The sequence below is a fragment of the Merops nubicus genome, unplaced genomic scaffold, assembly GCF_000691845.1.
Source record: "Merops nubicus isolate BGI_N331 unplaced genomic scaffold, ASM69184v1 scaffold1219, whole genome shotgun sequence".
In the NCBI taxonomy this organism is placed as follows: domain Eukaryota; kingdom Metazoa; phylum Chordata; class Aves; order Coraciiformes; family Meropidae; genus Merops; species Merops nubicus.
Genome location: NW_008631434.1, coordinates 46,768 through 108,205, shown reverse-complemented (window position 1 = coordinate 108,205; position 61,438 = coordinate 46,768). Strand labels below are relative to the sequence as shown.

The following is a 61,438-nucleotide window of genomic DNA, read 5'->3' as shown; positions in this document are numbered from 1 at the left end:
ATTAGAAACATGAAATGTTGGTAGAAAACCTTTAAGAAGTAACTAGTGCAGTTTTGAGTTTGGTTTTTCTCTTACACATCATTCTAATTCATCATGCATTTAGTGTGATATTTTAGTGTACATCAACATATATAGGAAATAATCCATATGTAGTTTTAGAACATTATTTCACTGCTGGTTTAGTATGTGATGTTAATGCTCATGACTGTCATGAAAGCAATCATGTGGAAAGAAACCCTTGATACATCTGATCTGTCTGCCTGTGGATTTCTTTCAAGATTACATGTGCACTCTGTGACATGTTCAATTTTGGGAAGACAAATCAAATTCCCTTATTACATGGAAATTAAAAATAATCAGTCATTTACAGAAATGGCGTGTTGAGGTTTTTAAGGCTCTCTAAAGGATTTAGACCAGACTATCTTTTTAATAAAAACTTCTCTAAATTACTTCAAATGACTTTGTGTTGTCCACTGGAGTACCACGTGAGCACCATGTCTGAGGTTGCAGTGTCCATGAGTATGGCACCATGGTGTCATATACATACGAACCAATCATGCTGGGAATGAATGCAAGTTTTACTTAATAAATGAAAGCATTTTGATCATTATTTTGTGAATTTTGATTCCAACCTCGGGTCATTGCAACACTCACTTCATACCTTTCCAGTGCTAGTTCAAAGAATGCTGAAAACTGAAGTAGAAGACCAACAGAGATTGTTTGGTTTGGTATAGTAACTGGAAACCCACTGGAAGCATCAGGGCTCCACTGCTTGAGGTGCTCTGTAGAGCTAGAATGTAACAGAAAATCTCTTCTCTGTGTCAAGCTGCTGGCAATTGGTCCTCTGGGGTTTTTTAAGGGCAATCCCAAGAGTTCTCATGCTTGGAAGCAGTTGGGCAGTTTAAAGCCTCTTACTTGCTCGTCCATTTTTGCAAAGAATGGAACTATGAAGGTAATAAGCTACATTTACCTGCTAACTTAATTAATTCTACTGATAAGATAAAGATAGATTAGGAGAAAAAACTAAGCTGTTCCTCTCTATAAATGGGAGTGCCACACTTTTGCAGGATCTTTTCTACTTGGAAGAAGGAGACTGTCTGAAGTAGTGCCATGAATAAACGAGTGTATTTCCATTCTAATTCTTCTGTGGTTTGAGTTTCTTCATCTCCTAGTCTCTGCTTTATTAACGAAACTAATTTTGGCCAAAGTGGACCTAACCAGCTCTGCACAAGATTTGTATGCCTGCAAGTTTAGCTTTTAATTTTCTGATCTGTATTCCTGCTTTTTTTCTGCTGCAGTAGAACTCACAGTAGAATTTGGCAAAATATGAGTGTGAATTCTCTAGGGAGCTGTCAAATTGTGCACTGTTTTTGAGGGCAGACCAGAGATACAATCGTTCTCACTGTGCAATTCTTTTTTTTAAGTTTCCACTAACTCTCCAGCATTCACAGTCATTCCCATGATATTAATGTTTGATGTATGGAAAAAATGCCAGACTTTGAGAGGAATGGGATTAAAGTATTAGGAAAAAATATCAGTTGCTGTATATTTTGGCTCATGGTGACAGAGAAATCCTTCAACATCCTGGCAGCTTTATGATGTTTATTTTTATATTTCTACAACAGAGGGATATTTTTACAATGGTGAAGATATTCAGTGTGACATTAGACACATTCTCTCTTTCTAGAAGTAGTATTTTTTTTATGATTTCCATTTTTTAGGCGCCAATATATTCCTGAATAATTTCTATGAATTAACATGGGTTGACCTTTAAGGGTTTGGCATTCCAGAGTCATCTGCAGGGTTAGTGGAGCATTGTTGCTGTCAGTGGACTTGCATCAATTTAGCTTGCAGTTAGGTTGAAAAAAAGACCTAAAAATGCAGGTGAATTATGTGAAACTTAACACTCTTAATTCTTCAAAGCTTTTTTTTCCTTAATAAGCAGAGAAGTCTTGTTTTCTCACCTGATTAGGCTCTAATTCAAATCCATTTCCAGGTGGTCTTGTTATAAAATAAGTTCTCCCTGGAAAAAATAGGTTTTGTTGAATCAACACTCTTTTATATACCTTTTTCAGTCATATTTTTAAAGCAGTTTTCAGCTGACCTTGCAGTATTTCTCTTGTAGATTAGGGAATGGAAGTGGAGATGAGTATGTGAAAGAAGAGTAAATAAGAGGTGAACAGTGAAGTTGAATGGAACGTGCATGTTTCATTACATAAATAGCTTAAATAATTCACATTTTCCTTTCCTTCTACATAAGAAAACACCCCAAATACTTTAAGAATTTTATGGAAAGAACAAACTTGAGACTTTAGAGGTTTTAATGTCAGAAATATGAAGCTTAAAATTATGAGGTTATAGGGTGTTTTTAAGTGTCACGAGTTTTCCATAATTTCATTAAGTATTTGTGGTTGCAACACAGTATCTATGTAATATTCCTGCCAATAATTGTCTTTTCCCCCCAGAAAAAAATCACAACTGATAAGTGACATTGTTCTTTTTGTTTATTGTGTCATTTTGGCTCTGTCGAAATAATACATGATGATATTTAGGCTTTCATATTTGGCTTTTTCTCCCCAATAATTTTGAACCAAACGAAGACGATTTTGTGCAAAGGAAAGCAAATTTTCACAGCAGTGGTTTGAAAAATGGTTGGTCAAAATTCCAGACATCAGAGATATGGCAAATGAAGGAAAGTGTAAACAGACTTGTTTACCTCTAAAAATAAATCATAATAAGTTAGGCTAAGAGCCCATGTATCAGGAAATATAAAGCTGAGCCCTAACAGTCTTGAACTGTTGTTTTGGGTTTTTTTTCCTCAGGTGAATAGCCTGGAAAGTCAAGAAAACAAAGGGGGTTGTTCTATCCACATATTCTCCTTTGATATTTCAATACACACAAACTATAAATTATCATCATCATAGAATATGTGACTTTTAAAGTAACAAGGACCTCCAACTTCCATAAAAAACATTAGGAAAATCTTCAGGAGTGTTTAATATGCACAGCAGATCCTTTCTATGTTTTTTCAAGCTGTACAGACTGAAAATACTCATAGAGAAAACTAAGAGAAAATTCCCTGTAATAGAAAATTAATCAAGTAGACACAAAATATTTACTGAGTTTTTTTCCACTCATGTGATTTTCTTTTTTCACCGTTTTATCTTGCATCTGACTCATCATTTTCCAGTGTCTTTTGCCTTCCTCTGTAGCCTCAGGATGCCCTTTTGCTGAAGTGGAGCTGCTTGTGCAGAGTAGCTGCCTAGCAAGCTGATGCCTGCTGCCTTCTTACTTCTCTTTGGATCTATATGAGCTGGTGTGTGCAGCAGTTAGAAATATTTCAAATCTGTTGTTTCTTTGCCTCTTGTTCTAGCAAACCTGTTTTAAATACATGTAGGACAGTAGAATTCAGATTTCCACGTTGCTTGCCTGGTTTATAGCTAAGCATCTTTATATTTGAAATTCATAAACACGTGAAAATGCTTTCTTTTCTTTCCTCAGATCCAAATAATTATTACCACAGAAGAAATGAAATGACAACCACAGATAATCTGGACTTTAAGCATCACAACTACAAGGAAATGAGACAGGTAGGCAAGGAAGCTGGTGTGTGACCTCCTGAATGGAGGGTGCATGGGTGCAGGCTTCTGAGGTCTTATGGAATTCAAATTCTACCCATGAAAGGTTTTATTAGATGGTGTCTGAAATCTATTTAACTTTTTTGTTTTAATCTATTAAAAACATCAATCTATGAAGATCCCAAAGTCTTAATTTGTACATCATCTAACCTTAAACAGGTGACATTACATGACAGAGGGGGGATTTACATGTGATGTGCCAGCATTTTTCTTCCATGTATATTTGAGTGTTGAATTTTATGATGGTTTCTCCTTTCAGATTTGACCCTGACTTAGCCATGAGAATTCTCCCATATTTCAGTGGGTTTAGATGATGGGAATAAACTATACAGAGGCCAATTCTATATTTACAATTGTGAAAATCAGCAAAAACTAACCAAAAAAAAATAATAAAAAGAATTCTCTTAGTCTAATTTTAGCTCTACCAGCCTTGTTGATCTTGTTTCTTTAACTTCCAATAGACAACATTGTTGTTATTAGTGTTATTATTTTTAATCTTGCTTCATGTCACCACAAGCATAGGTGTGGGTTGTCCTAAAGAAATATTTCTGGCTGCTTTCTCTTCAACTGTAAAGATAATATGTTTGGACTTGAAGTGTGTGAATCATTTGCTGTGTGCTGGATTTTCAGTGTATTTATACTGCATGAATCACCATTCGTTTTTATTGAGCAATTGTGTACTGAGTCACACATTTATTTCAGCAGACATTTCATGGCCTATATTTCTTAGCACAAAGATTAGACAAGTAGAAACTCAATTGGCATAATTACTGTCAAGAACAATAAAATAAAGTGTATATCAGATTCTCATGGCAGAAAGACAGGTTGACCAGGTTGGAAATATCATTGGGGGAAAAAAAACCCACAGCTTGAGAACAGAATGTTTTTCCACTTTTCATACAAGTAGAAAATTTGGGACAAGCTGAGAGCTGAGCAGTTGTGAGCTGTCTTTGACTGTGCTCTCCCAGTTTCTGATCTCCCTTGTATCAAAATAGTTAATTTATTTGGAGCTCATTGAATTCTGATTTGGTTCAGCTGCTGGTAGGCAGAAGATTGTGGGTTGGGTTGCAATGAGTCTTATATCCTGGAAACTATTCTTAGAACTTCATAGTTTCTTTTTTGAGTGTATAATAGAACAATAACCACCAATTTCCAGAGCCAACGTAAATCTCTTTTAAAAAATACTTTGCATTATTACCAATTTTATTAGCTACTTCACTGCCAACCATCTTAGAAAAATGTTTAAAGTTATTTACCATAAACAGTGAAGAGTGAAGAGGAGAGTGTGTTCCATTGACATGTTTTGAAAGATTACATTACATTGCAATATATCAAGTATTCGTGATTTTCTTAGTCTCTGATATTTTTTTTTAGTTGCTTTTTTTCAATAGAACTCCGTTTTGGAAGATGAAATTTATAGTATCAAATTTTTCCTCTTAAAAGAGCATTCAAGAATCTTCTTTCCATCAGTGGGAACACTCACAGTATCTCTTGTGTAGAAGTTAAGATTGTCTTATAGTCCAAAATATTTTCATGATGTGTTGAAGTTGTACAGGAAACTGTTAAAATAGTTGGTGGATATCCCCAAAACCATTTTGAGATGGAGAATCAAGTGTGACCTCATCTTTGAAATAACAAACTCAAATCATGTCTGGAAACAGGAGTGTTAATTTTGAAATCCACTTAACTGGATAAGTTAAACTGTTAGGTTAACAGCTGGACTCAGTGATCTTAAGGGTCTTGTCCGACCTAAATCACTCTATGGACTCCACAGAGGGTAAATAGCCCTAATTTGAAAGACATTTGACTGAGAGTCCTTTTGCATCCTCTAAGTGTAGATGGCACTTAGACCTGCATTTAATGCACCTTTGCTGCAAAATGGAGGTTTTGGACCAGTTTTGCAGGGCTTCTTCAAAGACTGCCCCTAGTCTTTGCTAATAGGGTAAATAATTGGTAGTGACAAACAAATAGGAACTGTCAAATAAGAACTGGTGGTGAATGTAATTGTGGAAGTGTCCTACAGTCCTGCTGGCTGTTAATAAAGCCCTGATTGACTGTTATCATCAATTGTCTTTGACAGTTTGTACAAAGTGCAAAGAAAACACTGTGACATTTCAGGTGACCTATTGTGCTCTTTGTAGGAAACGAGTATGAGGAAAGCAAATATGAAATATGTTCATTTCCAGTGTTGTATTTACATATAAACATTTCACTACATTGCTACATCTGTACTGTTATCAAAGGAGCCATAGTGAAGACTACTACAGAGGCCCTAATTCAGGGAAGGTTCTTTGTCTGCCTCAAAGTAATCACATGCTTGCAATTAAAGAGGTGATGGGGAGTTTACTGAGGCCAACACAAATATTTCCACCGGTTGTAATATACTTTGAACTTGGTTCTAGGCTTTTTTTCACACTAATAATGAACATTTAACACACTTTTAACTGTTTTTTTTTTTAATTGGTGTTCTTGGTACTGTGTGCAGACTGAAGTGCCAGGCACGTCAGGAAAGCTGCTGCTCTGCAGCTGGATTTCAGAGAGAGCTCTGAGAGGACAGACTCATTTTCCCTGTCTTATTTCTTGGGGAGCTGCATGGATGCAGTGATAGATCCATCAGCCAGGAGGGAATTTCCTGCAGTTTGAAGAGAGTGTAAGGAGAAGAATTAGTAAAAACACAGGGCAGAGGCAATAACATTATTTGTATATTACAGAAAGATGTTTTTAGTCTGGTAAAATAGAACTTCTTTTAATGCAATATCTGTACTCATTGGCAGAGTGAAAAAATAATATTTATCTCTGTTGGAGAAAAACGTGGTGTCTGATACAATAATAATCCATTTCATCCTCTTGTCAGTAGGATATAAATTTATAATCCCCACGCAGTAGACCATGGATAAGTTTTGGTCTGTGAGACTTTCACAAGAGGTTTATAGCTCCATATCCAAGGATAATATTTTTGGTTCATCATGAGCAGGTTGACCATGAAGATTTAAGACAGTCTGTGCTGAGTTTAGATTTGCAAAACAAATTGTTTCTCATACATATAAAACCAAGATGTGAGATGAACAAACATACAGAAATTACATCTTTTGGGTCTCTTTGCGACATAATTATAAATAGAAATCAAAGCCTTTTATGAGGGGAATTTTAATGATGTTCTTCCCAGTGTGAATTGTGTTTCCACTTAGATTTGCTAAATGGTGACATGGGAATCGGACACATCTAATTATTGCATTTTTTAAATCTTCAGCCTTGTGATCATCCAATATTGTCTCTAAATTAACACTATGTGAGCAAAGAGTTTTGTTGTGCTTCAATATTTCCTCAATAACATATGCATCCTTGTTTATGAGAAGAATGTCTAATTAATAGTCCCTAGGGTTCCAATTTGCAGCAGAGTCTTAATTTCTTTAATGTCTTCCAAGGAAAGATATCAAGACAGATAAATTCTTGTCATATAAAGCTCTTTGCAGTAACTTCTTATTATCAACACACGCATTTTTCAGTCTTTTTAATTTTAACTTTCACCTGAAAAGCAACAGTAAAGTGTTTGTTTGTGGGACAATTGAGGATTCTCAGGATACTGAAGGAGTATATCTTGCTGTGTTCATGGAATCATTTCTTATTATCAACACATGCATTTTTCAGTCTTTTTAATTTTAACTTTCACCTGAAAAGCAACAGTGTTTGCTTGTGGGACAATTGAGGATTATCAGGATACTGAAGGAGTATACCTTGTTGTGTTTGTGGAATCATCCAGATTATATTGATTTGATATTTTGGCCACATTAATGATGCCTTAACTTCATAGCTAGTGATTTTCCCATATGAGGTTGCACATTGTAATACAAGAAGGGTGGGCTTGGTGTCTACCTCAGCAGAGGCAGAGTCCATCAGAATTCACTGGGAAAAAATGTGTTGAAATAGATGTTATCCTTCTGTCTTCATTTCTTCTAAATTGGGTTGCTGCTGGATAGGAGTAATCTCCTTTACTGAGCAGAGGATGTCTGTGGCAACCTGTTGCATGCATGCATTGCTGTGCCACTAGCACCCTGGGTCACCTCATGTCACTTTGGAGAGTAAATCCCAATGTGTGTAGAAAGAACTGTCAAGGGGGAAAATCACTCCCACTGCATAACATTTTAGAAATGTGTTTTATCACCTCTTGATAGTATAGTAGTAAATTTTTGCTGGTTTTATTCCTGTTGGACTTCCCCCTCAAGCCCTTAATCTTGTGATAATACTGAAAATACTTCTCATGTCAGATCTGGAACCTCACCTACGCTGCAGTGTTTCAGCAGACAGTGTTCAGCTTGTTCAAACATTATGTTGTGTGATAGCAGAGCCATAAATTTGTCAACTGAACCCAAAGCTTTTACAACTAAGAAATAATCATAAAAGAAAAGGAAGAGGGTTTGCCACAACCAGTTTGGAATGAAGTAATTAATACAGAATCCATTTTGATGCTGCATTTTCTAACTATATGTCATTTTTTTTTGTTGGCAGTTGATGAAAACTGTGAATAAAATGTGCCCAAATATCACAAGAATTTACAATATTGGAAAAAGCTACCAAGGACTAAAGCTGTATGCTGTGGAGATTTCTGACAACCCAGGAGAACACGAAGTTGGTTAGGATTTAGTCTGTCTAAATCTGTTGAAGGGTGTTGGGTTTTGGCTTGCTTTTTTTTTCCCCCCTCCTTATTCTCTGCATCTGAAGCAATTATCACTGATGGAATTACATTCACAGCAGTAAAGATTTCAAATGTATGTGGGAGGAATTTCAGTGCTGTATTTCTAAATTGGGAAGAGGAGGATGAGCACAAATAGAAGGCATTTTGAATGTGGGATCAAATTCTTTAATGATAATGAGTTTTATTCTTCACAATAACAAAATGAAAGTGAATTTTAGTATGGGGGATTTTAGGTGTGGGGATTTATGTAGCTTTGGATAGAAATTTATCTTTTTTAGTATGAGGTGAATGCATTGCAAGCAAGGACAGGGCAAATCTCCCAAATCATCTTTTACCAGTGATGTTGGGGTACAATTTCCTGTGGTGATGTAATTCTGCAGAACAGAAACTCACTCAGTCTTTGCTCCTTCTGTGGTGAAAAATAAAGGTCTCACTGTTGGAAGGAAGGCATCTTGTTCTCAGCCATGTCCATAAATAAACTGATAATGAGTTCATCCAACCCAAGGAAGAGCAGAGCAATGTGCTCCTAAGATGTCTCTACTTTGCCATAAGGACTGGAATACAATAGATGTCATCTCTCAGTAAATTTAGAGTTGATCTTAAACTGGAGTCTCTGAATCTCAAACATTAACACCAGAATAATTAATCTAATCTAGATTAAGAATTAATCTAATTGTGGATCCAGCCACAAGACATGGCTTGGCCACTTTGGGTCCATCCTGTTGATGTTTGCAAGTGTTACTCATGCAAAGGACAATTGAATTATGGAGCATTTTTTAATAGCTGGCATTATTCCTAATCATCTCTGATGTATTTTGTAGCTGAATGCAAGAACTGTGGCATTCAGTATAGGCTTGAAAAATGTGTGTGAACCTGGTTTTTGGTTAGTGGAGGAAAAGGAGCATGTGAAGGCAGAGATCAGTTATGTACAGTTACTGACTGTTATCTTTTCAAACCCTTAACATCTGTCCCAAAGAACTACTAGAAATGTATTTTTCATGTTGTTTTTCGACGAGCAGAATTTTTAAAGTCTACCTGTAACATGCAGAAATTATTAATATAATTAAAAATGTGTTTAATGGAAAATGAGTTTTGGAGCTTTTACACAGTGGCTTCAGATAACACTGATACATAACCTTGTTCTTCTAAAATAGCAACAGAAAGTAATTATTTGTTTCTGTAAAGTTACATTTTCAGCTATAATTTCTGTTAAGGCACTTCTCCAGCTGTCCTTAAGTGAAATGTTGCTGATGAAATTTGGTTAGGTGCTTGGTTTGCTGCTCTGACTACACTTCTCCTCCCTGTGTTTTCACCAGGTGAACCAGAATTTCGGTACATTGCAGGAGCTCATGGGAATGAAGTGCTTGGACGTGAGCTAATCCTTTTATTGATGCAGTTTATGTGCCAGGAATACCTGGCTGGGAACCCACGGATTGTCCATCTCATCAAGGATACCAGAATCCACCTCCTGCCCTCAGTCAACCCAGATGGATATGACAAGGCCTATAAAGCGGTAATACGATTATTGACATGTCAGGGAATTATTTTACTTCTATTAGGTGAATTAAATATGCTCCTGTTGTCATTATATTTTTTTCAGAGGTCGTATTTTTCAAGCAATCAAAATAATGGTATTAAAAACCAAATACATCAAAGCAAACAAAAACTGAAACATCTTCCTCGGAACAAAATAGTGAAACAAGGAGCATTCTATGTGACATTGGCTCACAGGAAGATGTGTGTGGAAAGGAAGGTTGCAAAGACTGCCAAAGCAAACCATACTGAGGTGTATAGATCAATGGGAACACCATTAGGGGAAGTGGAAAATTCATGCAGCCTGTTTCTCATGAGAAACCAAGCTAAGCTTGTGAAAATTTGCATTCCTCTGCAGCTGTAATTTAATGGTGTGCCTTTAAGGAGAGCACAATGTGTTGGGCATCGTAATAATTCAGTCTGGAAGAAGACAGACACCAGGAGGGAAAATTTCAGGGGCTGGTCAAATGCTGTAGAAAAATTTTCCAGAGCTGTCTGTAGAAGTCTGGAATACAAAAGTCATACTCAAGACCATGAAATAGAGTATATATTATCTCCATTGCAACCAAGGGGAAAACCAGGCTCAAATGGAAACCTTGAAAACAAACTAGGAAGGTTTGTCTTAAGACCAAGTAATTTTTTAATGAGTTTTGCTTCAATTCTTTTAAAGTTTCATACAAAATTAAAAGAAAAGCACCAATTATTCATTTCAGCTAATTAAATAATTCAGCCTTTCGCTTGTGTCTGTAGAATTACCCAAACACACATCCCCAAACACTTTGCTCACTCACAGGTTGTCATGTTCTGAATTAACTGATTTTAAATTTTATTTTATTTTATTTTTTAATCTAAGGGTTCAGAATTAGGAGGCTGGTCTTTAGGACGATGGACTCAGGATGGCATTGACATCAACAATAATTTCCCTGATTTAAACTCTTTGCTCTGGGAGTCAGAAGATCAGAAGAAGAGTAAAAGAAAAGTTCCAAATCATCACATCCCAATCCCGGACTGGTACCTGTCTGAAAATGCCACAGTGAGTAAGGCCAGAGGGGAGGAACACAAAGGCTGGGATGTGCTGAATGAGCTTTAAGTTTCTCAAGGGATTAGTAACTTTTGGATGAAGTTAGATACCTGATCTAAGCTACTTGTCTAGGGTTGCTTTTTAGCCAATGGAAATAAAAACTCACCAGAAAAGCACCATTCACCCCTGTATTTTAGAGGCAGCCCTTGGGAAGGGAACTGCTTCCCAGAGGATTGTCCTTTCCCTAGGCTATTGCAAGAAACTGAAGCAGTTGATACCCACATTTTAGGCAGCAACAGGTAGAATCATAGAATGCTTTGGGTTGGAAGGAATCTTTAAAGGTCATCTAATAAGTGGTGTCTCACCAGAGCAGAGCAGAGACACAGAGACACCTACCTTGACCTGCTGGCCATGTTTCTTCTGATTCAGCCCCATCCTTTTCCATAGGGCTTTCAATCCACTTGTTGCCAGCCTGTATCTGTGCATGGGATCACCCTGACCCATGTGCAAGTCCTTGCACTTGGCCTTGTTGAACCTCCTGAGGTTCACATGGGCCTGCTTCTCAAGCTTGTCCAGGTCCCTCTGGGTGGATCTTGTCCTTCTGGCATGCCAACCACACCACCCAGTGTGGCACCATCTGCAAATTACTGAGGGTGCACTCAATTCACAGAAGGAAACAAACCACAGGGCTTAGTCCTTCTTCCTAGTTTTGTAGTGTAGGTGAGCTTTCTGCAAACCCAGTTGCCATACAGATTTCTCCTGGGATTTTCTTATTTGTCCTTATTTGAAATATATTCTTATAATAAGACAGGAACAACTGAGGCATATGCAAAACCAATGCAGTGGCTTATACTGAACCCAGTTGCCATACAGATTTCTCCTGGGATTTTCTTATTTGTCCTTATTTGAAATATATTCTTATCTGATAATAAGACAGGAACAACAGAAGCATATGCAAAACCAATGCAGTGGTTTATACTGAAGTCATTTCTTGGATCTTAGTGCCAAAAATTGAACTTGTTTTTCCATAGCCTTTAAAATATAGTGGCAAGTAGTTGTAGTGGCTGAGATTTCCCAGTTTGAGGGGAAGGCTTCAATCAGCAGTGGTGTTCCTGCTGCATAAATCCTTAATATTAAGGCTTTGTTATGGGTTGCTGGTGACGTCCCAAGCATGGCTGGCAGGCACCATAATTTAAAGAAGCCCTTCTTGGCCACATCTCTCATGCTGGCTACTCTCTCCATGCTGAGAAACTCACAGCAGACTCCTGAAACTGGGTTATCATCTTTCACAGGCTGAATCCAAGCGGCTGTTTCTTTTCCTCCCAGGTGGCAGTGGAGACACGGGCCATAATAGCGTGGATGGAAAAAATTCCTTTTGTGCTGGGTGGCAATCTGCAGGGAGGAGAGTTGGTGGTGGCGTACCCCTACGACATGGTGAGGTCCATGTGGAAGACCCAGGACTACACCCCCACCCCAGATGACCACGTCTTCCGCTGGCTGGCCTACTCCTACGCCTCCACGCACCGGCTGATGACGGATGCCAGGAGGAGAGCGTGCCACACAGAGGACTTCCAAAAGGAGGATGGCACTGTCAATGGAGCCTCCTGGCACACTGTGGCTGGAAGTAAGTGTCTGTAGAAGCATAGAATGGTTTGGGTTGGAAAGGACCTTAAAGACTGCCTAGTTCTAACCTTCTTTCCCATGGGCAGGGACACCTCCCACTAGAGCAGGTTGCACAAAGCCCCATCCAACCTGGCCTTGAACACCTCCAGTGATGGGACATCCACAGCTTCCCTGGGCAGCCTTTGCCAGTGTCTCACCACCTTTACAGAGAATCATACCATCACTGCCCCGTGTACATTGCAGAGGCATTGGTGGTAAAACATGCCTTAAAGTGACTATTTTTCCCATCTGAAAGTCTATTCACTGCATTTTATCAAGTATTGAGGACTGCAGGAGACTCTGTCACTAATACCTGGTGGGCATTTCGTTTACTACTGAGGTTTCCAAAAGTGCCCATGGGATACACTAGTTTTATGGATTCTGTGATTCAAGATGGTTTGTCAGGAGAAAACCAACCCAGTCCAAACCCACCAGCAGTGGAGAACCTGTCAGTCTTTGCCATCTGACAGGGTGCCAGCAGAAAAGTGCTGCCAAACAAGACAACCAGTGTCAGTGCTGAAGCAGAGACTCCAGGGAGAGATTCCAGTGGCCCTTGGATAAGAAAATCATTATTTCAACCTCCCCCTCACTGAACTCTGCCACAGTTCAACCCCCACTCACACTCACTTTGAGCTGTAAAAACATGCCACAAGGAGCTGCTGCTTGCCTGCTACTGTCCTGTTTTAAAAGACCTGGACATCCTTACACTTCAACTTTGTTTTGGCTCTCTAGACATTTCTGCTGCCAGAATAAACCACAGATGGCATCATTCACCCTATGCCCAAGCCGGCCACCCTGCTAAGGAGCACCAAGGGGAAGCTGTGTCCTGTAGTGCAGACAAAGCTTCAACTTCCAAAAAAAGCCCAATTAGAAGCACTTTTTTAACAGCAATAAGTGTGGTTATCTCTATGGGCTTTGAGCAGCCTCGGAATCAGGCTGATTCATCACAATTCTGCTCAGAATCTGTGGGTTTTATCAGGACGTTGGTTAGATAACACATTTTATGAAATTAAGAAATGAGCTGTGCATCTGCCACCACTTGAACAACAATAGGAACCACTGCAGCAGTAATGGCAAACAGATGCAAGGGAGCATCTGTGCAGAGCTTGTTTTATTAGAGCTGCCTGGTGTGTGTAAAGTGCAGGTAGTTTGGCTGCACAAACGTTTCTAAAATTTGGATATGGCTTTTACAAGTTAATACTGTCCAGCCTTTAAAAGCTAGATGCAAGAATTAATTTTTCTGTTCCAATATTGATTTTCAGGAGGTTGAAAAGTGCTGGGTGAATTTTTGGGGAAAGATAGAACTCTTAGTTCACCAGGCCAATGTCTGACAAGACATTTCTATGCATTTCTGCAAATTCTGAAAAAAAAACCTCTCTGTATGCTAACTTGATTGCTTAATTATCTAATTTATGAGTTTAATTTTCCAAAGTGATTTAAGAAACTTGATTATGAATAGATCCAGAAAAGATGACATTAGCCATGTTCACTAACAGCTGCCACACTAAGGTATATTAAGTAATGATATAAAATATAGATGCTGAATCCTATCTTGATTTCTTAGTAACAATTACATATTGGATTTGGTTCATCTCGTTTGTTTTATTGCTTTATGATGTTTCTCATTATACTTTACAACCTGTTCTCTTAGAATTGTAGAATTGTTTTGGTTGGAAAAGACCTTTGAGATCATCAAGTCCAACCATTCACCCAGCACTGCCAGGTCACGCACTAAAGGTGTCCCTCAGCACCACATCTACACAGCTTTTAAATCTCCCCAGATATAGTGACTCCACCACTGCCCTGGGAAACCTGTTCCAGGGCTTAACAACACTTTCAAGGAAGAAATTTTTCCTAATATCCAATCTAAACCTCCCCTGGAGCAACTTGAGGTCACCTCCTCTTGTCCTATCACCTGTTACATGGGAGAAGAGACTGACTCCCACCTTGCTCCAACTTTTATATAGCTGTAGAGAGCCAGGTCTCCCCTGAGCCTCCTTTTCTCCAGGTGTAACACCCCCAGTTCCCTCAGCTGCTCCTCACCAGACTTGTGCTCTAGACCCTTCACCAGCTTCATTGCCCTTCTTTGACCACACTCCAGAACCTCAGTGTCTTGTAGTGAGTGGCCTCCTTACATTACAGTAAGACTTCCAAGATTGTCTTTGAGGAAAAATGCTGGAATATTGCTTTTACTTTCAATTCTTCACACCAAACAACTTCAAAAGATGTGATTTCCATTTGAGCTCAGCCTGGGTGATTTTAGACTTCTCTACTTAGGCAACTGGAAGAGGGAGAGAGATGCAGGTGTACAGATGCATACATCTACATGTATTGCAGCTGGTAGTTAACCAATGGCACCTGCCATTGTAAAGGGTTGTCCAAACATCATGCATATAAATTTTTCACTCCTCATGCCTTGGGAATATTTGTAAGGGATTTTTCTAATTCCTTTTCAGTACCAGAGAGTCCCTAGAGAAGTAGGTGCACCACAGATACCTTGCACAGATGTTAAACACCCCTGTATGCCTTTGAAACCCAGCCATACTGTTTCCTGCACATATTTTGGACTGCAACGAATGCAAGTTCTTCTCCAGTTGTACATACAACATTTCTGCACCAGGCAAACTTGCATAAAGGCAAAGAACAGATGAATTTGATTTTCATTCCAATGTTTTCAAGGCTGCATTTGCATGTTCAGACGCTGCACAGAGAGTTGCTCTTGGCAACGTTAAGCCATTATCTTAAATACATGTATTAAAACTGAGCAATTACTGTGTATTGCCAAACATTTCACAACACATTAATCAGGATGTGATACAGTATGTGAGCAAAAAATTATTGTGGCTGTTACTCAAATGGAGGGAAGCACATTTATGCAGAGCAGCATATGCCACTGTCTGATATTTAGGCTTTCCCCATCAACAAAAGTGAACAGCTTAACATCTGTATTATATAATCCTGCTCTGAATCCAGAAGGGACTGAGGACTCCTTAAATTCCTGACTATTGCTCTATGGTAATTGGATGGGACTAGGGGTTTTATTAAATCTTTTGACTCAGAAGTGTTTGGTGAATGCATTTCCTGCTAATCTTTACCATTTAAAATGTGACAATTAATGATCATTAATAAACATTCTTTAAAATATTTTTTATTAGAATTGCAGGTGGAGTAAGAAGTGAAGCTGTCATCATTTCTTCCTCTAGTGTTCATATACTGTATCTTGTTATCTTGTGATTGCAGAGAACTAATAAATGAAGTTTCCCAGAGGAAAAATAATTGTGAGAAATGGAAATGTTGGAGATGTGCATCTAAATACAGTTTTCCTTAGTACTCAGGACCTGTGTAAAGGTCACAACGTTCTCTCTAATGTAGACCTAAACTGCACCTCTTCAGAGACTGGATGTACTGAGGTCCTGGATTTTGATTAGGACATATGGGGACAGTCCTTTTAGTAGGGTCTGTTGTGACAGGACAAGGGATGATGGTTTTAAACTGAAAGAGGGAGATAAGCCTAAAGAGAAGGAAGAAATTGTTTACAATGAGAGTGGTGAAACATTGGCCCAGGTTGGCCAGAGAGATGGTCACTGCCCCATCCCTGGCACCATTCCAGGTGAGGTTGGCCAGGGCTCTGAGCAACCTGCTCTAGTTGAAGACATCCCTGCTCAGTGCAGGGCAGCTGGGCCAGGTGACCTTTTAAAGTCCCTTCCAACTCAAACCATTCTATGACATTTCTAATGGAAATCCTTATTGCAGAGCTGTGGTGCAGATTACAGTCCTCTGCAAAGTCATAACAGGGAGAAATCACACTAGAACCTCTCATTCATTGCAAGCTAAGAGACACCATACATAGCTTAGAAAAATTATTACTACTTTGATTTTTTGTGGCTTTCTTATCACTTAGATTACTTATGTGGGAAAATATTTAGACTGAGAAGGTATTTCATCAAGGGCTCTGATAAATTGCTTTTACTTCACAATCCCTGTATGCACATTAATCTGTGTCCTGGCATTTAAGGTTGTATAAATTTGGTTGATGGCTGCACATCCATGCAAGCTAACACAGACCATCCCAGTTCTACCTGGGGCAATCACAAACGAGAGCTGCTCCATGGGAAATAGTGGAGGATTAATGAAGTGTAGTGTTGTCTTAAAAGCAAGGCACAAGGTTTTTCCTGTAAAGAGAGACCTTGCCTAACATCTTCCTGGTTGTATCCCCACCTTCTTCATCAATGTCTTGGCAACTTTATCTGGAATTACTTTTATTTGTTTGTTCTCTGTTAAATCTCTGTTTATTTCCTTTAAGTTTTGTGGTGGCAGAAGGATGCTGCTCTTTGAGGCAAAGGAATTGGGGATGTGGTGCTGGGCTGACACAATGGCCCATGGTGTCTTGGTGCAACCTTCTGTCCTCTATTCTGGACATCCTGGTGGGACATTCTCTTTAGAAAGTCTTGTTTTGTTAAATATACAGCTCTGATGTTACTCTGGTGCTTTGTTACAGGATATGTGGTATTTCTAATGTTTTGCCCTGCCAGGTCTGTAGATTAAACCAGCAAAATAAGTAATCAGTTTGTGTTTAAATAAGTTCTATTACTTCGCATAAAACGATTATTTTAATCTATTTAATTAGTTTAAAAGAATACAGATTAAGAGAATAGATTAAATAGATGAAAAGAATAAAGTCATTTCTTTTCTATCCCCTCTTGACAGGCATAAATGACTTCAGTTATCTGCACACAAACTGCTTTGAGCTCTCTATCTACGTTGGCTGTGACAAGTATCCCCACGAGAGCGAGTTGCCTGAAGAGTGGGAGAACAACCGCGAGTCCCTCATTGTTTTTATGGAGCAGGTATTGGACAGGAGAGGGACTTCTGAATGACTCGATGACTCCTTTCAGATTGGAAGGGAGTTTAAGGTTTCTGGGTTGTTATATTTTTTTTGTTTGGTTTGTTGTGGTTTTGTTGTTTGGGGTTTTTTTTAGTGACTAATTCTACAATCGCTGATATTTGTGATAGAGACCTTACCTACAAGCAATACTGGCATATCACTTGGACCAGGCTGTTTTGACTGAGGAGTATAAAATAATAAAGCTTAAAATTTGATATGAATGCAGAGCTTGCTAGAAAAGACTGCCAGAAAAAAACTCTTACCTCTGCTGCTTTATGTGCTTTGTTTGTCTACCTCTTGAATTTGATGCCTCAGGGATCAGAATAAGCTGATTGACAGGTAGCTAGTGCCTGGAAGGCTGATATTGGGTTAATAATGACTTCTCAAAATTGTGTGAATCATAAAGCAGAAATATAATACACTTCATTCACATATGGAGTTAAAGATTTGTTTCATCTTCCTAATGACAGCCCTAATTGACTACCGTGCAATATTTATTTGTCTGTCTGTTCTCTCTCTAGGTCCATCGTGGCATCAAAGGCATCGTGAAGGATGTGCATGGAAAGGGAATCCCAAATGCTGTCATCTCAGTGGAAGGTGTTAACCATGACATTCGCACAGGTAAAAACCCAAAAGCATCAGTGCAGGTGAATAGATTTATAGCTTTAAAACAAAACGCAGAACCTCGTTGCATCTTTGAACTCTTTTCCAAGGAAATCCAGCAGATAATATACACTCCAAGGAGAGTGTTGCAGGAGCAGTGGCAGATGAGGAGGGATCACTTCTTTCTGTGGTGTAGCTGTATAGATAAGAATCATAGAATGCTTTGTGTTGGAATGGACCTTTAAAGGTCACCTAGTCCAACCCCTCTGCAGGAGGCAGGGACATCTGCAACTAGAGCAGGTTGCTCAGAAACCTGTCCAACCTACATGGAATGTTTCCAGGGATGGGGTATCTACCACCTCTCTGAGCAACCTGGGCCAGTGTTTCACCACCCTCATTATATATATTTTTTTTTCTTATATCTAGTCTGAATCTCCCCTCGTTTAGTTTAAAACCATCACCCCTTGTCCTGTTGGAACAAGCCCTCCTAGGAAGATTATTTTCATCTTTCTTATAAGCCTTTCTGCACACACCTTCCTCTTTCTACCTCTTTTAAAATATTGAGCCAACAACCATTCATCTGCCACAAATAAATATCCTGAGCAAGGCTGTGTCTAAGAACTCTTTTTTTTCCTCCTTTTATTGTGTAAAACTAGTGGAAGATGAACCCTGAAAATAATAACACTGAAAAACAAGGGTGTAGGCAATGCTTTTTTTGGGCAAAGAGTATTTCTCTGGCTGTCAACAGTTACAGGACTGTGAATGTGTTGGAGATGTGATTTAGAGCCGTGGCCAGAGGAGAAACAGCTGTTGCAGGGAAAGGAGAATTTCCCAGGCTAAAGAGTCTTCTGCAAGATATCACAGCTTTATAAAAGACCATTTGATGGGACTCAGTAGAAACCTTGCTTGCACAGTTGAATTCCAGGCCAGGGAATTACTTTTCAATATGTAGATATTTTTAAATATCCACAAAAGGCTATTTGCTGTGTTGGCACAGTCTTGATCTATGACACAGGAATCTCTACTCAGAGTGAACTTTCAGTGTATTTAATGACCTGACAAGTAGTTATGGTAATAAATAAAGATCTACTTTAATTTGAAACTGCCCAATTGTAAGATTAGTAGTAATACCTGAAAATTGTTGTTGGCAGGTAGCAGGCAGGGTAGTGTCCAAAGACCACTGTGTTTGTGTAGGTCCTGTACCATGATTTAAGACAGTCATCTTAGGTAAAGAAAAAACAGAAGGGATCTATCAAGGAGAGGAGCACGGGGGAAGAAACAGCAAAACAAGATGTCAGCAGGAGTTTTAGTGACTGAGAGCACTCCAGTGGCTGGTTGCCAGAGGTTAACAAGGTTTCTGTTGGATGTTTATGGAAAAGTAGCACCATGGTGAATAATCAGACAAATCATACTGTTGCATACTCGTGTTTTGGTTCAATATTAGAGACAAGAACACTAATTTTTATGTATTTCCTACATCAATTGACTTTTTCACATCCTGACTGGCATCCTGGTTCTTCTGCCTGTTGCCATTTCCATGTGATTTGCCACTGCTTTGTACAGTACAGCACACTTTGACAAGCAGATTGATTTCAGGCTCTGGACTAACAGGGAGCTTTAGATAAGAGACTTCCAAATCTTTAATGTTTGCCACGGTAGTTTTTCTGAACCAATAATATATCTTGGGATATTTTAGTCTATGATCGATTTTCTTCCACTGCTACTGTGTCTCTGTTGTAAAAGAAAACATTGAATGACAGATATTTAATTAGGCAATAATGATTCTGCCTTAAATATTTCAAAATGGGACCACTGGGACATGATAGCAGGAATTAAAACAATCAGTTGTTTCTCTTTCTCTTGGAAATCTTGGCAGTCTTGAAAGACTGCCATAAACTGTAGGGTGTATTACTCTGTTAACAGAATTAATATATTGCTCTGGTTGAAGCTGAGTAAACAGAATAGGTGATTAATCTCCAGCTCTCAGTACACTGGATTGTGACATGAAAGAAAAAATCAACAGCTTAAAGACATGCATATGGAAAGAACTCCCAGTGACATGTGTAATAAATGGGCCAGATCCCAGAATCCACCTTATAATGCTCAGGGAATCTTCCAGCTATTTATGTCTAGACTTAGAGCTGAGCTTCTATGGCTCAAGGCCATCTGCCCTTGGTAGCAAAAATAAAATTACTTATTTCATTCTTTTCAATTCTTCTTTTTAATGAGATGTTTAAGCTGACATTCTTTGGGAATCACTCTGCAGATGGGAACACAAAAGTTCTGTCTCGTTTTATATTATACAGATAACAATGTATGTCTCATTAATCTTTGAAACTAGAGGACTTACATTGGAGCCAAAAAGCTACAATGACAAGTATAACTCCAAAGAAAGATGGGAAATTGTCAGTGTTCTTTTCATTTACACCTTTTAAAATGAAAAATGGGCCCATTTAAACCTCTGAGTCGCCTTGATATAAAAATAGGCCAAGCGGGAGAATTGTGGCTGCTGTCTCTGGTCATGGAAGTTCTGTTTAAAGTGAGCTCAGCTTTAAGATTCTTTTCTACTCTTTCTTTGATACATGAATGTGGTCGACTACCCTGTAGGGCCAGGCAAAAGTTACCTGGAAAGGCCTTCTAACACTTTTACTTCTTTGAGAAAATTTCTCTGCTTCTTCCTGTGGATGAAAAAAAGTGCATAGAAAGCACTTTTTAAACTTTTTTTTAGAGGTAGAATATATCCTCTGGGAAGAGAAGTTTGCTGACACTAAGCTAACAATATTAATAGGCTAATTGAAGTCATTGATTCTGAGAGTAAGAGCTTTGTGGGAAATTATTCCATTTTCTCTTGATGCAGATGTAACTATTGATTAAGTCTGAGCGATTACACGTTGTTCCAGTCAGATGTGGACTGTGCTCTATGAGATAACCTTTTTTTGAGTTCATTGATTGGATGACCAAATGCACCCAGACCCCTTTTATTCCCGTGGTGCAAAGGCAGTTTGGTGGGTTGCTTGCTGTAATTGTACATTTTGGAAATCTCAAAACAAATGTTGATGAAGAAAAGTACAGATTCTTGCTAGCAAAACACTTTGGTGTCACAGGCAGAGTTCAAAGACAGATGCACATTTCTTTGTGATTTTTGCAATAAAGGGTAATGGATTAAATTTCACACAACGTTCAGAGAAAATTTTATTAATATTTTTATAAGTTTCATATGATTTCAGTATACATTATGGAACCAAACCCAAAGATTTGGAAGTAGCATTTAGTTATATTTAATAACAGTAGCCTAAGCTAAGCATAATTCTGATATTATACTCTCCAGTATATTATTCTCTGCCTGTTCAGCAGAGAAAAGTTAAATTTTAGTTGTTACATGCACTGGGTGTGCAGCTCTATGGCTAATTTGTAGGTAACAAGGCATTAATATAGATTTTTAGAATGTGTTTAAATTTGGCATATTTAAGTATGACATGTAGTTGTAACAAAGGTGTGTCCTATCAGGGTCAAAGAGTGTTCCTCTTAATTAAAGCCTTTATGGTGTCATCTGACACATTTAATTTACAATAATATTATGTTCCTATTTTTATGTATAGTTATTTTATGTAGGCAGATATGGCAATTCTTTTCCAGATCCAATACGTGGAGATGGATGTAGTCCATTCATTAGCAAAATTTATCTGTATTTTTAATTGTGTTTCTCTTGCCATCTGCTCTGAAATATTTACCTACTGCATTTAATCTGATTTTTTAAAAAACCCTTTTTAGTCTGGTATTAAATGCTGGGCAATGACAGCTGACAGAAACACTAATGTCTACTTATTTGTAAATTGAAAGGAGGTGAAGTGCATCCTGCTAACAGCTTAATATCCAGCTTGGTAGTAATTTCTCAGTGGTGTGTGGATGTGTAGAATTTTTTTTGTTGCTGTTTCTGGCCTCCTGTGGGGTTGTTAAATGTGTCAGAAAAATGTGGGTCAGTTTTGAACTGCAGGGGCTAAAGCCAGGCTCTGAGCAGGGATGTGATCAGTGTCACACACAGGGTGCTCCAGCCCTCTAGCATTGCCAGAGCATTTCCAGCTAAAAAATGAGCCCCTGGGGATAAATATTAAAAAATTGGACAGCTTTATATTTCATTTTTAGGTTAAGTTGCCAACAGAGCCAATAGAAAGGGAGAACTGAATTAGGAGTTGCTCAGAGATCCCTTCCTCAAAATGCCTGAGTCCTGAGAATAGCAAATCTAGGTCTGGACCATCACCCCAGGCTGGGTCAAACCTCCTGAAAGACAAACCTGAGCAAGTTGCTGGGGGAGAACTAACCTGGTGCTTCTTGAGCAGTGTCACACTTGTGTTCAGAGACTGCAATATCAGGATGGAGTTGGTATTGCTGTTTTGCAAATGCATTTTTTGCTTCACCAACCCCTCACTTCAAATCCTGTTTCTTTAAACAGGAGCTACCCAGGCTGATTTTTTTTTTCTTCCCCAAATGTAATGTTTTCATGCAAATCATCTTCAGCTTTTGCAACACACGACATTCCAAGCAGCCCAAGGCTAGTGATAACAAGGCTGTCAGCTCTCACCACTGCTGGAAAAAACCTCGACCCCATTCCACACAAGAGATGTTGGATTTCTACTCATATATAGAATTGCATATTTGAATATGTGCTTTCATTCCACAGTGGGTTTTCCCAGGATAAGAAATTAGTATTTCACCTTCTTCTGTCTACAGCTAAGCATACTTGCTTGTTAAAATAGCATTTAAAAGTCAGTCTAAAGCAATCCTTATGTATATCTGGGTGATGTGAGATCATTTACAGAATAAAAAGGAAACAGAAAGTCCTGATTCAACGAGGTGTTAAGAAACCTCTTGCTTCATGCATGAGTAGCTGAGTTGATTACAGGATCTCTGTTCATGTATTTTACAGGTACGTGTGTGGTTTTCTGCCCTAATGAATTATACTTTGCAGGAAAATCAGTGTAATAAAACCCAATGTAACCTTTTGTAGAAGGGGTTGTTGACTTAGATCTCTTCAGTGAGTTGACATTGTGCTTTGCCTACTAAATAACACCAAAACACATGTCCAGGTGGTCTGGCCAGAATCACAAGTGCAACATAGGTACCCCACTGGGGTTCCTCTTGATTCATTAGAATTAATTTGGGGAAGGTCTTTTATAGCCCTTAGGACTCATCAACTGTTAGAAGGCGACCCTTTGTATCAGGACTGACTTCAGCTGACTAAAATCCTAAATCAGATGGAAGCCTTTTTTCTTCTGGAAAAGATGTTTGAGGAGTCTTTTTCTGTAGGGTTGCCAGGACAAGGAGGGACATAAGTGGTGGTGGGCAGCCTCGTTGAGACCCTCCTTGTGTTAGAGTCATAGAATCCTTTAGGTTGGAAGAGACCTTTAAGATCATCAAGTCCAACCATTGAGCCAATAGGGCTCTAAAGTCCTCTGCTAAAACAGATCAGAATCTGTCAGGGTTGGAAGGGACCACAAGGACCCCCCAGTTCCACCCCCTCTGCCATGAGCAGGGACTCCTCCCACTAGATCAGGCTGCCCAGAGCCTCCTCCAGCCTGGCCTTAAAGACCCCCAGGGATGGGGCCTCACCCACCTCCCTGGGCAACCCATTCCAGGGTCTCACCACTCTCCTGGGGAAGAACTTCTTCCTCACACCCAGCCTGAATCTGCCCACTGCCAGCTTTGCCCCATTCCCTCTAGTTCTGTTGTTACTTGAGATCCTAAAAAGTCCCTCCCCAGCTTTCTTGTAGGCCCCCCTAAGATGCTGGAAGGCCACAATAAGGTCTCCTCAGAGCCTTCTCTTCTCCAGACTGAACAGCCCCAACTCTCTCAGTCTGTCCTCCCAGCAGAGCTGCTCCAGCCCTCGGATCATTCTGGTGGCCCTTCTCTGGACACGCTCCAGCAGGTCCACGTCCCTCTTGTAATGTGTTGAGGATGTAGTGTTGCTGCCTGTGGTGTCATCTGTGTGCAGGCATTTCTGTAGCCTCATAAACAACACATTCCTCGAGGAGAAAGGGCCATTATCCTAAAAACTCTCTCCTTCCCTCCTAGGAGCTGATGGGGATTACTGGCGTCTCCTCAACCCGGGGGAGTACGTGGTGGGAGTGAAGGCAGAGGGCTACACCTCCGCCACCAAGACCTGCGAGGTGGGCTACGACATGGGAGCCACCCAGTGCGACTTCACCATCTCCAAAACCAACCTGGCGAGGATCAAGGAGATCATGAGGAAGTTTGGGAAGCAGCCCATCAGCCTGTCCATCCGCCGGCTCAGGCAGCGGGCTCGGCAGTGGCGGCAGCGGCGATAGAGCCGGGCAGCCCGCGGCGCCCACCCCCTCTGCTTCTCTCTGCCTACCTGTAGTCGTAGTGAGAGTTACATAGCCCATCTCTTCATACCTATTGCTCTGCACGAGGCCTTTCTGTTAGTGGAGCTGGAGGAACAGCAGGGGGGGATTTCTGGTTGGCAAAAAAATGGGATCTGAAATTCGCGTGGAACCGAAATGGGCCCTGGGTTGGGGGGAGATCCAGGAAGGACGTGGGAAGATGTTCTGAGTTAACCTGGAGTGACAGTTTTTTGCTTGTTGGGTTGTTGAATCCCTTGTAAAACTGTTATCTTTAAAAATAGAGGGGGGGAAAAAAAATTACATACTTACAAAGAACTATTTTTTTGAATGAAAAGCTGAAAAATGTTGCTTCTAAAGTATACAATGGGTATATTTTTGCAATTCAGAAGAGCTTTGACACTCTTCACAATTTATTCTCATATGGGAGGGAAGCTGAGAGGGGACGAGTTTAGTTGGATATCATTAAAATTTGTGTCAAAATTTCAGTCCCCCTTTCCCTTCAAGTCCATCTGCTGACAAACACTATAATATTTGGGGAAAAAAAGCAAAAGCAAATAACCCACCTTAGCTTTCCTGCTTGGGTTGTTTATATTTAAGGATGACTTGTGATTCCAGAGTTTAATGCCAGGAATGTTTTCTCCTCTGGCTTTTTAAGGCTGCATTTTCACTCTGTGGACTAAACCTATTGACAAGGGCATGGGATAAGGACCACTCCAGCACTGTGGCATGGCACCCCTTCTCCAACCTGGGAGAAGGACTTGAAACAAAGCTGCTTTTTTGTGGATACACCAGTTGTATCATGCAAGGAGACACTTGGTCACCAACCACTCATTGGCGATCGTTCACAAATCCACTGATATAATTTTCCTTCATTTTTGGCCTGCCTCCAAGTGCTTTTGTGCTCACGCACACCTCGTGCCACTATCTTGTAGGACATGCAAGGCATTTTATGTTCCTCTGCATGGTCTGCTCATCTTGCCACTGCTGCTGCTGCTGTTCTGGCCTTATGGCCCTATTGGAGCAGGATTTGTGCTTTATTATTGGCTGTCAGGTAACAAAATTGTACAGCAGGGTAGGATTGAGGTTTAGGAAAGATGCAGTCAGGTCTAGGAAAGAATGAACTAAAGAAATAGTGGACAAAGAATCAGCTGATGAAAATCAACTTTCTTCCTTTGGCTTCAATGTTATGACTTTAACTGCAGCAAATGAAGGGCCAGCAGTGTGGGTTTAGCCCCTCAAAAGTCTGTGGCTAAATAAACATCTCTTTAAGATGCTTGGTAAAAAGAGTGTGGCATACACTTCCAAATATAATTCTGTTTAAAGCATTTTAATTGATGTTACAGCTTTTGCCTATTTGATATGATTCTTTGTAAAAGACATTCAGCAAAGTATCATTCAAAACTGAGGGAGAATAAAGGGCAAGTAGTAAACCTACTGTAAAAATACCACATGACATCTGTATTAAATCTTTCTTTCTTGTCAATGAAACTTGCTAAACACATGAAAGGCAAAAGATTGCAGAATGAATAACATAATCATGGACCCTTTCAGAATTAATAATTGTATTGTTAAATTTCTTAGAACACTCTTGGGCTGGAGTTGTCTACAGATACCATTAAATAACAGCAAAGTATTTGGCAGCAAGGACTCAAAGGAAACAGAAGAGTGAATACATAACTTTCTATAATTGAAATTATGGAACTCCAGCTCCCAGTCATTTGAATTAAGCAATAGAGGTAAACAAATACTCCAACCATTACATTAGCATTTGGAATTATATTTTATTTATTTCACTTTATTTACCACCCTTGAACATTCTGTATGGTGTATATGTTTGTATAGCAAATATAACAGCAATTTGTCAAGAGGGGTGTTTTTTTGGCTGCTGAGGAGGGATTAATGATGTCTTTGTGCAGGTAACAATGTGAAGTAATTTTTGAACTTGGAGTAATGCCAGCAGACAACTTGTTAGCAGTTTAATTTGCCTTGTTCATTGGCATATGTAGATGTTGTTACTACCACAACAGTTCAGGGCCATACATGATTCTTTGTGTTATGAACTGATGGGGTTCCTGAGGTGGTTTCTCTCTGAAGTCCCATCAAGGCTACCCAGACATCTTGCTGGGGGAGGTTGACATGCACAGGTAAATAAGGATTTAATCAACTGAATTTAAATCACTGTGATAGTTGGATTGAAGGTGGAAACCATTTTCTTATTCTTGTCAGGTCAATTCTTCCTACCTTTCCTTCAGGCTGGTTTGACATTTCCTTTAGAAGCCCAGAGATCCCTATGCTTTGTTCTCAGGTATGAGGTGAACTCAATGAGAAGTCATTTTTTATTTGATAGCAAGAAGTGGATTTGATGGGAAGTTCTTCAATGTCTATTAGCAGATGGACTGTGATTGTTGAAGCCCTCAGTAACATCAGATGCTGAAGACAGTGGCCTTGGGTGCTCTTTACTGGCCGTGACTAGTGCTTCTACACACTTGGGCACAGCAGAACTATGACTAATGCAGGTGACCTTACTCCGTTTTAGTCCAGGCATTACTAAATAAATGGCCTAATAGCTGTCAAGTGTATTTGTCTTGTGCCATTATTTTTGGTTATCTAGCACCTTTACACTGGAAAACACTCAATTTCAAAGGAGTTTTACCAGGAACCTCAAATGTGTGAGTTCCTCACGCTGAGATAAGATATTTAGGCTTGCTCTGAATATAATTCTGAACTGATGGATGCCCTAATTCCTGCTATAGTTATGCACTCAGGGTGTAAAAGTGGTCATTTGCTTTGAAATACAAAGTACTGCTATTTAACCTGCAGATAGATCCACATCACAAACCAATAAATCTGGATACCAATGGTTTCTACTTACCTACCTTTTTCACACCTTTAGAACAGATAATTTTTTTTCCAAAATGCTGTGCTTTTAATCTCTTTTGCTTTTAATGTTGTAGGAAAATAGGCCACCCTGGAGAACTGAGAGGAAATAAAACTTCAGGAGGGATATGATCCTGTTATGATTTTAACAGCTACTTGCACAAGGACTTCACTAAACTTTCATCATCCCTGTTATAAAAGAAAAAAATACACTCCCTTCCAAGTAATAAGAAATTCAGCTGCACAATCTCACCCACATGGTAAAGGTTAAACAAATAAAAGGTTAAAACAAGACATATTCCACTCTCCTTGATAATACCAGCCATCAGTCATCTGCTCCTATGCAGAGCCCTGAAAATCATAAAATAGAGTGGGAGCACTGGCTTCTCCTTTAAATCCATGTCATGCTGTCCAGCTATTCATTTTTTACCTAATTATCATAATTTTTATCACCCTATATCTCCTTTTTTTCTCATCCATCTTAGTAACTACAAGTACAATAACCTCTCAAAGGCAGATCTCAGTAGCTACCAAATCAGCCTGGGAATGCTGAAGCCCATAAAACTGTATCTGCTAAAACTCCACCAGTTGGAGCAACCTGGTCTGGTGGATGCAGGGGTTGGAACTGGATGTCCCTTCTAACCCAAACTCTTCTATCAGGATCCATTGATCTACTTACACCAACGTGTGGATCTACTTTACACCAACGTGTAGCAATGAATCTTGCTAATCTCTAACCCAGATTTAATCTGCTGGCACCAAAAGACTGTTGGGTGTACCCAAGTATCACTTTTACCAGGAGGTTAAGCTCTGTGTGGGGAAAACACCCTGATAAAAATGAATGTCAGTGAAGGTGTTGACAGTGCTGGTGAAGAAATGCAATTTTTTGATGGATATTTTAAGCCTGTCACATATTTTCAGCTTCTGTCACCAACTACTTTCCATTCTTTAATCCATGTATAGTTGTGGGTTTTTTCCTCTAACTTCAACTCATTATTTTCAGTGAATTTGGGACATCTTCCCCAAGTCTGGATCTTGGCAGTCGGTGATGGAGTTACACAGCCAAATTGACTTGCCTCTGTTATCACACGGGGGTAGGTGGCTGACCTTTTTCAGGAACACAGGAACAGAGATGAGTTAACTTGAAATAAAGTACAAGTGGTTCCACATCAACGACTTTTGTTAGTTAACCTTTAAAAATTGGTATATAACTGCCATGCATCTGAAAATACCCAGGTTTGGAGGCAAAAGTGCTTTGGGTGATCACAGGGGCAAGCAGTTTTCTCAGTTCTTTCCAGTCCTCAATATATGGCTATGGATATTCCTTGGTGTCAGGTGATTAGCTTTTCAATTTTAGGCCTTTATTCTGGTATTTCCTCAATTTTCCAACTTTAAATCATGTCTATGCACTCAGTCTAATGTGCTTATTAGTCTTTTAATTTCTTTTTAAAGATCATTTAGCTTGAGATGACATTTTTATATTTCACTGTAACACTATAATATGATTTTTGAGCCACAAAATTTGTGTTCAGTGAAGCCACCATGGTGAATACAATCTTGTGCCTGGAAGAGTAAGTCACTAAATAATAATTCTTTTGCCATCTTCCACTGATATAATCACCACTTTACAGCATGGACAGACAGTTTATATGCAGGTGAGACTTAGCAACTAATGAAGTCCCCATTCAGATCTGCAGGGCAATTTGTTATCAGTTGTTGTGGTGGCTTCTCTGTCCTCCTCAGGTGACAAGTTACACAATTTTATTTTGAAGGAGATTTAGATCACTGCTTCCCATTAAAATTTGAAACAGTGCTCTCATGCTCATTACCTGTTTCTTGCTCATTAGGCAGAAAACAAAAGGACATTTTTATGCCTTTCATAAATTTCAGATGGGCTGCATTGACTGGAGAATTTTTGGTATAATATTTCAACTCATAACTACCTGCAATCAATCCATTTATCAGTAAAAAAGAGCCAATAATGGGATTTTGGAAAGCCTGTCAAAAAAGTTTAGGCAGTGAACATGAAAGGTACTTTCTAGCTGCATGTTTACACACTTAATCTGCCTTTTCAGTTACATGAGTGCCTTTAATTGTCTGCTGTAGTGCCAGGCTGAGAGAGGTTAAGTCCATCATCCCCTCCCCTGTGTCTGATGGTTTGCACAGGCTGGATTAAACAATATCCCACAGTGTTTTCTGCTCAGGCTGTTTTGCTTGACTCCACTAAACTGATCTTCAGAGACTTTTCAAGTACTAACCTCTTCCCATTAGCCAGGCTCCCAGGTGAAGGTCCAACTTTCATCCATCAGGGTCATCCAGGCATGGCTGGAGTGTCAGCATCCCATCTGGAGGTAACACGTGGGCTCCCAAGCACTTCTCAAAGCAGGATTTTTTTTTGGCGAAGTACTACAAAGGAAGGTTGCACTGCTCTGCAAACACCTGCTGATTTGGTTTGGTGCTGTTCTAAGAGAAGGTATGGACACTTTAGAAAGCTCCATTTTTCCTGATCAGGACATAGGTAAAGAAAAAGCTGAAGGGCTGATGAACAGCAAGCATTGAAAAAGAAAAGATGAAATGGAAGCTCCAGAAGGAATCCTTTGCATTCAGATTTTGTCATTTCTGCAAGATTTTATGAAGAATTTATGGATGTGTTTAAATTTATCTTGCAACACCTATGAATTCCATATGAAAATGAATGTTTTTCCCCAGTGGCTTCAATAACAGATCCTCCTGCCCTTCACTCCATGCTGAGGAGTTGCAAGGTTCACTATAGGCTGAGGCTGAAAGCAGCTGAGAGAGTCTCAGAGGGTAAAGCATCAGTGTGCACAGAGGGTTTCAAGGCCAGAGAAAGATACATGGAATAACATATATAAAGATCTGAAGAAATATAGAGAACCACAATGTAGCTTCAATCATGGCAACTTGGTAGGTGCCCATATGGAGGGAGCCCAACTAGGCTTGTGATAAAAAAATACATGTACAGAATGGGCTGTTCCTGGAGAATGAGAGGCAACATGTAGCCCACCTCCAAAAAAAAACCCAACCCAAACCACAAACAAAAAACAACAACAAAAACCCCCACTACTGTTAAATGTTTCAAATAAGATTTATGGATAGTAATAGCAAACCACAATTCTGACCAGAAAGCTTTTCCTTTGAGTTCTTTTCCATTTCAAGTCTACTGTATAATCTGAAACACTGATGTGCTTAGGTAGAGCTGGTAGTAGCAATTCCCACCTGTTATTATATGAAGTAATATCAGCCAGCTGATATTCTAATTATTCTAGTCATTAACTCTCACTTGATTTGCAGCAGCTGCTTTCTAGAATTCAATACACCACTCCTGTCAATATCAAAATCATTCTTGTTAACTGTCTGATCTCCAAAGTGACAAAAAAGAGCATTCACAGTAAACCATCCTTTAAAGATCTAACAAAACTCAGTCAGCCTTATTGTCAGCGAGTAAAAATATGAAAAATGGAATTACTTTTTGTGGTTTAGATGTGACAGAAGATCAATGCTTGGGTTAATAAGGATCAATGGCAGCATAATCTCACTTAAATAGACCACGGGGACTTAAATTTGAGATCTATTTCTTGCCACGAGGATCTGGATCTAATTATGTGGCTTAAATGTTAAAAATAACATTCCTATTTATTATAGTTTTGTGAGCCCTCTAACTCACAGGTGAATGGAATAAAGGATTTTGTTGTCTCCTGGTGCCACGCCACAGCTTCAGCCCAGCTCACTCATCAGCTCCTGGTGTCTCCAAGGTGGATCAGGCTCTCCAAACAGAACCAGATGCTTTACACTGTAGTCTGGAAAGGATTGGAAAGCAAATAGAAGAGCAGATTTTGCTTCTTTGATCTGATCTACCCTGTATCTGCCTAGATGCAGAAATTTATATTTCTGGTTTTGGCTCATGAATGACATTTAGACCCTCTGGGATGAACATAGTGGTGTCTGGTAACATATCAACCACTCTGGTTGTGCTGAAGGACAAAGACCATCAACTCAACAGCTCCACCAGAAACAAAGTGTAAGCTACCTATTTAGTTTCATTCTAAATGGTTTTGCTGCTGTTTGCTGCCATGTTGTCATTTTAAAATGGTAAAATAACTTTCTAAAGTGTTAGAACTTTTGAGTTATTCTTCAGAGACTGAAATTGTGCAGCAGTGTTTCCTCGCATGCCTTAATACTACTTTTGCCCTAAGAAGGTCATCAAGGATGAGTTTAATGACTCTGAGTCACTGTAAATTTGAGCACTGATGGTAATATGTTGTCAATAACCAGCATGAAGTGGTGTGCAGAACATAAATGATCTGGAGAAAATGCAGCACTGTAAAATAAGCTTCTAACTAATGACAGTGCCCATACAAATTAATTGATGAATTTCCATCGTGGCTGTGGAAGCAATCCATCATCCTTAAAGCAGTGTGAGCCTCCAGAGGGTAATGTTCAGATTATCACATTCTTTAGGTGTATAATTAATTCCTTTGCTGCTAGCAGACTGAAAATCAAATGTAATAGGTGCTTGAGAACGATGGGGCTTCACATGGCCACCTGGTTGGTGGTTCACTGGTACCAGGTCTGGGGACAATAATGAAAAGCAAACTTTCCCTGGGTTTAAAATGCACCATAAATGCTGGTTGAGAAGAAAAACTACAGGCCAGACCTGCACAAAATATAAACCAATAGAGCTTCCCTGGAACTGATCCTTTTAATCTGCAGGGGACTTGGCTTCTTAGGTCAAGTGTTTGGGAAATTAGAATGAGATTGGACTGGGAGAAAGATAACCACTTCTCCAGAGAAAAACTGAAGTAGGGACAAGAGGATTTAAGTTGAAATCTTCTACTCCCTGATTTGTCCTGAATAATCTTCCCTGAACTCACCCTTTCCTGAATTTTTAAGTAGTCCTTGTTTTTGAAGTAGTCAGTGAGATGACCAACAAAGAACAAACTAAGTGATGGTATTTCAAGATTTCCTGTCCAAGCCAGAAAGCTCAGAAGTAGATGCTGGCATATTATTTTTCCTTAAATATTGATAAATGTAATTCTTCAAATAACAGACAATTAGTCTGAATTTTGGGATCTGACAGGAAGAAGATTTGGTATTATTCATGTCAAGGGAACAGGGAGAGAGCTGGTAAAAGCTCAGGATAGGAAATGAGATGGTCAAAGAAGCATTTGTTCAATGAGTTTGTGATTTGACACAGATTTGGTGTTTGAAGGAGGAAATGGTGGACAGTAAGTGGAACACATGAGAAATAAGCTAAGCCAGGGCTCTGTTTGCCTCCTGTTGTTTATAGACTATGTCTCACACCAGGCACAGCTCCAAATTATCACTGCCCCATAACAGAGAATCTGGAGAAAAGTGTTGAGCTTCCAAAATGATTTTACAAAAGTATCATGAACTGCTGAGGATGTTGAAATTTCCCACTCCCAATTTAAAAGAAAATAACTATCTCTTATTAGAAGGAAAAAACAAACTCTGAAGGGGGAGGAAGGAGCAAATAAGGGTGTTAAAAATGATGGAGTAGAAACGAGTCTCTGTGACCCCCAGCAGTGCTGATGGGGGTGTGTGCCTGGTGTAGGCATGTTGAGTACACTTCATATGTTGACTCTCAGGAGACAGAAGCAATTAGGAGGACAGCCAGCCCTCAGGGGGCATCAGCACTGCAGAGCTGCCAATTGTCTGACGTTAGAAAAACCAAAACTCTACGAACGTGGCCTTATTATAGCAACCATCAGAGCCCAGTGTAGGAGTCTGTGTTATTTATCAGCCCTCCTGATTATAGCTTGTCAGATTTGTTTCGGTGATGAAGCTGCAGACTAGGGACTCGAGATGTAACACAATACTATTAACATCCCTCCTGCCCTCCAAAAATAAAAAAAGAGGGGAAAAAGAAAACAGAACACCCCCCAGAACCCAAACACCTTGCTGCAGAAAACCCCAAAGTCCCCTGTGACTTCTGTAGCTGAAAATGCTACCTTGAAATATTTAGGAACTTGGCCAGGTTTTTAGTTGAGTAAGGTTATAATGAGGCTTTAAGAGGAGAAATAAAAGGAGAAATTCTCATCTGTTGAAGCCACACCAAAACTACTGACAGAAAAATAATTGCCCAGCCACTTTGACACTACATTCCACAGACTTAGGTATCAGTAATTCAAAGGCAGTGGTCATGCCTTGCCAAAAGTTACTTTTCATCTGATTCCTACTGTGAAAGTATGATGATTTTCCACATCCAAATTTGTGACCCATCACCACCTGAATGTGTATAAAAGATCCTGCAAATTATGGGTGTTGCTGTAAATAAAATACTAATAGAAATGTCATTTGAGTGGTGGTAAAGTGCTGTCAACACCTGTACTTAGATCTTCAGGGAAGAATCTCAGCTTTTTATTTCAACTATATTTTTTTCTTATTTTCATTATTTTTAAGCTGAATTCATGACTTTTCATGAGCCAGACTAGAAATTTTGAAGCCATTTAACAGGTACTACGATGAGGATTCTTTGTTTTTCACTTGTTGCTTCCTAAGGCTGCTTTTCTTACAGGAATTTTGTGTTTAACATTAACACTGAGCTTCTAAGAACAATTTCTATACCCTAGTCATGATATGAATGGTACCCTATTGACTTTGATTCTTCTTACTCCTTTAAGTTATATGCACAATATCTTAACCAAGAAGCATTAGTGTTCCAGAGACAGACCCATAGGCCACATTGTGGCTGAAAATCACCCTGTTTTGGTGAAAGTTTTGCCTGTGTTCAGGCAAACAGTGCTTCATCTGCAAACAAACCAAGTGGCATCACCAGGGCTTGTCTCTTCAATGTCTTTGTCTTGTGAATGCCAAGTGAGAGGGGAGAGGATGGTGGCAGCAGTATTCACAATGAGTTTGGTAGTGTTCAGTCCACTGAGAAGTTATTCCCAAAACAAAGGCACAATTTTCAAACTAAATTAGCTTTAAAATTGCACGTACCTGCATGTTATAAGCAATGAATGCTGGAAAAACGAAGAGACTCATTCTAGAATAGCAGCATATTTCTCAAGTAGAAGTTCATGGGAAGCATTCCTAAATAGGAGATATCTTAATTTTATCACACCTTTCAAATAACTTTCTGCAAGGTGAAAAATACAGGACAAGAGGAAATGGCCTCAAGTTGTCCCAGGGGAAATTTAGGTTGGATATTAGGAGAGATTTATTCACAGAATGGGTTATCCAGGCCTGGCCCAGTCTGCTTGGGGCAGTGGTGGAGTCCCCATCCCTGGAGGGATTTAAAAGAGGTACAGATGTGGTGCTGAGGGACATGATTTAGTGGTGGACTTGCCAGTGCTGGGTTTAAAGCTGGACTCGATCTTAAAAGCATTTTCCAACCTAAACTGTGCTATTATTCTGTGACTTCATACATAAGGTCATCTTCATCCCTTTGCTCCCAGGCAGGAGTGATGCACACACACCCCCACTCTGTCCAGGCAGGAGACAAAAATGCAATGGTTCTACATTAGCAGAAGGTAGGACCTAGATCTATTTTGATGGCTTAATGCTTCAGTGCTCTCTCCACAGAGGCTGCTGCTGAGTTAGTGCTGAGGCTATTTCTGTTATTGCTGTGGGAAGACTCTGTGTGCACGTGAATTAATGATGAGGAAAACTTTGGTAGCCTATTGAAAACCCAGCACGTCACCAGGTTAGGGGCTAGTCTGCAAGATGCCCCCTGGCATTTCAGAAACTGCATGCTGAGATCAGCTCACTGCAAGTGCTGGTGCTCATGCATCACCAGCCCAAAATAGCCAAAATATCTTAAACAACTTCAGTGACTCAGCAGCTCCTTAAAGCTGTGAGCAGGCTGTGGACAATCTGTAAACAACCAACAGAGCTAAATTCAATCAGCTGTTCACAACAAATAACTCCAACAGTTCTTGAGTGTGTAGTTAAAGCAGATCGTTTTAATGTGAAAATTGTGGCAGATACATAATCATTTTAAGAGAACAATTAAGAGCTGTGGGCTCCTGGGGAAAACATTTCAGCAGCGTGTGCACCTGCATTTATTAAAGGAAATAAAATATAGAGAATAACAGGCAGTAACTCATCAGCCCATCTGTAGGTCATGGCACGGGCTGGTAGGAAATGGAAAGGGGAAGGAGAAAATATGTTTTAAGGCAGCCTGGGACAAAGTTAATGAAGGTCTTGAGCATAATGCAAAATAAAATGATGCTGCTGGTCCAGGCCATGATGTGGAAGCTCATGAGTGGTGTGGATGAGCTGAGTGAGGAACAGAAGATTGGGAAGCCATATGGGCCTCATTGGATCCTTACCTCCCCCAGGAAAGTCTTTAGGTTTTGGAACACACATGGAATTTGGATTATGGAGGAAGAAAAAGTAAAATTAGAAAGGCACAGGACAGTATCTTCGCCACCTAATCAGCTCAATCTAGTCTGCTCATTTTGACCATAAGGAAGAATATGTCTCACTCCCTGGAAGAAATCTGTGTAACTTGGCAAAAAAAATAGAGGAAACAATCTAAAGCAATCAGAAGGTCTTCTGAGATGATGATCTCACTGTCTATGTATATTCATTGTTTGCTGGTAGGCAGCAGTATTCTTTGGGTCCTCTTGACAGGAAAAGTGCAAATATCATTTCATATTACAAGTGTTTTTAATGAAAAGAATTTACTATTTTCTACAGATAATAGATTTTATTGCCTTTGTAGAATTCCTTTGGGGGAATAAATTTGTAAAACATGCTCAGATTTATACACAATACAAATATATGTGGATATAAATATGAAAAATGCAGAATTATATTCCCTTCCTCTTCTTTCTTTTGCATTGCAAAGGAGGAGCAAAATAGGAGGAAAAATATCTTCAGACAAATACTGCCTGGCTCTACAGAGTGATCACACACTGCTGGTTCCAGAATTATAACAACATGAGCAAAACAAGGCCCAAGACACTTATTAACTGTGTTTACACACACCCAATAATTCATAGCTGGAAAGAGGCTTTTTAGGCAGCTGGTTGGTGCTTCAGCTAGCAATTCATCAGACCTGACACACAAGCTTTTGCTGATGAAACATTTTGACTGCACACATGCCCTGCTTTCTTTAAAGAAACTCTTTTGTATGTCAGCACTTTGCTGGCTGGAGCTCCTGCCCAGGTCCTCTCGACCTTTTGTGTTTTACTGCAGGCTCAGACATGGGAATCTGGGGAGAGCTGATTCTTCCATGGCACTTCTTCACATAGCACCTTTATTACAGTGCTGAGGTGCCTTCCTGGGAGCTTGTCCTCAAATGCTGCTGATTATTTTTGTTGGCTTTTAGGGTTAGGTTTGTTTTCCCTGCTGAACTAGAGGCCAGCTACTAATGACTCAGGGTATGTTGCAAATAGCCCCGTTAGGGCTACCAAGGTCATGGAAGAAAGGGATGTTTTGTGTGACTACCAGAGAGGAACATCACATCTAATTTAAGTTTATGAAGAAGTAAAATTGTGGGGATGGCCAGGAAAGTGGGGTAAAGACCCTGAAATACATAAAAATAGATCTCTCATCTAAATAAAGTGATTTTTCATCTAAAGAAAGAAGACTGGCATGCCCCTTCTCTATAGGAGGCATGCCACTGAGTTTTCAGGCAGCACTTCTTTAGGTGGAACATCTACCTGCTGCTAAATACACCTTTATTTAAAGAACCATCTGAGTTCAGCATCATTTACATTTTCCTTTAGATTTAGATACCATCTGCTGCTCTGTTTTCTTTTTCCTACTGTCACAGTCCTAAGCATGTAATTACCATCCTCCTACTCATTTTTTTTGTCTTGTTCTTTTTCATTACAAGCTTAATTTCAGTCGGTTTTTGTCTTTAGCTTCCTAAAAACCTGCAATTATTAGAAGCCGCTTAATGAGATCTACGGCAACGTTTCGTGCTGCACAGATATTTTTGAAATGGATTAAATGAGGACAGATGATAAAGCACTGAAAGCAATCTTTATGTTGGAAAAATGGAAGGAAAAAGCAGCCCTGTAAAAATTAACGTACCGTGACTCTGTCTGTATTAAAAACTTGATGGGAAGCGTTGTGCAGAGTGGCACAAGAAGAATTTGCAATCCTGGGGAAGTGCAGAGCTTTGTAAGCAACCAGTGCAGCAAAGTGCCACCCTGACTCTTGTTCTTCTGTCCAAATTCAGAATAAATTCAACTCAGATCAAGCCCGAGCCTCAGAGTCCTGCCAGGTTTGCTGCTGGTTTGTTCTGCTCGTGGCATTTCTATTGGGCTGACTGGTGACTTTGGTGCCATCCTCTCTCTCTGGATCCACAGTGTGCAGGTGGATCTTTTTTCTAGCAAAACACCCTGTGATGCTGATTGTGGTAATTGTCAGCGTTTTCAAGAAGCCCCTGCTTTTTGTAATTACTATTTTAGATCTCTAGAATATCCTAGAAATTTTAGCATCTGAAACTACCAAACCAATCTGGCAAGCAAAGCCAGCAGGAGAACTAGGAACAGGAATTGGTTGAATTTTTAGTGGTGACCTGGCAGTGCTGGGTTAAAGGTTGGACTTGATGATCTTCAAGATCTTTTCCAACCAAATCAATTCTTATTCTATCATTCTAATTTGGATTGAACATGAAGAAATGGCTGCTTAGAGGGTGTTTCAGGAATGGCTCTCTCCTGGGGACTGTTTCATGCGGGGCTGCCCTGGGGAAGCAGAAGCTTTGTCCCTGTCCCCCATAGAAGGATGCAGGGGTAGAGCCTGGCAGGCACCTGGCTCCTGTAGGACTTTGGGATGGAAAGCTTGGAGATGGTTTTGGGTTGAAGGCTCAGAGTTGCTACTACTCACACAACCTATAAAACAAAGTGGGATGTAGATATTCTAAAAACATCCAGAGAAGGGGAGAAGATATCCCTTTAGGATGTGTTCATTCCATTCAGACAAGAGCATCCACTTAGGAGCAACGTGGGATCTGTCACAAAGGCACTCAGGGAAAGGAAAAGGATATTGATTATAAAACCACACCCCAGCATCCCAGGACCCACCTGGCAGCCCTGGCAGTGGGCACCATTTAGAGGGAGACAAGGAGGAACCTGCCAGTGTTTACCCTGTTTGAATCTCATCAAGGTTTACATATAAATAACATAGTTTGTGTATATTTTATATATAAAATAACAATAAAAAAATCTCATCTATAAGACATTGAGTGGGGCAAAGATTTTGACTTGTTTTCCATAACCAAACTGTTGAAAATCTGGGAGTTTGGTTATTGGGTTGGGTTTGGTTGGGGTTTTTTTTTTGTTGTTGTTGTTGGGTTTTTGTGTTTTTTTTTTTTTTAATTATTTCTTAATGTTCTGAAGTCTTTTCAAAAATATCATGTGACATTATTCCTCTTGACTTATTAGAAGCTTGGAATTAGTGCAGCTAAACCATGCTAGCATCCCATCCATCCACATGGGAAGTCTTACTGTGCAAGTGTTTATCCACTTCAAAGAGGTGCTGCAGGAAAAGACTGTGCAACTTCATGGGCTTTTTTTTCCTGAAAGTTTCCTTTATATTTTTCATTTCTTATAAATAGAGCTTTATCTCTTCAAATTCTCACTTATTAAAATGTTTCTTCTTCCAACTGCACCTGAATAAAATAGATGATTAAGAGCTATAGAATTTACATCAAGGTTTGCAGCAATAAATTAGATATTATGGAGAATAAACCTAACTATAGGAACAGTAAAACTTCAGAATAATCTGGAGAAGACAGAGGAATTGTGGAACAACCATCACTGGAAGATTTAAAACCAAGGTGGGGGTCTCCTATGCTGGACCTGGAGTCATAAATGAGCCTGCCTGAGGGCAGGGAGCCCCAAATATCTGATTTATTATAATATTTCCTTTAATCATTACTATGCTTCAGTCCAAAGCATTGCAGCTGGAGATGATTCTGGTAGTGTGCACATGAGAGATGAGCTCTGATTGTAAATCTAGTGTTTATCCTTTCTTGATTGCAAATGGGGAATTTGACAGTCAAACTCTTTCAGACTGGGACTTTAATCCAAGGCTCCTTGGATTTGGTGGAAAGTCTCTACAATATGCTGCCCATCAGGTGCCTTCAGGCTATGAAACAAGAGCTTTCTATTATCATATGTTGTAACATTTTATTTTCAATGTTTTCTTATGAATCTATAAGATTTTTAGCTGTTTGGTATTAGTTATAATAGAAGTTACCAAAAAAAAATTGTGCAAGGCTTGTATAGTAGGATTTGGGTGATCACAAAAATTTCAGATACAATTTTTCAGCAAAAATTTCTTGGAAGCAAGACTGGCCATTTCAACCTCAGGCCATGTCACCTTACTTCAGTGTCTTGCTGTGTCCAGCATGGGGTTCCTGAATTACCCTCTGGAAATGCCTGTCTCCACTGCCTGGCAAAGCAGCCCTAGACAAGACAGATCACTGTATCAGCTGGCATGAAAACCTCCCTGGCAGAGATGGAAAGCCAGAGAAGCAAAGCTCAGTGCTAAAAACCAGCCTGCAACATAAACTCCTAAATAGCATTGAAAGCTCTTGTGCAAGTGCTTGATCAGTAGAGCAGATATTACACTGATTTATTGAGAAGTATTAAATTGCCTAAAGGTAGAAGGAAAATTGACTTTCTAAATTATCATGGCACTGAACTTCCTAAAGGTATCTGATATGTTTATGGCTATTGGCAACCCCTACACTGAACAAGCAGATGAAAATGCATTTAGCATCCTTTGTCCTTTCTCATGTCCATCTGAACGATGGTAACTTCAGCATGGTGGCTCAAGGACTTGGTGACACAGATGATAATATGGAGAAACATTCCCTGCCAAACAGAGGGAGGGACTGACCTGGAGCCCAGATGTGTGTGGGCATCCCAAATGCCAGGTCCTTGCCTAGGCACCGTGCCCTGCACAGACCCTGGGGCCCAACAGGAGTGGCCATGGGGTGATGATGGGAAGAGTGAGGATGACTGACAGCCCTTGAGGGAGAAAATGCAGCTTCACTTTCTGAAATACAAGACTTTAGGTATGGTTGTCTAAAAGGTGGTGACTAACCAGAACAGAGTGAGTTTGGATGCTGTCCCTTTGCTGGGCTGGCTGTCCCTATCCTATTTATTTTAAGAATATTATGAAGCTATATGGATTCCAGAGAAACCTGTTTTTAAATTAAGCAATTTTATTTTGACAGTTTAGCTGTTGGTAACAAAGGATTTACAACAGAAAGAAGTAGAAACAATAAGATAATAATAGAAACATTTTTGGTTGGATCCTGCCTCAGTGAGTCTTTTCCTCAAACACTACCAGAATAAGAGGTTTATTCCAAGATGATAGTGAAATATTGTGATGGTCAATTTGGATTAATGATAAATTGAACATGTTGGGGGTATTAATTCAAGCACACAACTTCAGAAACAGAGGTAGAACAGAAAAAAATCAAGACAACTTTATTTCTTCCCATATGCCATGAAAGTCAGGATATTTATACATAGCAACAGGAATTCCTGCTCTGTAAAAAAGCTATATAGTAATTTATTTTACAGTTTAAGAAGCTTACAGAACTAATGCAAGCAAAAGTCACATCACATATAGGCAGATATAGGAAAAAGCTATGTAGCTGCAGTTAGTAACATGGGAATTAAATGTGATACCCAGCCAGCAAAGGTGTAATATTAATTTTTAAATTATTAAGTCAGCTATAATGACGAAACCATTAGGAAAGATGTCAGAACATCACTTGTCATCTTGGAAATAGGTTCTCTAGAGCACTTTCAGGAAGTGCTGAAAAGAAAAAGAAAACTGAACAGAAATAATTGCAATCCAGAGTGATCAAATTCCTTACCAGAACCCAAAGGCAAATGGCATTGGCTGTGTCCAGCCTCAGCTGCAAAGCTGAACCATGTAGACTGCTTAAACTTAGAGTGATACACAGCTTCCTCCCAATTTTTCCTTCAGCTGAAGCCTCTGTGCATGCTCAAAATTACTGTCAAATTTGATGGATCCTAATTTTCAGATACAATGGTTTGATAGATGGGTATAGAAATATAGGGCCCAAAGATTTTTAAAGTGCTTTATGCATTGGCATGATGCTAGAGGTGAACAGCTGCTTATTTGCTTCCAGGTCATTGTATTTGCTTTGCTTTCTTTAAGTTTATCCTTCACCAGAGTGTTTCTGTTCAGTGCATTGGGGATACTCTGGGAGGGACACTAAATTTGAGTCAATGGCACCAAGAGGGGTATTTCTGCATCATTTGTGTGATCTATCTGCACACAGCCCTTGGGAAATGATACACACAGTCATGCACAGGGATAGGACAACAGTGTAGGTCACCTTGTTATCTGATGGACCATAAACCACCAAGCAGCTCACAACCTTTCCCCTTCAGAGGCCTCTTGGCCCTTTGGTGATGTGCTGAGATTTATCTTCTCATGTACTGCTCCAGGGTGGTCACTGCCCCATCCCTGGAAACATTCCAGGCTGGTTGGACAGGCCTCTGAGCAACCTCATCTACTTGTATATGTCTCTGCCCCCTGCAGGGAGGTTGGACTAGATGACCTCCAAAGGTCCCTTCCAACCCAAACCAGTCTATGTATCTATGATTCTATGGACTACACTTTGAGGAGCCAACACAGATCCCTTTGTGCTGGGACTCTTAAAGCTTTGCCTGGGCCCCTTTTCAACGTTGTACATGCCAATAAATGCAAAAGAATAAATAAATAGTTTTATTGTTTGAGGTGTCTTCTCATGCTGGACACATGGCCACTATTGCTGGCATTACAGCTTGTTTCCTTCAAAAGTTTGGGTAGCAGAAGTTGACATGAGGCTTCGAACTGGTTCCTAGCATGATGTTGGCAAAAGACAAAACCTTTCATAGCAATGTGGATGGCAGGTCCTTTGGAATGACATTTCCTTGTCTTTCCCCCAGACACAGAGGAAACAGCCTCCCAGAGTCTCTCACATTCTGTTAGCAGGTTTCCCCTGAGTGTTTCTTTTGAGCCTGGAGCCCAGGGTGGAACCACAATGCTGGGAAATGTCTTCTCCTGGTGAGAGGATATTATGGTGGCACTGAGGGTTTGTAGAACCATCGTGTCTTCAGCTTCATCCCAAAGACAACAGTGAAAGCTTTGCTTTTGGGGCCTCAAATATGCATTGCCATCAGTCCAAACTGAAAGTGGCTATGTGCTGAACATGAATAAATTGTTTACTTCACCCTGCCCTACCAGCCTTTGTAAGAGCATGGTGTTAATCTTTAGAAACCATCTATATGTGTGGGTGACAAGAAGGGAGGGAATGAATAGACAAAGATGGAAAATGGAAACTTATTTGGTGAGCTGTTTTAAGTAAAAGGGTGAAATAGGGACTAAAAGTACAGCTCAAATTAACTGTGTTGGTTGAAACTGAAATTACTCAATGTCTGAGAATTTTCAGCTCTTCTGGGGTTTCTTCTGCATTTCTACAGTGGAGATTTAACACCAGGAAGGGAAGCAAAAGAGCCCTTAAGAGGCCTAATCTGTGCACTGGAGTGGAATTTAATCTTCAGCTCAAATCTCTGCCTAGAGATCACAGGGAGAAGAGTGGAGATAGTGTTGGTTTCAAGGAGTGCTTACCCATATCTGAGGATTGAAGTTATGAGGCTGTTATTAATGCACAGTTACTGATTAAACCCTGTCAGTCAGCAGAAGAACACTTTTGGGGAGCTGAAGTTTGGACTTTTTACATAGAAAATAAAAGACTTCTCTGGGAGGATGAGCAGCTATTCCCTCTGCAGAGTGTGCCTCCTGGGTGGTGGTCAGGAGGAGCCTGAAACCTCCAGAGACCTTCCTGTGGGAGCTCTGGGTGGATGAGGATGCTCAGGGAGCAGGAATAGGGAGCCCCACACTACCAGCTCCCCCAACCAACCTTGTTTTCACTCCAACTCTGAAACCTGCTCAGGATGTCAAGGAACAGCTCATTTTAAGCATTATGTATTAAGATTCCCCAATTATTTCACTTGTGTTGCTCATTTTGCAGTGAAGCAATATTCTACTGCATGTGATTTTGAAGGGTTTTTTTCTAAAAGTGGGCAGGACTGATCAGGTCACATCATTGCAAGGACTTCACAGACTTGACTCGTGCAACAATGAAGTGAAACAGACTTTTTAAAATGTTAACTTTTATATGAAAAAATAGCTCACACCAAGTCATTTATCATCATCACATTTCATTAACAGTAAATTTAACAAAATCACAATATACATCTAGAGTATGTATTTATTTTTATATATCACTTTGTAGTAACCATTAACTCTATGTCATAAAAATATATTACAACATTTGATATGTATTCACAAAGCACAAGCCATTGTAAACAGAATAGACAGCACAGGCCCCATGATTCAAAACTCTGAAGTCAGGATTGAAATGTGTTTTACTGTATTCCTTTAAACTGGAGGTACTAATATAGAAGAATTTTATGTATCTGCCTTTACATGAATGAATCTGTATCTCTTGAAACATCTGTTGGGAGAGTGTTCCAGTTTAGCTTGCCTGGGTGGGACCCTAAAGTCCACGTTACCCCATGGCACTCTTGAGCATGATCATTACAAACTGGTCTGTGCATCTCTCTATCCATGCAGTTTAGAAAAGTTTGATTTATATTGCCATTTTTTTTCCCTAAATAAATAGCCCCTGCAATTACATCCCTTTGTTATACAAAAAAAAAGTAAAATGCAATAAATTATAATGGTACATTTATAATAATATAATCAAAACGTGCCCTATCTACAGCAGCTATTATTAATGTTATTTCAGAACTCTCTTTCTTGAGACTGGCTGGGTGCTTTTAGAAATGGGAAACCATCTGTTTTCATTATTTGCAAAACAAAACAAAAGAGTTTAAACACACAGGCTGGATCTTTTACACCTCTCCTTGTACGAATAGTCCTTACTCCTCTGAGCAACCCCACTGTCCTTACAACAAGGATTTGTAAAACCAGCCCCTAACATTTTTTTTTTAATTAGGGCAAATAATCATCTAATACTCTAATCTAGAGGAAACGTTTATATCTAACTGTGTCTGGAAGGACTGGTAATACATTACATTCTGCAAGAATTCAGAAGGGAATGATCAGTGATTGCCAACTAGATGGCATTTTTTTTTATCATAAAATGATCTTAAGAAAATAAAAACACTGTGAAAAGAAAATCTATGGTTTAGAAAAATGCCCTGTGTACAAACAAAGGTAAATCAAGGCACCTTTTCGTTATCTATTTCTATTTTCCAAGGCAATCTGTGATAATGGTTTTTCAAACATCTCATCTGGGAAGCCCTATGGTTTCTGTTATAAAAAGACCCATTCTCTACTCTTGGCTGGTGCAGGTGGTTTTATTTTACTTCAATGAGGCTGGGCTGGATGGCAGAGCGTGGAGAACTTGTCCCCAGCTTTGTCACATTTGCTGTGTGACCTGTGGGCATGGAGTTAATTTATTGACATCTTTTTCCTAACAAAAGTAATGCTGTTAATGAGTGTGCTTGCTTTTTCTTTCCCTTTTTTACCTCTTGAGCTCATTGATTACATTAGCAAAGCAAGAGGAGTAGAAATCTCCTGTCTTTGCACAAGGATTTCCTGGTCAGAAGGTAATGTAAAACGTTTTGATATCCAGCAGGGCTTCTTTTTATTTCTATCCAAGAGCCCAAGGGAGCATAAGTGCCCCAGGACAGAGCAGGACTACCTGTGATGGCCAGCAAGAGGAGGGCCATGGCCAGCTTTGCACCCTGGGCCATGCTGCCTTCCCACTAACAAACACCTCACTAGGATGCACCAGCATTGCATTCAAACCCAGCACCACTTTTCTTTTTCCTTAGGACCTCTTGCTGGCTCCAAACCCCAGGAGGATGGAGGGTTTCAATTTTTTTTTTTGCTATTTCTATGATTTTTACAAAAGATTTGCTTTAAAGCTCTCATTGTAGAACTCCAGTGACTAGAAAACAGCTTCCTGGTATCCAGCCACAACTCCAAATGGAGATCCCTTTGCAGATTATTAACCAACCATGTGCACTCGTGCCTTTGGGTATATTGAAACCATGTGCAATAGTATTTGACCAAAAAAAATCATATTTTACTACAGAATTCCCACCCATGCAGGCTGTCACACACCTGATGCATTTGCTTCTCGAGACACACGTTTCTGAAGTGCACTTACAGTCTATAGGGCTTGGTTTTTTTATAAATATAGACATATAGGATAAACTAGAACTAGAAACTAGTTCATTAGATCACGAACAATGATTCTAAATATATATTTACATGCTACACACCAGGATTACAGGTAAGAAGTGGACATTTTACAAACACTGCAGCAGCTCTTTTCTCCATGTAAACTTTTACACCCTCCAACAGGGACAGCTGCCTTCTTGAGCAGGAGAGTTTTTATAAAGAAACTTCACCCATCAAAGATTTTTTGATATGCTGAAAGCATAAAAAGCAAAGAAATGGAAAAAAAAAAAAATTTAAGGCTAAAATGTTTTTGCTATTACTTATTTGGGGGAGGTTACAAAGATCTAATCCCTGATTCTTCAAACACATAAACCCATGCTTAGCCCTTAATATCCAGGGCTACCCACTGAAGCAACACATAGTGACCATAGGATTGGGATCTAAATGAGCTTTCTGAGCTGAATGTGATGGGCTGAAATATTTAGCAATTTTTGGGGTCAGGTAACAATGAGCTGCCATAGGTGTGAAGTCTCTGGCTTTGCTTTTAGGCTTCATTTAAATACATGTGATGTGGGGAGAGGGCAGTGCCAACAGTAGGGAAAAGCAAGCAGTTTCCAAAGGGTTGTTTCAGAGGTATTCACTGTGCATGTAAAAATGTGTAGGACAAAATATTTAAAGCCCTCAGAGCTTCCTTCATTTAGGATTAAGAGGGGTCAGGGAATTATGAAATTTTAGGCATATAAATCCAGGCAAAAAATACTTTCTGCAAGCTATCTAAACCTCCTGGGCTTTAAGAATTATGCTGTCTGCTAAAGTAAAGCTTATTCAGGTCTGGGTGGCTTCTGGTCATTCAAACAACGTGAGGAGTTTCCATAAAGCCCACCTGAAAAACCTTAGTCTTCCCAACCCAACAAGGATCCCCCAAAGAAGGCTGTGCTGCTCTTCTAGCCTCAGCCCCCTTTGGGGCCATTACTGGGATTTGACAGAAATTCTACCTTTCTCTTTGGGATGAGTGGATGGTTGAGAGACCTGGAGAGCTCTTGATGTGGAAACAGGTCACTAGGAAAAGCCCACTGCAGCCAGGGGGGCACACATCATTCCCAACCTTCCTGACCCTCAGGCTCCCATTCATATCCATTCCTGCCCCAGCTCTGCAACCTCTAAAGCTGTTCTGATGCAGCTGCTTTGGAAGTCTAAGATTTCTTCCCCTATTTTATTGATTTATTCATTTTTAATTCTTTCCAGGAAGGTTTCCTGGTTGACCTGAAGCACACTAAGGACATTTCCCAGCACTGTTGCAGGGCAGATGGACACAGTGGCAAAACTGAGACACTAAATTACAGCAAGAGGCAAGGATGTGCCTCTTGAGGACAGGACAAGATGATTTCCAGGGGTCCCTTCCAACTTCAGCTGGCCTGGGATGCTCTGATGCACATGGCTACTGCTGCAGCAGTCATCAGGCTTCATAAGGATTTCTTTGGAACATTTTTAATATCTAGATTTGATTTTTTTTTCATAAATGAGACATTATAAAAAAATCTGATACAGGGCTACTGCAAAGAGGTTTGGGGGATTTTTTACTCAAAGGGTAAAACCAGGGATAGAACCTATTTAGGGAGGAATCATGTGGTTGCCTGCCATTGCAAGTTGGTCCACAGACACATGAGGAACTCACTAAATCCTCTATTTCCATCTTTTCATTCATAAATACCATCAAAAAAGTGCCCTACCCATTTCAAAGACAGATTTATAAAAGTCAGATATAGATATCTAATGGGACCCAATCCTGTAGCTGATTGAAACAACCCATTGTTATGCTGATTTGGGTCAGGACAGGACCTGGTACTTGTTATTTAGTCAATAAACTCTTCTATGTCTCACATAGTCCTTACCAAATGCAATTCCACAGAACTTCACATTCAAACTGGCTCAAAAACCTGACCTAAACCAGGATCCTAGTTCACAGCTAAGGCTCTGAGATTATATAAATATAAGCAAAATAAATATAAGCAAAATAAACAGAGGAAAAAAAAAGCCAGAATCTTCCAAAGGACATAGTGGTAAAGGGTAGTAACCTTAAATTCTCTTCATTGCCTGCCCAATTTACAAGATATGAAGAAACTATTAATTGAAGCTGTGTGTGAGACATAAATATTGCATATGGGAGGCAGATACCAGCAAAGAGAAAGCTGCACATTGCCTAAGCAGCTGCACAACTCTTGCACATGCAGGTCTGTAGTTTGGGCACACGTTGCAGCCACACTTTACAAACTTCTTCAAAAACAAACAACGAATGGAAAATCCCCCCCCCAAACACACACACACACAAGCCTTGGTGTTAAACGAGAGAGCAGTTCTGCTTCATGATCAGAGACCATAAAATATTGTGCATTATATTGACCATCATCAGTCTAACCCACTCAACGTGTTGTGGAGCACACAGGAGTTACTCGTAGCTACATTCATCACCTAGACACACATTTTAGAAGGTTTTGCCAGTTGCCTATAAGAATTCAGCTGAATATCTAGCACTTGACAAGCCACAGTATCATATTTCTAGTATCTTATAAAATGTCATCAGGAAATGTGAGGGGATCACTTTTATTTTGTGTATTGGGTCAGTTTGTCAAGCACCAGCATTTACAACTCTCGCTTGCTTCAGGTGGTAGAAATATGACAATGTGTCAGAGAGCTGATGCCAGGAAGGGGAAATTATATTTATTCTCTGTTATAAAGTTAATTCTAGAAGAAAGGCACCATGAAAGAAAGACAAAATTTTAAACACATACAAGGGGAGAGATTTATTGCTCATGGTGACACATAAATCAACCAGTGACTGACTGATACACAAGCATCATGAGACAAGTCCAATGCTGGATTCTTCTCCACCTTTTACTAACCACCCTAAATGTACTTTTTTTTTTTTTCTGGGAAATTATATTACTCTATTTTCATCACTGATTTAAAATTTGAAAGCCTTCTGGGACTAGGTTCATCAACATACAAACCTCCCATTGACTTTGGCAGCAGCCCCCACATAGAAGTTGATAACAGCTGTGGACTTTAAATCATCCTATTGTAATTTCCTTCAGTAAAAGTGGTCTTAATAAAACATCTAGCAATCTGATAAAGACCTTTTAATCTTTTAAAGATCACTAATAATCAACTTTTTAATATTCCATATACTGGTACAATCAAAATGACTTGAATTTCTTAAGAAACAAGTATTGAACTGGGTGTTTTTTTTCTATTGCACCTGAGAAAATTATGTTCAACCCAAGAAGTGATTGAGATGAGGTAGGCTATTTAATTGGCTAAGGACTAATTTTGAATGCAGTGTTTAATCTGAGCACAAATATAGTCACAGAACACAAGTAAGCACCATGACTACAGTTGTGTGTGTATTTTATTGTAATTATGTTAAATTTTATAACTAAAATCCGTGGTTAAGCTGCACATTTTTGAAGCTGATGACGTTCATTAGAGTCACTCTTCCATTTCTAAGGCAGGTTGCAGTACTCAGGGCCTCATTTCCTCAATATGTTGCTGCCCATATTTTCTCAGTATGGCATTGACAGTCAGAATATGGGCAAGGATAAATGGTAGTACAGCCAGCTATGTCAGCTGTTATTTAAGCTGCCATTGCATTCATGAAGCCTAATTAACCAAGACTATTCAAAATCTGGGCATGTTTTTGCCATTGATTCCCACAAAAGTAGCCCTATGCTTTATGGCCACTGGACAGAAGCTTTCTTGATCTACCCAAAAAAAATTAGTTTATTTCTAATGGTAAATTGTTGTTTTCTCATGGACTCTAAGTCACTTTTTGGAGAAAAAAATGTCTTTAAAGCAGCATATCTGTAAGAAAAAAAGCATGGATTAATAACACCTCAGGAAAAGTGTTTTGGTTTGGTTTTTTTCTCTTTTCCCCCTGGGCATAGGGTTCAGTTCTGCATCTTTGGCCAAAATTCCTCTTTTTATAGCTCAGATATACTGGAATGTAGGCAGCAGGCATCCTGACCTTTCCATCCTAGCTTCCTTTTTTTTTTTTAATTATTTTTATTTTTTTATTTTATTTTGAAATCTAATGGGGAGAAAACTGACAGGATTCTGTGGAAGGTACTTAAAAAACTTAGAGAAGACGTGGCTGAATCCAGCCTGTGTTTCGAAACAGATTTTTCTCTTCCCTCAATTCTGCAAGATTGTTCAAAAAAAATATGCATCAGGAGAGGCTGAAAGCTATATTGTGCACTGTATGAGTAGCTAGGTAAAGATTTTCCTCTGAAGAGGTTTTCTATACAAGCAGCTGGGTTGGGGTGGTTTTTATGATGCCAGGTTGGCAGCTCCAGCCGAGGGAGCGTTACCTGCAGCCAGTGACAACTACAGCACAAATACCACTCTGCAGCTTTTTGGAATAATCATAGGATGACACCAGTTTGCTCCCATGACTTTCATGAGTCCTTCTGCCGAGGACTAGCTTTTTACCCTCTGTGTAACTGCTGCTGGAAATCAATGAGAGGTCTGTATTTGTGAAGCCAGCAGGAGCACAGATCAATAGCACTCTGTTAGTCAGAGGCAGGAGGTACAAAGCCTCCCTTAGGTGTTACAAGGGCTGGGCTTCAACCTGTCCATGTCTGCCTCCTGAAACTTGGACAGCTGAGGGTAGCTACTAGGGATAGTTATTTTTATTTCCCATATCATGTTTTATGTGTCTCAGAGGTCCCATACCAGGCTCTTCACTCGTTCAGCTGCAATATATTCCGATTGTGCGATTCGCTCGTGAGGGCAGAGGAATTGATGGAGCTCCTTTTCAGGATCTTGTTGATGATGTCTTTCCACGTCTTCTTGTACTGGTGCCGTAGCAGAGAGTACACAAAAGGGTCTGAAACAACTTTGCTGTAAGCTAAGCACTTGGAAATTATTCCCCAGTGGGAATTGATGTGGACCATGGAGGATAATTCTACAAGTCTGTGGAAAGAGGAAGGTTGGAAGAGTGAACATTCATATTAAAAGCATGGAGCAACAGCACAACTGTAAGCCAATGCCACCCCCACACCCATTCCCCAAGCCCCCACCCCCAAATCCCAATTTATTCCTGTGCAATTGCAAGGAAACAAAAGAAACAACATCCATATTCATGAAAAAGTGAATGTGGTCCTCCCGTTACATCTTTCAAAGATCTCAGTTTTACAAGTGTAAAATTGAGGTCTGTTTTCCAAGGATGGTACTACACAGGTCCTATCAGAGTATCTTGACCTTGAAACTTCAAGGTGTTCTTGACTATGTACATTTGCTGAGGCTGGAAGTGGATCTTGGATGTGTTGCCTCCTAAAAGGTTCTCTTGATCATTAAACGTTCAATAAATGTTAAAGAATTTAGTGCAAAATGGAATAGCTCCATTTCAGTCTTCAAAAGAGCCTAATTATTTGTTCGTTGAAATACATCTTTTGGAGACTAAAATCTGAGTCCAAATCTCTGGTGTACATCTGGCTTTTCAACTCATCTGGCTCACTCAGGCCATCAAAACACTTGATAGAGGGGCACCCCTCTCTCTGGACTACTGTAACCCAGCCCTATTTTTACTGTCTGGTGACCACCATGCTTGGAACTATAAATACTCTGATAAACAGGTCAAGATTTCACAGCAAGTTTACTGCTGATGAAAAATATCACTCAATATCTACTCATAAAATCATTTTCCCCATAACACATCCTCTCCCCCTACACTTTTAGCCTCTGTGCCAAAGCATATCCACACAATGTGTGTACTTTTCTCTGATGATTCTAGAGTTTTCAGTCCTAATATGATCTGTTAGACAGTAATATTTCACATAGCTTTTCTTCTTCATTCAGTGCTTTTATTTTGTTCATTTTTCTAGTGGTACGTGTCATAATATCACGTTTCTGGTAGCTAAAGTTCATCACAGGCTTAATATAGCTCTAAAGGGAATGAAAGGAGTTTAATCTCTCCAGGTATGTTTCCTGATGACTTCACATTTACTGTCACCATGGAATACATCATGCACAGCAAATTTAACCACAAGTACTGTAAGAAATTATTTCTGCATAGCATGACAGAATTTTCTAAATATTGATGCAAAACCATACTTTGAGCACTAATGTTTTAGACAGGGACACAAATTGCCATCACTTGGTCTTGTGGGAGTCACAGTCTCCTAACATTAGCTATCTAAAAATCCACCATCCTGTAAACTTTTAACTCATTAGTGGAGGGAAGGAGAGAGAGAAGAGTTTTATGTTCTCCTTCTCCCTACACTAGCACAGAAAGTTCACTTTATCCTGAGACAGAGTATTTTTTGACAGTGAAATATGGACAGCTCCACAAAGTTTTCAGCACAGACAGTTCACAAGTCTTTGTGCAACACTGAAGGGCAGTTCTGTTCAATATGTGTCTACAACTGCTGAGATATTATTGATTTTTCCAGAGGACAAACAGCCACATGTGCTACTGGAGAGCCCCACTCTGTGATGGCAAACAAGATCTTTCCTGACACTGTCTTCAACAGAAGGTGCCCCTAAATCTGCCTGGAAAATAATTCTGCTACTGGTGTTTCTCCAGACAAAGCACCATTTCCAAGGAGCATTTTGGAGTGTGGTCCTTGCAGCATCAACGACAGCAGTGTTGGTACTTCAGGTAGTTTAGAGATGAAGATTTGTTTTTCCTCAGTCATTTTATTCTCATCCCATAAACTTTCACTGCATTGTGGTGTTTAAAATAGTGCTGGCAGAGGGTACAGAGTCATAAGATGTTTGGGGTTGGAAGGGACCTTTAAAGGTCATCCAGTCCAACCCCCTGCAGGGAGCAGGGACATCTGCAACTAGAACAGGTCACTCAGAGCCCTGGCCAACCTCACCTGGGATGGTTCCAGGGATGGGGCAGCGACCACCTCTCTGGGCAACCTGGGCCAGGGGCTCACTGCTCTCATTGTAAACAATTTCTTCCTTCTGTCTAGTCTGAATGTCCCCTCTTTTAGCTTAAAACCATCATCCCTGGTTCTGTCTCAACAGACCCTGCTAAAAAGACTGGCCCCATATCTAAGAGTTCTTCTTCAAGTACTGAAAGGCCACAAGGTCTCCCCAGAGCCTTCTCTTCTCCAGGCTGAGCAACCCCAACTCTCTCAGCCTTTCCTCACAGGAGATGTGTTCCAGCCCTCAGTCTTTTGAGCACAAAACTGGGACTAAGGAGCCTTAATTTGTTTCACCACTATGAGCTTCTGTCTTCTCTCTTCATTCTGATTTGCAAACTCCATGGCAAAAGCTCTGTCTCTCCCTGGATATGTCTCCCTGGATATGTGTTGGGCTTAGCACCACGAGCCTGCAGCCAGAGCTGGGGCTTTAGCCACTGTCACAGTATTGGTAAGTCCAATACTGAGCATTGATCTGTGTGCTTTGTGCAAGCAATTTGATCACTGTGTGCATCACATCCATCAGAAGTGAGGCACAACTCTACAGTGATGTTTTTAAGATGGTGATATTAGCCAAAATACTCTTTGGGCTCACAGACCTGTGAGACATTTGAGGTGACCAGGCTCCTGTTACATGAAAATACTGGGGAGTTGCTCTTGTCCCTCCACTTGGTTCTGCTGATCACTGTGAGCAGCTCTGAGATACCAAAGAACCACCATCTGTCCCATTTCTCTCTCCTTCCATCCCCATGAAACAAACTCCAGTCTTTCAACCTCTCCTTGTAGCTCATGCTTGATATCTTTCTTACAAAATAGGATCCAAACTCGGACACAATTATCATCTACTCAGGCTGCTGGGAGGTCTCATCTGGTGTATTCTCTCTTGTTTAATAAAATGTAGCTTATGACACCCATGTTAATAAAATGAGAATCGACTATTTGGAAATTAATCATCTATGGAGTCATATTTACTTTGTAATCTACCACAAGCCATCTTCCTTCTTGTTATTCTCCATTTCACATATCTGATGCCTTCTTTGCACTTTGAATTTCATCGTGCTGGATTTCATGGGGTTGATTTATTTTTACTGAATGCTTTACAGATGTGAATTTGGTGAAGTTTAATTAAATTCAGTGGGTGTCTTGAATGACCAAAATATGACAAATTTGATTCTGAGTCTCTGTCAATCAGTTCTATGAGATGTTAAAAATCTCCATTTAAAGTATGTCAACCAGACACTTCAGGGTTGCAAGCCTAGACTTGCTAATTTCATCTTCATTGACTGATCAATTAAAAAGCCTACACTTTTATTGTCAGAATTTTAAACATTTTCTTTGATTATGTTCCCTGACTGTCCTTGATATTTACACATTTTTCAATCCTTGTGCATTTTTTTTTACAGTAAATTACATTTGCAGATCTCAAGCAGCAAACACAGAAACGCAGACAAACCCTAAGCTATGCAATTCCATTTCATGCACAATTAAATGTCAGTCTTTCAAGGCATATCACATACTTTATTGCCTTTGAAAGAGGGTTTTGTTTCTCATTTATGAGGGAAATTATATGCATAGCTTCAATTTTCATGAAAAGTTTCAGCCAAAAGGAAGACATTTTCAGTGAAGGAGCATTAATATTTCAGTGCTACCGGTAAATTAAATTCTACAGTTTCAACTACATAATTCCCTCTCTTGCTTTCATAAGCCACTCTGCCACTGTCTGCTCTTCAATACCTTTTTAGTTCAAAGCTATAAGCTGTTTTGCTGTGATAATTTGTTAATATTTTAGGTACTTATAGTTCTGTAGTGTGTGGCAGGTTAAATGGCTATCCAATTATTTTATCTCACTCTCAGTAAACAAATGAGAATGATATGTTGAAGATTAAGACTTTTTTTTTTATGCAGACAGTACACTCTGAAAACCCTTTATATACATGTGCAGTTTGTCATTTTAGTAATATATCTTACTGAACATATATATATATGTCCAGCTGGAGCCTAGTAGAATAGCAACATATCTGTTGTGCATTGCTGAAACCTGAAAATGGAGAAAATTCTGAGCAGACCAAGGTCTCAAACAAATCAAATCATTCTGTTCCTCAGGAGTGAAACAAAGCTGGCACTGCATTTTGGAGCTGGTGGATGATGATGAAGTTCTCACAAGAAATTCATCCCTTTCTCCAAGAGTTTGGATCAGCTCTTTAACCTTTCGTTCCTGACATTTCTGTTGGTGTCTAATTCTGATTTATTTTCTCCCCATGAGTCTTATAGCATCAGCATTAGACCTTAGCTGCTTCTTTTGTGCTCATGATATAAGCTGACCATGAGTTTTATCTTGATGTTGATATTACTTTATTTTCACTGCATTGCTTAGTAGCCTGGATTTTTTGTATGCCTTTTTTTTTTTTCCTAGTGAAAAAGACCTATTTTAATGATTTCTTTTTGATACAAAAAGGGCACAGCAGTGATTGTTAGCTGATGCACCCTCCGCCGGTTTTGCCTCTTAATTGGTGCATACATTACGACTGGCTGGCTTCTGTAAAGCAGGATTTTGGACTCTTGCAGCTAATCTTGAAAAATTCTTGTAGAAAATCCTGCAAACCATTGCTTTTAGCTGCTGCTGTTCCCCAGAGCTGCAGGAGCCACCTGTCAGCACAGAGATACGAGGTAGCAAGACAGCACAGAGATAGGATGGTAGCAAGCAGCACTGCCCAGCTTGTACCAAAAGGTTTATCTATCCAGGAGGGAAATATCTCTATCTCACATCTGCTGAGGCTTTGGACCAAGACTAGAAGGCCACTTTCTTCGAATAGATGGACCTAAGATTGCAGAGGAAAGTCATGCATTTATACACACAGACAGGCAAGAACATAACTTGAGGAGAAATCCTGAACTTCCAAATCTACCCAAGCAGGATCTGTGTACAGAGGGCAGGAGACTACTTTAAATACACAGTTTGCTGACCCCCTTGCTCCCCAGAGATGATACAAGAGAATTTTAATCTTCTTCTGCAGGTTCCACTATCCCTTTCTGTAACCTGAGGGGTTTGGGCTATGAACTTTCTGATATTACTTCAGGATTTTTAATTTAAAGCCAATTTCCTCACGTACATTGAGAGCACATATTAACTTACATGAACAAAGTCCTGTATTTCAGTATGAAACGCCTGGAGTTGGAAATTAATGTTAGAAATTGATATGACTCATTTTCCTTTTTCATAGGAAAAAGCTGCTTGGAGAAAGCAGGTTCTGAACAATGTCATTTAATTGCATAATGATAAATATAGCAAAGGAAGAAATGTGTACTGATAGCAACCAAGAAACAAGCTTTGCCTAGAAATAAATAATATGGGGTGATACTGGTGTCATCGTGGTACAGTGGAAACACTGAATCAAGAAGAATCAGATTCTACTGATACACTACTTAAGGTCACTGAACTAATTAGAAGGGTGCTTTCTTGATAAGAGGCTCCCTAGTCTGATTTTTACCTTAATGTAATCTGAAAAACTTTGGTTTGCTCAGAGAAGAATTTATCTGGCTGAGGTTACAAGCACTGGTTCATGGCATTGCTGGAGACATCTATTTGGTGTGGAAGCAGAAAGATGTTGTTAGAGTAAAACTTTGTCATTTGCTGCTTTCAGGCCTCAATTTATGAAGTCCTTTAAAACATGTTTAGTTTAAGCATATTGCTGATTAAAGCTGGCTGTCCAAAGGAGAAGCTGAGCAACACACTTCATTGGCTCTCTTCTGCTGACTGCCTGGAACTGTGATGGATTGTCTCCATCTTGTGAAGGCAAAGTGTTGGACATAGTCCAGAAAATACTGCTCCCTTACATGATCAAGCTGAAAAGCCTCCTAATCCCCTCGACTTCAACACCCTCAGCTGTGTGTATGAGGCATCTGGAAGCAGTGCAGTGCAAGTCCTCAAACACCAGTCTGTGTGGCATGGTGTCCAGAGAGGTCTCTCAGGTCTCTGAAGAGGGAAATCCCTGTAACCTGCTGGGCAATGATCCCTCCAGACATTTCAGAGCTGGAAAGGGCAGGAAGGTAACAGCCTCTACCCAATCCTGCCATGCCTGGCCAATGCCCAACCCTTCATGCATTCATGATGCATTCAAGAGCCTACCTTTTAACTGCTCTCATGGTCACTCTATGGGGCAAAGCTTTTAGTCCTGAATAGAGTGAAGACTTGGAAGAACATTTAAGTGACCCTTTTATGGGCTAAAGGGAGGAGGATCAGGATTTTTCTGACCCCTCTTCTGTGTCTCAGGGCTACTATGATACTAGTTGAGAGAAAGTGGGGAGGTGGTGCCTGGATGCTGGGCTGAGATGCCTATGGAAGAGAAGAAAAATACTTCTCACAGTCCTGATTAGAGCACTTGGTGTCACTCAGGATGGAGCCACGAGTTATTCTGTGACTGCAACAATGTTCATTAAGGTCAGAGGCCAAATTTAAACTTAAATTTAACCACTCATAACAAAGCAAATACTCTAATCTCTTATAGGTTGAGAACTAAGGCCACAATTACAAATCCTTCCCTACCTTTTTAGAGTGTGGCATGGAGTGTGTTCTTGTCACTGCTGAGCCAAAGTGAAGGTGGAAATAGTAACAGTTACAAATGCATTTATAACAGCATGAATCAATTAGCTCTTATTATCATGAACATAAAATCAGTGTGGCATGTAGGTTTCTATTTTCACTAGGAGACAAGAACTTCTTGTGCATTGTTTTGTTGGAAATTCAGAATATTGTACTGAATTGGAAACAGTTGGAGTTGGCTACATGCCCATAATGAGTCTTAATCAGCTTTTTCAATGATTTTTTGTGATTGATCTGAGTTTGACTGAAGTCAGACTCAATAATTTCTATGTGATAGTATTGGAATAGGAGATGCTTTAAAAATGTTCTTTTCTTTCTCTGTTCCACATAGCAGCATTTCAGTTTTTCCAGAGCCTTTTAATAAGGAATGCAAGTTGTACATTTCCTTCAGCACCTAGATAACTGTTACCTGGACATATTCCCTTTTTAATATTTTTTTTTATTTCATAAGAGTAATTTTTTGTTTCCCACAGGAGCCATTTCCAACGATAAGCTGGTAGATGGATAGACATCTGACCAGAAAGCACTAGAATTTTTTTAACTATGAGCCACAATAGTTTGATATTTGATGATTATGACTAATAAGCTCTACCCACTCAAACAAAATTATCATTTAAGTCTGTGGACCATGTTCTCCCCCCACCTGGATCTTGTTGACCAGATGTTTACAGCCTGACCCGTTCAGACAAGTGTCTTCCCCTGTAGATCACCCCCTGAACTGGGGAAGCAATCTGACCTGAAAAAAAGTCTGCAAAATCCAATGAACTGACTTCCTAAATCACTCCCATGTGATAAAACATCTCGACGGGGCTGACTGAACAGATTTTGGCTCGCAGAATGCATCAGGATTCTGTCAGGTAAGTGCTATGACATTTTATATAGCTTTTTTTTTAGCTCAGTAAATGCAATCTCTGTTATGGGAGGGGAAACAGTGCACAGAATTTTCACAGGAGACTTGAATCATTTTCTGGCTTATAGTGCCTTACTTCTTTGAGCTAAAAGTGCATTTCAGTCAACTTTTCCAGTATGCAGGTTTGCACTTACCTCGTAATTACATAAGGTGCAAAACAGAGTATAAAAGTACCAATAAAAGTACTTATTTTCTTTGTTGCTCGCTGTCTTCGTCTCTTTTGCTCTTCTAGACAACGCTCTCTCACGCTGTGTGACATTCAACACAAACAAGAACATGGATCAAAACATCACATAGCAGATTTTAATGGCTTTACTTATGGAATGAGGGAAATCAATCCTTCCAGTAAGGGTTGTCTCCACATCGATGCAATGCACCTGCTATTGGCTTAGCTGGGATGATATCAAATATTCATGCATTGTATGATCACCTTACCCTCCAAAACCAATTACTGAGAAATAGGTGATTATATATTTATATGCACACCCCCCCATTATATCAATTTTTTTCTAGTCCAGTGGATGGAATTCAGCTTTGCATTCGGTTGCAGCTCCGTTTTGAATTACTGTAAGCTGTATTTACAGGCCAGAGTTTGCCTCAAGATGTTCAAAGATGTGGAAAATATCCAGGGCAGGGCAGGCAGCAGGCTACTTCCCTAGACACAGCAACTCCAACACCACTATCTTAGACAGGAGAAACTTCCCAGCAAGATAAGCCACAAAACACAATAAAATCATAACGTGAAAGAAAGCTCTCTGGACATTCAGCCCAACGTTGGAGCAATTGCTGTAGCCCAGAGCTGTGAACTGGGTGGCCATAAATCTTCCAGCAGCCTGTGCAGCTCTGCAGGGACACCCTGCTGAAGGCTCTGCAAAGCTGGGAATTACATAGCAAACCCACAGCTCTGTGGTGTTCTGACTCCTCCCCTCAAACCAGCCTCATTCCCAACGAAACAGACACAGATCAGTCAAACCCTGTTGGGTTTTTTTTCCCACCTGTAGCATTTTAGACAGCTCTGTGGTGTTCTGACTCCTCCCCTCAAACCAGCCTCATTCCCAACGAAACAGACACAGATCAGTCAAACCCTGTTGGTTTTTTCCCACCTGTGGCATTTTAGGACATGAGCTTCTCCTGTGAGTTTCCTGGTGATGGTCTCACCAGGCCACCAGAGTGTGGTGACTTCTTCAGGAAGGTAGGTTGGATGGGCAGAACTGTTTGTTATCTCCCAGACACCCAGGACCATCTGTACCTGAACTCAGCCCTTTGGGAAGGACCAGAACCAAAGCCAGACTGCTCTCCTGGAACCACTCTCTACACACATAGCAGTGCTGCATTGAGCCCTTGCAAAGGTCTCGTGGTGAAGCAATCACATGTCTCAGGCAAACTGATGCTCTGGCCCATGTGCTGTGTTTTGCAAGTGTTTCACATTGGTCTCTCCATTTTTACTCTACACACATAGCAGTGCTGCATTGACCCCCCTTGCAAAAGTCTCGTGGTGAAGCAATCACCCATCTCAGGCAAACTGATGTTCTGGCCCATGTGCTGTATTTTGCAAGTATTTCACATTGAACTATCCATTTTTGTTGTAAATTTGTCATTGATGACACACTCTCAGGTTCCACACTCACATATGTTAATAGCTGAGAGGTTTATGGCCATACACTCACACTGTTTGCTGTACCTGCAAATATTTAGCATCATCTAAATTCATGTTATGTCCTGAGGATCTCTGTGGCAGTGAGTTCCTCTTCATTCTGCTGAAGAAAACATGTTTCTTTTGATCCATTTTATAGATGCTCTTACACTGCCAGTCCCCAGAGGAGCTACCATGATAACAAAATGAACAAAATAGTGGAGGAAAAGATTTTTCTGCTTGAAATAACAAATCTTCTCGCTCTTCAAGAATATGCTTAAGTAGAATGGAAACACATCTAAAAGTGTGACATGTTCTGAGAAGAGAATTAGGCTTCCTCAGCCTTGAGAAAAGAAGGTTCAGAGGAGACCTTATCACTATGGTCCAGTATATAAAGAGTGACTAAAACAAGAGTCCCTTTTTACAAGGAGCCACATGGAGAAGAGGAGGGGTCATGGGTACAAGTGACTCCTGGGGACATTCTGATTAGACACAAGAAGAAAATTTTTGACAATGAGAACAATCAGCCATTGAAATCTTCGTCTCATGGAAGTGATGGATTCCTCAAAACTGGACACTTTTAAGATCCAGCTGGACTGGATGCTGGGCCATATTGCCTAGACTGTGCTTTTGCCAAGAAAGGCTGGACCAGATGATCCTTGAGGTCCCTTCCAACTTGGTATTATGATTCTATGTTCTATATCTGAGTTATTTGCAGTGAGAAATGACAGTTGAGAAGGAGAAAAACAGGCCACCTTTTCAAGGCAACCTATATCCTTTTGGTTCTGCAAGAGCTAGAGAACTTTGAGTATTTTAAGATGCAGACAGATTATTTTAGAGGTTCGACAGCTTTCTTTAAGACCTGTGCTATTAAATTCATAGTATCCCAGGCACTCAGTGCTACAGGCAAATAAATCTCCAAAGTAGGTTGAATTAGGGTGTTAGGGTGAAGAGCGTGGTGTATTTTTTGCTTCTAAAAGTTTCCCAAGTTCCATCTTCTCCTTACTGGCACATACAAAGCTGCCTTTGACTCCTGGAGCTAACATATGATTTAGGAAGTCCTGATAGACTTCAACCAATTTCTTTTGTTCTGCCTTTCCAGATGTAGCTAATAAATATCACATTACAGAGGAAAGTATTTTATCTCACTCCTTCACATGGACAATGTACACAGATGGGTATTTTGCTTTGGCACACACTTCTATGCACTGAGATAAGAACACATATGCAAGTTCCAGTAGTGACACTAGTCATAGAACTGGATTATTGACTAAGCTTTCATTTAAAGATTTTAATATCCTGGAAAATCTGAGATGTACCCCTTTGAAGGTCTGGTATTTTAAACAAAGTTTATGAGATACTGGACCTTAAGATCTGTAGAGCTGAAGACACCAAAAAGATAATATAGATAATTTGAGTGAAGAAATACATGGGTTAATCACTTAAGGGAAGTCTTGCCCAAACCTCTCACAATACCCAAGATATTTTGGTCTTAAAAACAAAGTGAGGAAAAAGCAGTATCCAGTACAAATGCCTAAGCTAACTTGAAAGGACATGTGCCCTAAACATTCACACAAATTTGTGTGGTATTTAGAGGGTTTTTTTGTATTCGTCTTGAATGATTTTCAGAAGATCACTCGTGCCTCTCCAAGTCACAGGTAATAAAGGCATCTGCCATAATGCCTGTCTCTAAACCCCCTTGTGGGCTGATTCTGAGTCATAGGAAGCAGAAAATTGTCCATACACATTTCTCAGTGTTGAAACTGAACTCTGCAAAGAGCCAGAGAAGTCAAGGCAGTCTAAGGTGGGATTGAAAACTTTGTTCTCTCGTGTGCCCTCTCCCAGCATCCATGTCTATGCTGTTAGGCACTATAGTAAACACTGAAATTGCCTGTAGATATACCAC

At 39.9% G+C, this 61,438-nt stretch overlaps 2 protein-coding genes across 2 annotated transcripts in view; one reads left to right on the top strand and one right to left on the bottom strand.

Moving 5' to 3' along the window:
- Window positions 1-3,501: 3,501 nt before the first annotated feature.
- Window positions 3,502-24,358, top strand: CPXM2 (carboxypeptidase X (M14 family), member 2; the record flags this gene model as incomplete). The annotated part of the gene is made up of 8 exons (XM_008947534.1): window positions 3,502-3,590; window positions 8,145-8,268; window positions 9,648-9,844; window positions 10,718-10,897; window positions 12,212-12,509; window positions 17,255-17,394; window positions 17,954-18,053; window positions 24,105-24,358. Coding segments are annotated over 8 exons (1,382 nt in total), but the record flags the coding sequence as incomplete, so codon positions are not given.
- A 25,841-nt stretch (window positions 24,359-50,199) lies between these two features.
- GPR26 (G protein-coupled receptor 26) overlaps window positions 50,200-61,438 on the bottom strand; it is a 14,538-nt gene continuing 3,299 nt past the window's right edge. Inside the window, exons 2-3 of the mRNA XM_008947533.1 lie at window positions 58,034-58,147; window positions 50,200-50,431 (exon numbers count right to left, since the gene is read on the bottom strand). Of these exons, the coding sequence (XP_008945781.1) occupies window positions 50,200-50,431; window positions 58,034-58,147 (346 nt within the window). The remainder of the gene's footprint in view (window positions 50,432-58,033; window positions 58,148-61,438) is intronic.